The sequence below is a fragment of the Eschrichtius robustus genome, chromosome 20 (assembly GCF_028021215.1).
Source record: "Eschrichtius robustus isolate mEscRob2 chromosome 20, mEscRob2.pri, whole genome shotgun sequence".
Lineage (NCBI taxonomy): Eukaryota > Metazoa > Chordata > Mammalia > Artiodactyla > Eschrichtiidae > Eschrichtius > Eschrichtius robustus.
Window position 1 is genome coordinate 63,776,057 of NC_090843.1, and position 72,089 is coordinate 63,848,145.

The window sequence follows — 72,089 nt, forward strand, 5'->3', positions numbered from 1 at the left end:
CGCACCCCAACATATAGAGAGAGGTGACGCGTGGAGGAATATTGGAGCTGGTGCACAGAAGCCCAGCGATGACCGTAGGATGCAGGCTGCAGGGGAGGGCGGGAAATCCTCCAGAGAGACAGAAACATCCTGGCCGTATCATCACGCAGACCATCCCAGCTTCCTCAAATGACCCAGCTGAAGAGCTTCTTCCAGAGAATCCAGAGTGCGAGTGGTTGGCATGGGTTGCCAGTGATGGGCCCCCAATTGGAAGACCTTCTGACAAAGAAGCTTCACTCGATCCAGCTGAGGGAAAAGACCTGTTATGGGGCTGGATGCCCGGACCACTTAGCTATGGAGCTATGTAAAGGAAGAACCTGGTCCATGGGCCTGTCCATAAGCCTGGTGGCACCAGAGCCCCACTCTCAGCACACCAGTGGGTGTGCGTCCACTCAGATGACTGCTGGGGCCATTTTTCTTATTTCTTTTTTTCTGGAAACATGAGGTTTATTAGAAAAGGCAAGAAAACTTTTTCTGCAAGCTCAAGTTTCTCTATTCTTTTTTTTCTGTTTTTCTAAATTGAGGTATAGTTGATTTACAATGCTGTGTTAGTTTGAGGTGTGCAGCACAGTGATTCTGAAAAATCTTTTTCAGATTTCTTTTCCTTTCTAGGTTATTAAAAAATATTGAGTATAGTTCCGTGTGCTATACAGTAGGTCCTTGTTGTTTATCTATTTTATATACAGCAGTCCGTACCTGTTAATCCCAAATTCCCAATTTATCCTCCCCCCTCGCTTTCCCCTTTGGGAACTATAAGTTTGTTTTCTATGTCTGTGGATCTATTTCTGTTTTGTAAATAAGTTCGTTTGTATCATTTTTTAGATTCCACATATAAGCGATATCCTATGATATTTGTCTTTCTCTGTCTGACTTACTTCACTTAGTATGATCATCTCGAGGTCCATCCGTGTTGCTGCAAATGGCATTTTATTTCATTCCTTTTTATGGCTGAGTAGTATGCCATTGTATATATGCACCACATCTTCTTTATCCATTCATCTGTTGATGGACACTTAGGTTGCTTCCATTTCTCGTCTATTGTGAATAGTGCTGCAGTGAACATTGGGGTGCATGTATCTTTTCGAATTAGAGTTTTCTCCAGATATATGCCTGATGGAGCCATTTTTCGCCCAACAATTTCACCGGCTGATCCCTACTCCCTATTCTTCATGCACAATGTTATGTGTGAACACCTGTGTGAATAGCTGAAACCAGCTGGTGTTGTCTTAACAACCACACAATGAATGAAGATCGAGTTCCCAGTCTACACCAGTGGTTGCTTCTATATAGGAAACAAAAGTCATACAGTTCCTCTTACTAAGGTCACCGGACTTTACTGGCTTCTTCCACGATGACAGAGCAAACAGCTGACTAAGCGTTTTTGGCAAACAAGGCCATCGACAGTCAGAACCAGACTCTGGGAGCAGTGTATTTTGAACATCTTAACCTCAAATATGTGAAGAGAAGGAAAACCGAAGGCCTCTTAAAAACATATTCACTCAACAACTCTTTAGTGAGCAGTTACTATGGGCCAGGAGCAAACAATGTCATTTGGTCTCTGCAATCTTGATTAGATGCAAAAATAGCCAGGAAATCTTCCCGTCCCTGTATGCCCGCCTCTTTGCAATGAAGCTTTGCTGTTCCCTCCACGAATAGGTACGGTCTGTTTCTCCACTGTTTGAATCCGGAGCTGACCATGTGACCTGCTTTGGCCAATGGGACGTTAGCAGGATGACATCAGCAGAGGCTTAACCCCCACTTGTCCATTGGGGGTTACTCTCCTGCTGCTGGGCACTGTTCCCCATCATCCCAATAAGCCCAGGGAGGCCTGCTGGGTATCGAGAGACCATATGAAGCATGATCTCAACCATCCCAGCCAACACAGCAAAGGCCCCAGGCATGTGAGCCACCCCAGGAAAGAACAGCTGATTCTGGCCCAGACCAGAAGGGATGCCACACAAAGCCCAGCCCTCAGCATCGTGAAAACCAATAATGTGTCATTTTAAGCCACTGAGTTTGGGGATGATTTCTTCCACAGCAGAAGCTAACTGATACATGAAGAATCACAGGGATGGCGTTTGGTACCAAACAGGTTGCATTCAGAAGCAGAACTCTCTGCCAGCAGAGCAGAGGCAACGTCCTCGCGGTAGTGGATAGACTTCGTGGCGCTCCCGGTGCTCTGGGGCCTGGAAAACGGGCTTTCCTTGCTGGCTCAGCTGCGTCTCTGAAGAAGGAGAGTGGTAAGGTCAGAGAGACTGAGAAGACTCCTGAGCCTCTGTGGGATCCTATAGACAAGCCAGATGGACGTGTCCCCTGGTCACGCACTGGATGTCATGCCACGTAAAATTGCTCTGAAACCTTCTGAATTCTCACTCTCGATTTCTACTTACTCACAGCAGCCCTGTACTAGTCTGGGAGCCGGCACCGGTCCCATGTGTGCACAATACTTCCAGCAGCATTGCTGTGGAGGAGGCTGAGCCCGGCCCTGCAGCTGGTACAATCCCTGGCCTGGAACCATGAACTCTCATCTGTGGCGTAAGCTTGACTATTAAAATGTTTTCTTTGAACACCGAAACAAATGGCACTTTTTCAATCCCCAACGCAAGGCCTATGGAAAATCAAAAAACAGGAAAGCTTTTACGAAGAACAGAACCCTTACTTGGGAAGAGCGCTGAATAATGAAAATAATAACTCTCAACGTTCAGCACTTCCTTGGCTAGAAAAAGTAGTTGTACTGGGAAGCATTGTTCTACCACCTGTGAGCCACAGTTTTGATGGCAAGGCTGATCTGAGTGCCGGCCCTGCCTCAAGTGCTGGTACAAGCACCGCCCAGCGAGGGGCAGCTCTCAGGGCTGCAGGAACTGCACGCCAACCCGTGGAAGGATGCAGCCTGCTTTCTGAGCGGCCACTCCCCTCCACGGAGCCATCACTTTCTTAACAACCTGCAGACACCAGGACCATGAAGGGTGTCATTTCCAGAGAAATCTGCAAAGTACTTTAAAGAGCGTCCCTTGAAGCATCTTCCTGAGGGAGGGTCTCGCAGCCTTAAGATTTTCCCTTCATGGGTGGAAACAAAGTTTGACATATGTTGAATTGTTCTTTGGAAGGGGGGAAGATAAGACTTGTCAAAGAGTCAGGGCTGCTGCGGCTCCCTGGCAACGAAACTGCATGGAGCCCCAGGACATTCTAGAGCCAGCTTTCCTTCATCTGGAGAGGATGGTTATCTCTGAACGGTACCAGCATCCATCCATTGCCAAGGCCAGAAGCTGCAGCATCCCAGACTCTTCCCCTTCTCTCAACACCAGTTACCCACTGGCCGCCAAGCGTTAGCAGCTGCACCTTGGAAATGTTTCCACCACCTTCATTCTCACGGCAACTACTCTATTTTAGGCCCTGGTTTAATTTCTCTGAATTACTGCCAAAGCCAAATGCTCTCTCCACCTCCATTTTGTCACTATCTAATTACCATGAATAATAACAATCATCACCAACTTATTATGTTCTGGACATTGTGCTAAGTACTGAAATTCTGACCTGAGATATAGTTACTATTACTTTTCACTAACATTTTATTATGAAAAAAATTACCAAAAAATTTGAAAGAGTGGCCCAGTGTACACCCAAATTCCTACCACTTAGAGTCTCTATTTGCTACCTTTTAGCAGCATTTGCTTTATCACAGAACTATCCATCTACCAACCCATTTAACTTTTATTCATTTAAAAGTAAGTTGCAGATGTCAGGGTATTTCACTCTTAGATAACATGGCATGAAAATCATTAAAGTGCAATACATGTTTAACTTTTTTGAGGTAAGATTTACATACAATACAATGTGCACATCTCAAGGGCACCATGGATGGAATTTGATGATTGCATCCACCTGAGTAATACAGAACGTTATTGTCAACCCAGAAAATTCCATCAAGCCCCTTGCTGGTCAATCCCCAGCCCCCAGGGGCAACCACTGTTGACAAATATTATTTTTGGAACTATTATTTGTATTTTTTTTTTTTTAACCGATGAGGGAAACAAAGCTAGAAAAAGTGAACAATTTGTTCATAGAATCAGTCAAGAAACCTGGGTCTTTCTATCTCCAGAGACCACTTTCTCAGCCCTGTTTTGTCCACGGAGCTTCAGCCAGGTGCCTCTACCGAGGTAGCACTGCCCTCTGAGGGCTCCATGGAACATGCCAAATATTTATCGGGAAAAAAGTCCATTGGAGGATTTCCTGATGGACATGAGCATCTAGGAGAATTCTAAAGGTTCTGAGAAGTCCTGCAATAAAAAAAAATCAAAACAGAACAAAACGAAAACCTGGTTATAGCCTATTTATTAGCTGACTTACATCCTTTCCTCCTGTAACAAAACGTGCTGTGATGGTGCTTTGAAATATCCCCGACATATTCCGTCCCAGGTGACAGGTGGGCTGCACTTTGCAGTGCCTCTAACGAACATGTGTGTTCTGTCCTGCCTTCCAAGCCCTGCCCTACCCCTTCTCACCGCCTGGAATTCTCTCGGCCTCCTTCTCCTCTCTGACTTGTGCTCTCCTCCAGCTCTCAGCTTATTATTTCTTGGAAAGTTCCCAAACGCCCTGAAAGGACCGGTTAGGAATCCATCCCCTGTGTTGCTACGGTCCCCCGTCACCACCCCCGCATCCCGCCCAAATAGCAGTCCTCTCCGTTGCCTTGGAGATCTCTTTTTATTTGTCCGTCTTCTGCACTGTCTCCGAGTTGGGCCAAAGCACCATTTCTGACTCACAGCAGGTGCTCCGTGGATGGCTGTAAATTTTAACCTTGCGGCTCGGAGCAGGGCCGACCTTGTTGGTGAGCCCCTAGTACATCACAGAAATGAATCTGTGACAAAGAGCTGTTGCTGGGGCTCCTGTCCCACAAAACCACAAATGTCACAATCCTGCCACCAGCACACCGGGGACCGTGCACAGAGCTAGTCGCGGACTGTAATGGGGGCACCCAGGCTGGCTGCCGACCTCTGTCACGTCTGGCCCTGGAGGATGGGAAGTGAGTGACATGCAGGGGCCATCGAGTCCCTGAGGCTGCCCGGGACCCTGGTCAGCTTTGATTTCAGCTCAAGTTCTCATATGTTCGTACAAGCAGCTCCTTTTGCTTCCTCTGTCTCTATTTCTGACAACCAAAATAACTACCTGCACATCGAGATTTTTAACACTTCTTGATTTCATTGCTGGAGAGTCCTTCTTTTAGGTTAGGAATGTTGAAACATGCATCAGTTTTATCAGATGCTTCCAAGGGTGGAATCTACTCCCTGGAGAGGACCCCGTGGACAGAGAAGGAGCAGTGCTGGGAGGAGGCGTGGCCCGGGAAGGGGGGAGGGGCAGGCTACTGAAGGGCGTCCAGACAGAGGAGAGCATCGGGCAGCATGTGCTTGGACCCGGGGCCCCAGGAGCGTGTGGACGGAAGGTGCTAAGGACTTTTGGTGAGCACCAAAATGCACCAGGCTTAGGTGCCTAACACACTACTTCTGTGCTCTTCACAGCAACCCCATCATCCCAAGCCAACCGAGGCTGAGAGAAATTAAACGAGGTCCCCAAAGTCACACAGTTACCACGTGCTTACAAAGAACTACAATCACTACTACATGAGCCCCCAACAAAATCACTCTTTTCCATTCACTAATGATGCAACTTTAGAGAATTCTTTTCCTTAAATCTTTTTTACGCCTAAAGTGGGCCATATCGATGCTCCGCCCAAATACCCTCACATCTCATTTTATCATTTCTCTGCACCTGCGTCCCCAGCTGCCCCCATCACTGTGTTTCCAATGGCCAGTACCTGCAGCTCTTTTTCGAAGGGCTGCCCTTGGGCTCCTGGACCACTGTACCTGCAGACTCGGAGAGCTGGGGTGCCTGGCGCTCACATACCTGCCCTGCATCCCCACCTTGGTCATTAGCCAGACTGTCTGGCTGAGGAGAATGAAAGCACAGACCCCTTGCTTTGGGTCGGGGCAACTCGGAGGTGTAACTAGCCCTCCAAGCTTCCCCATAGGGTCAGGACAAGTTACCTTCTGCAGGATTTTGCCTGAGATGGTGGCACCTTTGCTTGGCTCCTCCCCTTTCGCTCCCTGCTTTCTCCGTCCCTAACCAACCTGCCCTGGGAGCATCTGCTTAGTAAATCACTTGCTCTTGAAGCCACATCTCAGGGTCTGCTTCTGGAGAACCTGACCTAAGGCACGCCTCACATCCTTTCTGGAAGGCGGTGGGAAGGGCAGGGAAGAAGAGGAGGGGAGAGAGAAGAAGGAGAAGAACTTTCGCTTTGGGTTACCTTCCTTGGCTATGACCTCGTACGTTTTAGCTTGAAGTTTCTGAGACATTTATTTCCCCACCACTGATCCCCGTAATTGTTGCCTTTAAGTCTGAAATTAGAATGGTAACAGGACATTAAGTTTGTAAAATACTTAAATAGGCTGGGGGGACCTCAGAGATTGGAAAGTGGCCCCTGATAGGCTGAACTCAGCTCACCGACATGTTTGGTCTACACAGCGTAGAACCATGGTGTTGTCAAGTTGAATATGTCGCCAGCATTTCAAACCTGGAGTTACACGAAAATGTCCATTTCTGGCTTGTTTTGAAAAACTGGGATATTAGGCAACACCAATCCTGCATTATGTATGGCAGCAACCATTTGGCTCCGACTTAAATAGTATATTAGTCAAGGCAGAATGGGCTCTGATGACCTAACATATAAAACCCCAAATCTTAGCAGCTTAACCCAACAAAAGATTAGTGTCCATTCACTCAAAGTCCAGTGAGGGTTGGTGAGGGCTCTGCTCCACGCAGCAACTCAGGGATCCAGGCTTCTTCCTTCCTGTGACCCATCATATAAATCAGTAGCATCCAAGATCACTGGGGGGAGGAAGGAGAGGTGTAGGAAGCACCTTGGCTGTTGACCACCCAGCTTGACATTTCGCTTCAGAATCCATTGACCAAAACTTATCAGGTGGACCCAACTCAGCTACAAGGGAGACAGGGCAACGTAAGAGCCGACAGAATACCTGGTGAGTATTTTCTCTGCCACACAGGAATGTGTGTTCTCTGTTTTGCTGAATATCCACAGACCCTATTACCTGCTGAACATTGACATTTATTTGCCATTTATCATCTCACAGCACTCCCTTCACTCGTTACATTACCTGGGTTAAAAGGAACCGTATAAAGCTGGAGAGCCTCTGGGTCCATAAGAATTCCCCAGTTACCCTTTCAGGGCAGCCCAGAGCCTCGGACAGCCCTCCCCACGGAGGAGCGGGCCCTCAAGTGCTTAGACAAGACCTTCCTCCACTGACCAAAAGATGCCTAACTGTTCCCAGAGGCCAGACCTGTCACCCACACCTCTCCATTTCCATTTCAGCAGGCACCTGGCAGCAGGTAAAAGGGCTTTTTGAATAAACATGGTTTCCTTGCTCTTGTCTCCCAAAATCTCCTCCAGGAAAACAATGTATAAAGTGGGGACTGTGTCTTCAAACCAGGCCACAAAACCTACTTAACAGAGGAGGTAGTTGAAATTCCCTCATGTGGAGGAAACAAGCTTTTGTGGGTTAGCCAGGAATGAAACTACCACTTAAAACTGATGCTATTGGAAACGATATTTCAAGGGCAAAAACAACCAGCTTATGAACTTTTCTTGCCATGATCACTTTTGTTTGTTTCTGGTCAGCGGTTAAATTCCGATCACCCTCCTTGGCCAGCAACAGAAGTCCCTTTGTTTGGTTTTTGACCAGTATTTTCCAAACAGGCGAGGGTCTTTCTCATCTTTTGATCTTAGTCACATGGTCAGTACATGACTTATCTTCCAAGAATCTGCCCCAAGATCACTCCCTTCGTGAAACTTAACCTGACACTTTCCCTCTACCACTACACACTTTGTATAGAATAGAGCCTTTCTATTCATGAGGAATACATTCTGAGCACTTCATGAGTTCCTGCATCAGGGCCCACCAGTAAAGCACCCTCATTCTCTCTAAATGCTCTGTTTTCTGGACAAGAACAGTCGTGTCCTTGGAGGTCTTTCATTTCTCCTCTTTTCCATCATTGTCACTAGCAACTGGATTTTTCTCAAGGTTGTTTCTCACTATACTGAGATAGTTTTTTATGACACTGTGAAGGTAACTGTGCCAGTCCCCCCATCACCCCCCAAGAAGCCAGCATCTGTTGGTGGGAAGTCAGCTGGTGTCCTCATTAATTTGGCGACTTGTTCTTGCCCATACACTTCACACTGTGCCCTCAGCCAACCAGGTCATACTGCACCCAGCAAAATTAAAATCACTGCATGTGTGAATAAACTATGGTACATCCCAACAATGGAATATTATTGAACACACACAATGAGCTATCCAGCCATGAAATGATGTGGAGGAAATTTAAATGCATATGACTTAGTGAAAGAAGCCAATCTGAAAAGTCTACATACTGTTTGACTTCAACGCTATGACATTCTGGAAAATGCAAAACTATGGAGTCAGTAAAAAGATCAGTGGTTGCCAGGAATTTGGGGAGCAGTTAGGAATGAATAAGCAAAGCACAGAAGGTTTTTAGGGCAGTGAAAATACTCTGTATGATATAATGATGGGTAGATGTCATTACACATTTGTCCAAACCCACAGCACGTACAACACCAAGTGAACCCTAAGGTAAACCATGGGCTTTGGATGGTGATACTGTGTCAGTGTAGATTCATCAGTTGTAAAAACTGTACCACTCCGGTGAGGCACGTTGATAATGGGGGAGGCTGTGTATGTGTGGGGCAGAGGCTAGATGGGAAATCCCTGTACCTTTCTCTCAATTTTTGCTATAAACCTAAAACTTCTCTTTAAAAATAGTCTTTAAAAAAATAAATGTATGGCATAGACCTATGTAAGTACTCAGAGACTGCTGACACCATGAATACCAAGTCCATTTGTTGAGAATCTAATTATACTTTATTGCATTTATTTATTTATTTCCTTAGTGGCGTCTTCCTTCTAGGCTATAAGGCTTGGAAGGCTGGGACTTATCTTATCATTTTCTGATTCCTATGGCTAACTACAGTCCCTGGCATAACATAGGCACTTTATTACTATTTGTTGAATGCATGCATGAAAGGGTTGTTGGAGAAACATACAAATCTCCAAACTTCCATGTATTACTAGAACGCCTGCACATGAACATGGGAACCCCATGTTTATGTATGCACCACACTTTGTTAAATATTGCTTTGAGTTGTTTTACAGCTCATTTATTTATGTTACTTCAAGCATTTTAAATTTCCAACCTAATGATTCATCGACTAACCATTCTGTCACTTGGACTTCAAGACAGGTTTAAGGAAAATAGAATCTGGTACAGTAGAATCATAGGATGTCACAAGAATGCCTAGGGCAGTGATAAACGCTTCTTTGAAGGTCTTTATCATCTCACCATCATTCTCTATGACGCTTCCTGAATGCTAATGTGTATAGAAACTTTGAGAGCTTTCCTACAATAAAGTAGGAACCCTCTTTGCTTTTTAATCTGATTAAAAACTTAGAGCATGTGGGCTTCCCTGGTGGCGCAGTGGTTAAGGATCCGCCTGCCAGCGCAGAGGACACGGGTTCAAGCCCTGGTCTGGGAAGATCCCACATGCCGCGGAGCAGCTAAGCCCGTGCGCCACAACTACTGAGCCCGCACACCCTAGAGCCCGTGCTCCTCAATAAGAGAAGCCACCACAATGAGACGCCTGCACACCACAGCCAAGAGTAGCCCCCGCTCGCCACAACTAGAGAAAGCCCTTGCACAGCAACGAAGACCCAATGCAGCCAAAACTAAATAAATAAAATAAATAATTTTTTTTAAAAAACACGTTATAAAAAAAACCTTAGCGCATATATGTGAAGACACACTATTATTATTATTCCCATTTTAAACATGAGGAAAATGGGGTTCCAAGTATAAAGAAACTTCTAAGTCCATTGGAGTTGGACTCTTCTGCCACCAGCAGCAGATCTCAAACTTCAGCTTTCTCCGGGTTCACATTATCTCCGAGGATAAATACTTCACGGCGTTGAGTGGCTCTAACAGTGGATCTGATAACTCTTGACGAGCCGCTCGCTGCCTGGAACAGGCTCAGGATTTTATGTGAACTATTTGGAGGCCTCTGATGAAAGGCTGTGCGGTATGAACATTCAGTCATGGTCAAAACATCTGAGGGACTGAGCTATGTTTATCCAGACCTGGCAGATCTTATGTTCAGAACTGTTTTCCTGGAGCACGCTGGAGGGGTTTGTCCTTGCCAGAGAATGTTCCTATATCGTTTCTCTCGAGTGAGAGGAGAGCATCGCCCCTGCTGTGCACGGCAGGGATGCAGCTGCCTGCTCTGCGGCCCTCCCAGGGGTGTGGGAACACAGTTTTCAGCAGATGCTTATAAACACTTTGTTCACTACACAGCCCTCCCAGCGCATGCGTGCGGACACCACGGCCAGACAGATATGCGGGACGTCCACGCCAGCTTGTAGACAAGCCCGGGGGTTGTGACGCCAGGTTCAATTGCTCTTTTCTTGGCCACGAACTCCAGCCTCAGGCCACTTGTGGTCTGAGTCCTAACCCTGCTCTCAGCACGTGTGACCACATGGCTCCAGGACAAAATGACAGAGCTGTGCTGTTGGGGATCCCCCTCTGGAGGCAGGAGATGGCAGTAGGACCCAAAGGCATCATCAATCCCTGGACAGATCCCTTTGTGAATGGGATGACTCGTTAGCAGCTTTAAAAGCAAGCCATTTCTTACAAGCTTGATGACCTAGTTTTACCTTAGTTTGGGAGTTTGGTTCCTTTTTGCTGTCTCCCAGACTTTACAGAAGCCTGCCTTAAATGCCTCCTCTCAGCGGGGCTCTAAGACATCAAAGGAAGTCACTTTCCACTCCCACTGTATTAGTTAGCCAGGGTGGCCCCAACAAATTGCCCAGAGAAGACGGCCAACTTCTCCCTGTGTCTTCACCTGGCTTTCCCTCTGTGTGGGTCGGTGTCTAAGTACCCTCCTCTTGTAAGGACCCCAGTCCTACTGGATTAAGGCCCACCCACACGACCTCATTTTAACTTACCTCTTTAAGGATACTTTCTCTAAATACATCACATTCTGAGGTACTGAGGTTTAGAACTTGAACATAGGAATTTTAGGGGGACACACATAACACATAACACATCCCTACAGAGAACAGTGTGGTGGAGCCTTGGCGATTAATGAGGGATTCTTCAAAGGGAAGACAAATTTGAGAGGAGAGAACTGCAGCATCACATCTGAACTCCCTTCCCCCCCAGAAAAGAGCAGACTTGGAGTTTCTGGGTTTCTTCCTTTCTTTCTTCCTTTCTTTCTTTCCTTTCCTTTCTTTTTTTCTTTCTTTTTAAATTTTATTGGATTACAGCTGATTTACAATGTTGGGTTAGTTTCAGGTGTACAGCAAAGTGATTCAGTTACACATATACATATATCCACTCTTTTTTAGATTCTTTTCCCATATAGGTTATTACAGAGTATTGAGCAGAGTTCTCTGTGCTAAGTAGGTCCTTATTAGTTATTTATTTTATATATAGTAGTGTGTATATGTCAATCCCAATCTTCCAATTTATCCCACTCTCCCTTGCCCCCTTGGTAACCATAAGTTTGTCCTCTACATCTGTGACTCTATTTCTGCTTTGCAAATAAGTTTCATCTGTACCATTTTTCTAGATTCCACATATAAGCGATAGTATACAATATTTGTTTTTCTCTTTCTGACTTACCTCACTCTGTATGACTATCTCTAGGTCCATCCACGTCTCTGCAAATGGCACTATTTCATTCCTTTTTATGTCTGAGTAATATTCCATTGTGTACATGTACCACATCTTCTTTATCCATTCCTCCGTCAGTGGACAGTTAGGTTGCTTCCATGACCTGGCTGTTGGAAATAGTGTTGCAATGAACATCAGGGTGCATGCATCGTTTCGAATTCTGTTTTTTTCTGGTTACATGCCCAGGAGTGGGATTGCTGGATCATAGGTAGCTCTATTTTTAGTTTTTTAAGGAACCTCCATACTGTTCTCCATAGTGGCTGCACCAATTTACATTCCCACCAACAGTGTAGGAGGGTTCCCTTTTCTCCACACCCTCTCCAGCATTTATTGTTTGCAGATTTTTTTGATGATGGCCATTCTGACCGGTGTGAGGTGATACCTCACTGTAGTTTGGATTTGCATTTCTCTAATGATTAGTGATGTTGAGCATCTTTTCATCTGTCTCCCACTTTAAATCTCACCCCCTGTATTAAGCTTTCCCAGATCCTAAAAAGAGCCCCCACCTCCATCCTTACCTCCTTACACCACTTCCTTCATGTTTCTTCAATGGCGCTTATCCTACCTTGTCTTCCAAGAACTGCCCCCCATGACCCTGCAAGCACGAGGGCAGCCCTATCTCCTCTTCACTTCACTGTGAAGTGCCCCCTGCATCACCTGACCTTTGAGGATCCCACACAAGATTAACTGGATAGAGTTACCACCCCTTCCATGTGTGCCTTGACACCACGTTCAAGTTCTTTATTGCTACCATCATCTTCTGAGTCCATGTCTTAGTTCGTTCAGGCTGGTATAACAAAATACTGCAGACTGGGGAGCTTATGTACAACAGAAATTTATTTCTCACAGTTTTGGAGGCTGGAAGTCCAAGATCAAGGTGCCAGCAGATCTGGTGTCTGGTGAGAGCCCGCTTCCTGGTTCACACACGGCCATCTTTTTGCTGTGTCCTCATGTGGCAGAAGGGCAGGGGAGCCCTCTACGGCCACATTCATAAAGACAAGAATCCCATTCATGAGGGCTCCGCCTCCCAAAGGCCCCGCCTCCTAATACCATCACCTGGTTGGGGGGGGGGTAGGTTTCAACCCGTGAATTTTAGGGGGACACACGGTCAAACCATCACAGCCAATGAACACTAGTGCCTGAGAGAAGGAACATCTTCCTCTACCTTTTCATATTTTGGTTCACAGAAGAATGGACCTTCTCTCCCCTCCTTATGGAACACTTTTGAAGGGAGCATGGCTGGCCTTTCTCTACCCCCTTCCAGGGCCCTTTCCCAGGAAAGACTGGGGATCACTGACTCACTGCACCGTGAAAATCATCACAGCACTGGGGCCGCTAGGTTCAAGCCCCTGCTCAAGGGCCCGACACTCTTTTTGGTATTACTAGCGACGTAAAGCCAGCTAGCTATCCTTACTCTTGTGCGACTGTCAGTAGCTGAGTCAGGAATTCTCTTGCGGCACGATCTCTCTCCATTGCCATCTGAGAATGTGGTCCCCAGATTTCAATTCTGGGGTAAGAGCCAGGAAATAAGAGACCCCCGTCTTGTCCCAAACTTGAAAACCCTCTTCTAATTTCCCACACTTTGCACTGGGATATTGGGCTCTGAATTGGTAGGCCCAATATCCCATTAAAAAGGAAGCATGCAAATGAAAATGCCTCTCTGTTGCTTAGTGAGACCTGTGTTTATAATCAAACAGCAGGAGGAGAGAATGTCCTTCTAAACCTCTATTCACACTGTGGCAATTAGTCAGAAGGTTAAAGGGGGATCAATTAAATAATTGGGGCACCTCTTGCAATAAAGGGAAAAAAATGAACCCCATAATTGGTTGAGGGTATTTAGAGGGACATTGTCTGATAGAATGGGGGGGATCACATTCTCTGGGGAATCACACACTTTGAACTTTTCAGATTATTCCCATTTCCTGAAAACCAAAGACGGAAGGTTTTCTACATTACCTGTCCCTAGGGATACTGAGTTTTGCTTACACTGTTTTCACAAGCCAACTTTTACTGAATATATATCCATCCTGTACAAGGACATCTGTCTAATTCATTTAAGCACTTAGTTTTATTTTCTTTTTAAATTATCCTTTTTTTAAAATTTGTCATTTTTTGGTGTTGTCACTCTCTGTTGTTTTAAATCCCCGGTTCACAGAAAAGAATCAATGGCTCAAAAGTGGTTTGTTAAGAATAAGAGTGTAATGAAAATAGTAATATAAATACTAGAGCTCAAAATAACATCATAAATATAAATAGGAAAGAGGAATTCAGTCTAGTTCAAATATAAACTATGAACCTGCATGTGCTAGAACAGTGATAGGCAAGTAGATTTCCCGCAAACAACTCCAACTGGAGAGTTGAATGAAAAGTCTGACAAATGAATTTTTAAATTGGATATCACGGTACTTAGGAATTTCTTTCTTTCTACTCCAAATTGATTTGTCCTGTTCGGAAACTTTGTTAAATAGGAGTATGAAGATTTTGCATCATTTTCCAACAGTGACCTTTTCTAAATAAACCCACTGAGTATTTTTTTTCTAAATCAACCTCAAAATATTGCTTTCCAGTCTTCAATGGAATATTTTTCTCTAAGCAGTCTAAAACTTCAAAGCCAACATTCAAAGACTTCTCCAAAGCATAAACAGGTTTGAGTCAAAATATTTTCCCAAAGTTTGCAAAACCAAGTTCATAGCTTTTGACACACTTATGCTCAGAGAAGAAGTCGAATGAGCATGTGGAAATCATTAGGACCATTCACTACCTATTTCCAGTTCTCTGCCTTCCGTGTGCCTGACAGCACTGCATCTCTCGGCTGCCTTTGAAATCAGGCAGGGCCATGTGACCTGCTTCAGTCTGAGAAATGAGGGTGGATAAACAACTTTCAGAGCTCTCTCTCCCCCGCTGCCATGACAACTTGTGCATGTTCCAACAGTGGCTTTTCCACAAGTCTGGATCCCAGAGTCAGGACGATGTGCAGCAGAGCCTTCAACTGTCCTGTGTTGGACATGAACTTTGCTGGGCTAGATCTGGGGGCCGTTTGTTACTGCAGCATGACTTAGCCCAGCCTGACTGATACATAGTGATGGAATTTATGACGCAGAGTATTAACAGCATATAATGTGGAAGAACAACGTCATGAGGGGTGGTAGTAAAAGGCTTGTGTTTGTTTTTGGTTTGCGGTTGGGTGAAACCACTGATGTACCAACTCTTGAACTCACTTGGAATACGAGTGACATATATTCAAAGAAGAAGAGGCTGGCCACTTTTTTCTGTTGGAAACTTACAGTACAGAAGAAGGGGTATTTATTTTAGTGAGCAGTCATTGTGTGAGTCATGGTGAGGATTGGAAAATGTGCGTAGGGGACACTAGCTAAGTAGGCACTGGGGGAGGAGTTGCCGTGAAAATAAACATCAGTCTTCTCAGGATCACACTGTGCACGTCAACTGTGATGCAATAAAGCAGGAAAGATGCTCAAATTGTAAATTACAACCGAGTGGTGTCCATTTGGCATATGTTTTTTCAACACATGGTGTGAAAGTATCTGCAGGAAGCATAAGATTTTATTCTCTACACAGACTGTATTGGGTAAAAGGCACTCAAATGAGCATTTGAATTTAAGAATGAATGAATATGGTTTTTTTTTAAAGCATTACTTGGTGGCACTGATAATATCACTTAAAGCCATTTCAGTGACGTCCAGTGCTTTGTGCGTGTGGGATACCTTAACTATATATTTGGCAATTTATGAAGATTCTTCAAGAGATGGACACTTGGTACAAATGACTTAATAGCAAAGAATTTGACTCTCTCCCGACACTTTATGATTTTTTTTTTCCATTATCAGAAGAAGAGATAGATGGCATTATGGGGTAGACAGTGTTTTAAAACTAGCCAAATGATGCCACAGAATTTGAAAAATTCAAAAGCTCAATGCAATCAAAAAGTGCGTGAGGAAACGTTCACTGCTCCTTCCCAGCTTTTAACTTTCATATACTTTTATTGTACTTCTGGATGTTTGAATAGACACAAAGAGTATGTACTTTCACGACTTTTAAAAATCTGTAATCATTTAGAGTTTATATTAGTATACCCTACCAAATTACAATCTAAATTAATTTTTTGGCAAATAGCCAATTATTGAATGCTCCCTCCTTCCTCCTACTATTATGAAGCATTGATTTTATTAGATCCATATATATATATATATATATGGGCCTATTTTTGGACTTTCTATTTCATTGATCTGTCTGCCTATCCCAGTTTTAATTACTATAATTTTAAAATACTGCTTCTGGAATAATATGTAAGAATGGCTGAAAGATTTTTAAGGATATTGAGAGAAGTTTTACCTTACAGTAACTTTAAAATCGTTATCAAGTAATTCATCTCTTTAGAAGATAATACATGCAGTCTCATTCTTCCAATATGTTTAATTTCTCACTCTCTTCACTGGCTTCTTTCCCTATACTTGCAAACATGAACAAGTTTTTTCTATCTCGAAGAAACTTGTATTGACTGCCTTGTGTTTTTCTGGGTGTTGCATTTCTGCCCTTCCTCTCACTGCTGGTCAACTCCTGTTCCCCATGGAACATAGCCCTGTTTCCCTTAAATTCCTGTGTTATCTGGTTACACTGTTCTCCCCAAAGAGAACTATTAAAAGTTATCAGCGATCTCCTTCATGCCCTTCAAGTCTCTTTCTGATCTTTGACCTTCTGTGACCCTTTACACGATGCTACACTGGTCCCCACACTGCCTGGACCCATCTCTGTTCTCTCTCCACTGCCCTATTCTGGACCTCCTCTGACTTTTCTGGAGGCAGCTTCTCTGCCTGCACCCCCTACCCTCCGCCTCCTTGACTCCCAGAACAGTCCCTCTCCTTGACGTTCCAATGCCACCATTGTTCCCAGCCCCTCTGGACACCTTCTGGGTGTGGGAGAAATGAGCCCCTAAGGGAAAAAACCTCGACACGTGGTTTTCCTTGAAGCCCTTCCGTCTTTCTGCTCTGGCCACCACGAGTCTATCCTTCCTACTTCCTCGGTAGCTTCCACTGAGAAGTTCATTAACAGCTTCTCTGGCTTCTTGCTGCCAATAGGTCAAATCTAAGTCTCTCAGCCTGGCACTCAGGACCACCAGTGTCAGTGCACAAACTTAGTTTGCAGCAACCATACCCACTGCTACCCTAAATTAACACTCGGGCCGAGAGGATCTGGATTTCAATCTGGACTCGGACGCTTAGTGGATGTGTGGGCTTGGGCAGGTTACGTAGCCTCAGTCTCTGCAAACCCAAAGACCAGGGAGTGGCATAGGCAGTGGGGTTTACCACACGCAGCCTGTGTGTGTCAGGCACTAAAGAACCTGCAGGGTTCAGGACTCTTTGCCTTGAGCACAGACGCAGAACAGGGCCCATTTGTACAACAGATGGCAACACCTCTGGACTTCTGGAGGTAAACACTGGGGCCCTCCCTTTCTCTTCTTTGCTCTTAGAGGTCAACCAAGTGATTCTCTTTTCTCATTGCTCACCCCTTTTTGACCCGATGGAACTACTTTATTTCTTGGCATCCCCCGCAATACTCATGGCATTTAATAGATGCTCTATAAAGCTTTGCAAATAAATGGTTGTTTGAGACCGCCGAGTCATAGCATAGAAAAAAGATCCCTGAGAGTCAGAAGATCTGAGATTCTGTCTGGATTTGCCCTATTCTGATTCTGTGACACTGAACGACCAAAAAGCTTTCCTGAGCTTTAGTGCCCTAAGTTTTCATGTGGAACCCTGCTAATGTTCAGTGTTTAATAGCCACATGTGGCAGGTTGCTACCATTTTGGACAGAGAGGATGTAGAACACTTCCATCATTGCAGAAAGTTCTATTGGACAGCGCCGATAGCTAAAACAGCACCAGAAGATGATGACGTGCCTGGAAATAATGTCATGAAATAGTCTTTATGGGAAATGCCTAGAACAGAAGCTTCACTGACGGCAGAAACACAGCCGCCTTAAGTGGAAGAGACAGCAAGTGTCTGTGGGATGTACTCCAGGGCATCGAAGGAATTAGATTAGCAGAGATTCAGACAGGCAACTGAAAAACCTCATCGTAAGCATCTGGGTGTTATCTGAGCTCGCTGCGTCATAGGAAGGAAGAGGGGAAAGCAGCCCTACTTTATGTGAGTCTCCAGCATTAAGCTAAAGCTACGAGGCAATTCCCCAAAACATTGCGAAGCTTCAAATGGGAAACAGTGGTTTTCAGATCTTTAAGCTTCTTAATCGATTAAAGAAATTGAGCTTGAGTTGAAGAAGCAAAACGATGGTATTTAGCTCAGAGAAAAGAAGACTGGGAGGACCCATGTAAGAGATGATACCTTTCCCAACCCGGAAATTTCACCTGATAACACTCTGCTCAATTCTCAGGATCTGCTTCAATATATTCCTATAATGTGTAACTTTTAAGAACACCCCTTGGCCAGGTTTTGCTGTACCTGCTGTACTATAAGTTCCTAAAGGGCGGTAGCCATATCCCTCCTTCCACGCTTCACATCACAACCAGAGCACCTTTTAGGAATTGAGAGGATGTCTCTCCTTGCATCAAGCCCTCCAATGGCTACATATGACAAGTAGGATCGAGATCAAACTTCCACAGCCAGGACCACCTACATACTCTGAGGGACTCAGTGCAAAATGAAAATGCAGGGCTCCTTGTTCAAAAATTATTAAGAATTTCAAGAGGGTAACAGCAGAGCACTGAACCAAGCATGAGCTCCCCTGAGCCCAAGGCCCTGAGTGACTGCACAGGTCTCATGTCCGCGAAGCCAGTCCTGCCTGTATGTAACTCCTGTATGTAGCTCCTCACATGTTCAGGGTCTTTGAAAAGGTGATTCTCTCCACCTAGAACACCTTTGCAGGCTCTCCCACCCCCAGCACGTCGCACATTGATTTTCTTACCATTCAGACAGTTGCTTAAGTGTCACAACTTCAAGAGAGCCTTCCAAGATGCAATTCCTCTCATAAATTCTCATAATTAGCTTAGTTCTTTGTATGATGATTTGTCAGTAGAAGCCACTGGACTGCAAGCTCCATGAGGGCAGAGACCGTGTCCATCTTGTCCATTGTATTATCTCCAGAGTCCAATACGGCACAAACACCTGGAAGGGCCTCAGTAAAAATCTACTGATTGAGTCAATGAATAAAGAATGAATTGCAATTTTCCACACACTATATCTTCAAAGAACTGGCTGGTGGGGACAGCTGGGGGGTGACGTTGGAGGACAAGATATCACAGGTCCCAGGCCAGACCCCGGTTCCTAGCACGGTTTCACTCCGTACACCTTGCTCTGCTCTCCTCCAGGGATTCAACCAACCAGCAAACAGGCAGACAGAGTGAAGCTGAGGTTTGGATGACTTACCACTGAACCATCCTGCCATTCCTATTGGGCCACAATATATCCTCTTGCTTGCCACTGGATTTGATCTTCTATCGTGAAACTGACCAATAGTGATGGTCATTATTTCACCACTGGGGATAAGGTCTTTCTGCATTATCCCCGAACATCTGAGCTTTCCCCTCCCTAAGAGATAACCTTTATCATCCTCTTCTCGAAGCTTGAACAATAAACACGTCTCAGAACTTCTCTATGAAGGTAGTTATCCAACCAACCAGAACTCAAGTGACTCTTGAAATTCTCCCTAGATAGCTCTACGTCTGTAGCTTTGGGGTTTTCATTGACTCCTCATCTCTGAATTTCATAATTAGACTCCTTTCAACATTCCCTAACACCGTTACCCCACAATGCCTAGTACTAATCTTACTAATACATTCCTGTGTATCCTGGGCTCCACGCGAGCAAAGAAATGTGACCTGAGCTAAGGGTCTTAAAATCCACGAGATAAGAGGAACAGAATCCAAACCAAGGTAAGAAAAGGAGGCACCTAGTTCTAAATTCTTTTTTCTCTCTAGAGGAAGTTAGCTATTTCTGTAGCTATAACTCCAGCTCAGAGACAACCCAGAATGCACACAAACGGGAAAGAACCTATTTTAGTTAACTCGCACCAAAATGCCGGTAAGTGACACAAAACACAATCGCTTCCCATTTGGGACTGAATGCTCTTTAGGAGAAATATGGTTCCAAAGACCCAGGCACATGGAGAGCAGTCCTCCAGTCCATCAGCACCAAGGGTTATTGCCAACAGGATGCCAGAAGAGGTTGATTTCTAGAATTGCGTACATTCTGTCAAATCAGAGATTTTTTTCTTCTATCTGATGAAACAGAGTATACACACAGATATTAGCCTTAAATGCTATTTAAAGATAGAATCAAAGACGTTGAGATCTAGGACTTGGCAATACTTTGGTAAAATTAATTCATTGCATTGATGAGACTGATTGTTCGAAATATTATACCCTCACGGACGTCTCTTGGGAAAAAGAACACTTTAGTTTTAAAATAATTTTCTTTAAAAAACCACAACCTTTGATAGTGTCTAATTTATTCTTTTTTTTTTTTTTTTTTTTTGCCACGCCGCAGGGCATGTGGGATCTTAGTTCCCTGACCAGTGATCGAACCCAACCCCCTGCATTGGGAGTGCAGAGTCTTAACCATTGGACTGCCAGGGACATCCCATGATAATGTCTAATTTATTCTGGACAGTTAGATCTCTACCATGATGCCACCAGAGTCGCTTTTTGGTCGTGGTGAGCTCTTTAGAAGCTCCTTGCTAAAAGGAAAAAGTTGGCAGCAGAAAGGGTCTCCCATTAGCTCCCAGCAAAATAAGCAAACAGCAGGGGCCCCAGGGAATGAGCCATTAATCACAAAACAGAATGCTTCTGATGTTGGAAGGGAAAGATCTGGGCTGAAGGAGAATATAGAACTGTTTAGAGCAGAGATCGCAATATTTGTGCCGCTTCTTCTCCGTCCTGGACCCCTGCAGGTTAGATTAGCCTCCCGACGCCCAGATTCTTACCTGTGTGAACTCACACATGTCCTCAGACTCCTCCTCAACATTCCAAATAAGCACTGCTATGGTCTAGAGCTGGTCCTCAAGGTAAAATAGATTTTCCATCCTTGGAGAAGACATTAAGTATTGTCTCTGTTCCCCATGAATGCCCGACTATACAGGGTTCAGAAAATACCATCATGGCACCCTGCCTAGAAGGCTGGTCTTGGCAATCTCACCAATGGTGGGTCCAGCACTGCTGGGACCAGTTGAAGGGCCAGGGCTAGAAGAGTGGAGACTGACAGGGAAAATTAGGGGCACATCAATGAGAACCAACTCCCCCTCCTCCTGAACTGGGTCAGCCCTGCATACAGAAGGAAGGGCTCCATCCCCGTTTTCAGTGCAAAAATTATAACCAAGAACCGGACCCCACCACAGCTATTTACAGCATGAACTCAGGACTCAAAAGTGCCCTGCGAGGTGTTTATGACAACACTCTCCAGGGATGTAAATGGAAATTGCTAAAATTATAGGTGACTTGGTTATTTAGGGGCAGTTACACACATTTCTAAATCTGAATGATGCTTGGGTGGGTGGAACCCTTTGACATTCCAGCAGCCCTTCTTAAAGCCACATAATATTAAAGATAGTTTGAGCCTGAATATATAAAGCCAGATCACGTGCTGATATTTGCGGACCTGTGATTCTTACTCAAGATCACACTCTGAGTCTTGGCTGTTCATGGATCTCAGCGTTTGAATATGCACCCTCGGAAGTAGCTGTGACATTTTAGACCAGAAACCGAATGTTTATTTGTGGGATTTCGCTTTGCCCACAGTTTACCAAAATAACAAGAAAAGTAGCCTTTTCCTATGTCTGAACTACGTCTTCTTCCCATCACATTGTTGTAATGCTGGGAACATATGTTTAAGTAAAAGGACTCCACACTCACATATTCCTCAAAAAAAATTATAATTCGTGGAAAAAGTCAGCAAGATTTTCCCTGAAACGTAACAAATAAGAGACATGTGGAATTTATGTTTATTCTAACTATTGTCTAAAAATGATGACCACCAACACTTGATTGCTCTAATTGCTAAGTGTCTTAGTGGCACTTATATATCTTTGTTTCCATTAGAAGCAAAGGGAGAATGACGAAACCTACAATTTGATGTCTAAAATGATATACTGAGACCACAAAAATAACCCTAGTACAAGCTTATCATGTTTATGTCAACCCTACTAGCATTTTGAGATGTTTTGTGAAGTTGACTGACCAAGGTGTGCTGAAAAATAACTTTTAAGAAACAGAAAGAGAGAGAGATGGATTTGGCATTAATAGACAGTGGTTAGGACAGAGCAAAGAGAACACAGGCAGGAAAAGATGCTTATAAGAGAAAGAGGTAGGCATACAAGATGCAAGCTGTGAGAAACAGGAGAGAAAAGAGAGAAACCCTTCCCTCCGGTAACTCACCTTCCCATTTCAGTATTTCCAGATCAAAGGATTCAAAGCTAGCATGCTCTCTACATCATATCAAATTGAATTCCAGATGGTTAAGGGTAATTTAAGAAGTCATGAATGGAATCAGAGGAAAGTATAGGTAAATAATCTTGGAATGAAGAAGAGCTTTTCTGGTGTAACTCCAAAGAAATAAATCATCACGGAAGTATTTACACATTTCAGCCTCTGAACATTAAAAACCATAAGCAAAATGTAAAGGCAAGTGGCATGCAAAGAATATATGCTCAGTACATAGGATGAAAGTGTCACATGATTGATATACAGAGAACTCTAAAAAACAAATGGGGCTTCCCTGGTGGCGCAGTGGTTGAGAATCCGCCTGCCAATGCAGGGGACACGGGTTCGAGCCCTGGTCTGGGAAGATCACACATGCCGCGGAGCAACTAGGCCCGTGAGCCACAACTACTGAGCCTGCGCGTCTGGAGCCCGTGCTCCGCAACAAGAGAGGCCGCGATAGTGAGAGGCCCGCGCGCCGCGATGAGGAGTGGCCCCCGCTTGCCACAACTAGAGAAAGCCCTCGCACAGAAACGAAGACCCAACACAACCAAAAATAAATAAATAAATAAATAAATAAATAAACCCAAAGTTAAAAAAAAAAAACAAATGAAAAAAAGATAAATACTCGGGGGAAACAGGCAAATAACAAGGACAAGCAATTGACAGAAGAAATTCAAGGGTCCAGTGAACAATGTTCTACATCACGATTTACTCCAATACAAACTCCAATACAAACTTTCCTTACCCGGTCATTGCTTTCACAAGGCCATGTCCCTGCACAGACCTGTCCATCACTCCCCCTACCCTTGAACCCACCCACCCCCAACTTTCCAGGGGTCTCACCCATCCTGCTTCTTCATACACACCCTACGTTATGAATCACAGCCAAACTGGTCTACTTACTATTGTCCAAATGCACTCTCTATTTTTCCACCTTCGATTTCGCTCAAACTATCCCCGACTACTACCTTCCCAGAGGCCTTGCCCCTTCTCTCAGAACCCACCTGCTGGGATACCTGCCTCCACAGCCTCAGAAAAAAATACATTTCTCCTTTCCAGCCCATTCATGTTACACAGAGAATAACAAGAATAACACAAATAAGTGTTCTTACCTTGGCTATTACATCGATTGTTTTTCTCTGGCCCAGAAGCCTAGTAAATCGTCGGGAATTAAGGTTTGGAGGCAAACGAAAGGTTTTCCAAGACAGGACCGCGGCACATGTCTATAAATACGATCCTTTAATAAGTGAATATAGATCAGCCCTCGTGTAAGCGCGCGCGCGCGCGCGCACGGCGCCCTGGTTCCGCCTTCCTTGGGGAGCGTCACACCTGGTCCAGGGGAGGGGGCCCTAGCAGAAGCCCGCCAGCCGCCGGGCGCTGGGGAAGCTCCTGCGCATGCTCACGCACTTCTCCTGGTCGATGTACAGGGAGTTGGCTTTGACCGCCAGGTCGTGCTCCAGGGCGGCCTTGCTGTGGACCAGCGACTGCAGGGCGTCCTCCGCGTCCCTCAGGCGCTGCTGCAGCGTCTGGATGGTGTCGTCCACCTCGTACACCTCGTTAACCAGGCTGCGTGGGGAAGAGGCACCGGTTAGGTTAGCAGAAGTCACGCTGCTTATCAGCTCCACCGGGGCCGAGTGTGGTTACGGAATTCCCACCGGTCGCACCAACCTCAGAACTACTTCACGTTGCAAAGCCGCACAGCAAACAGGACGATCCAAGAGGCACACCAAGGATATTCGGGGGACACCAGCAAGTTTTCATACATGCATTGGGCATACACGCGAATATTAAACATTATAATATTTAAAAAGAAGGTAAACTTTTAAACATTTGATTTTTTTTTAAATAGTAAAGATGGGACAAATGGAAACAGCTCAATTTTCATGCATTTACTTTATCATTGAAAGTTGTTTATATAGTGAGGAAGAGGGGAACACCCAACTTTATTCAGTGGCTAGAATTCAGCCCAACCTGTTAACTACAGTGGGGGAGGGGTTAGTTAATGGGGCACTCCTCCAATTATAATGCCCCTCCCCCCCAGCAATGCCCCAAGGTTCCAGAGTAAATATCGAAACGTCAAAAACCTAATAGCACATGAAAATGATAATTCATGAAATCAGCTACGTAAACCATGAAACAAGTTGCAGTTTTGATTGTGCTGATGATGAAAAACATGACACATTTTTCAAGACAGAAAGGAAAAAAAGGCATCATTTCATGTAAAAAAATCTAGCATCTCCTCAAATTATTTTAACTGATATCGTTTTCATTTTCATTTCTTTGATTATTAGTGGAACTTTCCTAAATGTCTATTGGGCATTTTGCAGTTTTTCCGTGAATTGCCTCTTCCTGTCTTTTGCTCATTTTTCTACTGGGGTATTACTAGTTATCTTAAACTTTGGCAAAGAGCTCTTTAAGTTTTAGGCACATTACTTTTTTTTTTGGTCTGTTAAGCTTGTGGCAAATGTTTTCCCTAATTTGTTTTTTACCTTTTAATTTAGCTTATGTTTCGTTATACATAAGATTTCAATTTTTAGTTAGCTAAATCTTTCTTTTTCTTTGTGATTTCTTCTATTGTGTTTATATTTAGAAACTCCTTCTCCCCTCAAAGAGCAATTAAGCAAGGACTCCTTTACCCTCTGATTTGGCCAATAATATCCAAGGGATGGGACCACATGGTCAATCAAGAGAAAGAATACTAAACAGGTTATAAAAGACAACAATAAGGATAATAACTTATCTATTGATGACCTTACTTCATATGTATACATATATATATATATAATTCTACATATATAGTCAGTTGAAACCACCAACTCCAAATTCATCAAATTTTGCCCAGTGATTCAAAGCTAAAGTTTTCTTTGTTGGGGATGTTCATTTATCACCCCCCACTGGGGGGGGAGGGTGGGTGTGTGCATGAAATTAACTAAAATGTACCATAATATAAAGAGAAGCGTGACAGTGAATGAATAGGGGTGTGGACGTCGCTGGAGACGGAAAAGGATTTCACGATCGTAGAAAAATATCCAGACCATGTGGAAATCATTCTACCAAGACCATTTTATAGCTTCACAGACTTTGCCACTGGAAGATAAATGGCAGAGGTCATGAAGCCCAGCTTCCTTGTTCTACAGACAAGGAAATTGAGCCCCAGGGATTGATGAACTGCCCTCCCCACAGGCAGACGGCCTGCATGTGTTTATACACCGCTCACAGTTATCCAGGAAGCTAAGAAGGAAATCAGGAGTCTCGGCGGCCATAATAAGGAACAGGGTCCCATTTCCTGCCCCACCCACTCAGCTCCCAGAAGCAGAGACCTGGGAAGTTGGCCTCGGCCCTGGACCCTTTGGGTGAGACCATCTCATTTCTATTTGTCATCCCCACAGCGCAGGCCTCCCAGATAATACACAAGAGGCCCAGTTAAACTTGAATTTCAGATAAACATGTATGTTTTTAGTACAAGTATTTTTTTCCCCGCGGGAAAATATAAACAACATAAAGTTTACCATCTGAGCCATTTTTAAGTGTGCAGTTTGGTGGCATCATGTGCATTCACACGGCCACCACCACCCTCCACCCACAGAACTCTTTTCGTCTTGCAAAATGGCAGCTCTGTCCCCTTTTGACACTAACCGCTATTCCACCCCCGACCCCCATCCCCTGGCAACCACTGTTCTTCTTTCTGTCTCTATGAATCTGACCACACTAGGTACCTCATACAAGTGGAATCGTCCAGTATTTGTCCTTCTGTGACTGGTTTGTTTCACTCAGCATAATGTCCTCAAGGTTCATCCATGTGGTAGCATGTGTCAGAATTTCCTTTCTTTTTAAGGCTGAATAATATTCACTACAAGTATTTTTACCTACCATAAGTGTTTTCTGTGTAAAGATGCCTTGCGGTATTGGGGATATACTAATACTAAAAAATTATTCGTCGTTTATCTGAGATTCATATTTACCTGGCCGCTAATTTGCAAAATCTGGCAACCTTACCACAAGAACTAAAATAGTGTCAGGCCCAAAATTAGCTCTCACAGAATATTCATTTAAGATGGCACCAAAGCCACAACCTCTCTACTCAAAACCCTCCGCCCCCTGCTTTTCGTAAAGGACAAATTGTAAATGTGTTTAAGGAGATACACCAAATCAGCAGCTGCTGGTTGACGTTGGGGGTGGGCTGGGGCGGGGGGGGGGAGAGGAGAGGGCAGAAAAGAGGCTCTTGTTTTTTACTCCATATGGATCTGTACTGTTCGAATTTGTTTTAAAATCAGAGCGTGTCTCTCTCTTACTTGTGAATTTAAACAAAGTGAACAGTTTGACATAAAACGATAAAGGAACAACGTCTTCATTGTGTTATCTTGTATTGAGTATTATTATGAGAGAACAAGAGGAAACAACATCCTGATGATAACGGACACCGTAGCCGGATGATGGAATACTATGCAGGCAATACTTTTTAAAAAAGAATTTGTTGGGGGCTTCCCTGCTGGCGCAGTGGTTGAGAATCTGCCTGCCAATGCAGGGGACGCGGGTTCAAGCCCTGGTCTGGGAAAGATCCCACATGCCGCGGAGCAACTAGGCCCGTGAGCCACAATTACTGAGCCTGCGCGTCTGGAGCCTGTGCTCCGCAACAAGAGAGGCCGCCGCGATAGTGAGCGGCCCCCGCTTGCCACAACTAAAGAAAGCCCTCGCACAGAAACGAAGACCCAACACAGCCATAAATAAATAAATTAAAAAAAAAAAAAAAAGAATTTGTTTTTGCCTTGGGGAAGGAAACTCAGAATACAATGTTGGTTGAAAAAGTCAGGATATAGAACTCTGCATGCAGCGTGATCACAATTTTGTTAATATGCCTGGTGGCAACCATGGTTACCCCTCAACGGTGAGGAGAATTGACGATGATTTTTATTTTTTATTTCATTTTCTGATTTTCTATCACGAACAAACAGATACAGCTCTTAAAGCCAGAAGGAAAACAATAAATAGTTTCCAAAAAGGAAACACAATTTTGAGGGAGTTGAACTCCCTTTGGCCTTGAACTCAGAGAGGTTACCCCAAGTGCCTCGGCTGGACCGACACCGAGACGGGGCAAACGTCACATCTCCATCCGAGGCCACAGCGGACAAATGAAGGGGGTCTGGAGACTCCCCAGGACCGCCCTGCAAGCCCACGTTCTGGACACACCCTCCCTGGTGGGTATGCCCGCCAGGGGCTCACCCACGCCGAGGTGGGGTACAGAGCAGATGAATCACCAGCACCCCAGGCCACCTGCCTGTCCCATCTCAGGCCATGGTGACGTCATCCTTGCGGATGCTGAAACCAAAGGTCTTCTGATCATCCCTGACCCCGCCCCCTTCCTCGCACCCCTACGTCCCTCAATGTAAAAATCTGGTGCGCCTGTCTCCCCGTGCCCCTGCGCCCTTCCTCTCCACTCTGCAGGCAAGCCCTTGAATGTCCCTGCTCTGTGTCTGACCTCAGGGTCTCCACCCTTGCCGTCCCCTCAGCCCACGATGCTCTGACCTCACTCTTCATCCCGCTAATTCACGCCATCCTCAAAGCCCGGCTGGACAGACCCTTCTTAGGGAAGTCCCTCCCTCAGCCCTGGGACTAGTTCGCTGCCCGATGTCGTGTGTTTCAAGAGCACCAGCCCTTCTGTGGCCCTCGGGGTGCTTGTCGTGGCCTGTGAGCTACGTCTCCCTGCCGGCCATCGGGTCCGGGAAAGTGACATCCACAGCCCCTCCGGCAGTTGACAGGGGCACAAAAAATGCTTGATGGATGGGGACCAACTTCTGTGTCCTAGGAGATGCAGCCCATGATGGGAGGTAGGAAGCTGCCCGAAGTCCGAGTCAAGGGTCTCCCAAGCACAAGGAGCAGACCCCAGGTGATGAAGAAGCAGCGCAGGCCAGAGGGAGCACCTGCAGCCAGCCCGAGGTGGGGAGCACCGCAGAGCACCCCCAAAAGGCTCATAGATGCAACGACAAGCCGTGAAAACACACCCACACCGTGCATCTCCTTTCACCTTAGAGCCTGAACTGTCTTCTTACTTCCAATGGGGGAGGGAAGGAATTAAACTTAAGTGTGGAAGTTTTCTCTGGCCTGAGATCTGTAAACACAGCATCTGAGAACTGAGCTAAAAGCATATTTTGTTGTTGTTTAGGTCAGGTTGGATTTAAAAAGTAAGTTTCTTTTTTGAAGATCCCAGGGTATACAATACCACTGGCAAAGAAACAGATCTTCAGAGAGGCTGTCGGACACGGCTGGTGATGGGATTTACGAGGGCGAGTTGTTTATAATCACACCGGCCTGCTTCTTGTCTCCCAGCCTTCCCTGAGCTGTTTTCACTGCTTCAAAAAGAACCCTGAACCCAAAGGTAGGGACGGAGCAGGGTGACGTCTGAGTCTTTCTTTACTCCTCACAGCCAAACGTTAGTCTAGTGGAAAATTTATCTGTGAGGGGTCTTCTGAAAAAAGACACATTAAAATACCAATTTTTTTTTAAAAGGAATTCCAGATACTTAGAATGCAGGCAGCTAACATCCTGGTTTTGCCTTCACTGCGTGAAGGCAGCTCAGAGATACTACACCTCCCTCAACTTTCGCCGTCAGAAATACGTTTCTCCTCCTCCTTCAAGGCCACGTTCCACTCTCAGTTTCCTTATTCTTGGCAGATGGCAGACAGCCGTTCTGCTGAAACCACTCATTTTGGGGGAAATTACAGAACTGAAAAACAGTTTGCATTCAAATACAAATAAAACTACCGTCTCCTGAAAAAAATATATCAAGATTAAGTAAAGCAGAGCCTGGCCTGGCCTGCCCTCAAGGATGCCAAGAATGTTTAAGATTGCTCTTGAAAGCACCCATTTAGAAAAAGTTCAAATGCAGATCAAGGTCCTGAAATGCAAACAGCGCTTTTTCTCTGTCCTCACTCCCCTGAGTTTATGGTCCTTATGTTTTCTTCATCTAGACAGCCAAAGGGTTGCTTTCAGAATGCTCAGTTGAATAAGAAAAATAATCCCCTCCTCCCTCAATAACCATCCTAAATTCCACTGCTGTTCCTCTAGGACCATATTTTTGGCAACGCTATTTTAACAAGAAATCTTTACGGAAACAAAAGTAGGTTTTGTCCTGAAGTCAGTAAAGGAGCAGAGGAAATAGACACACTGCAGGGTCGACAGGAAGTAAAGGAAAAGCAAATTCTGTTTAGCCGAGAAGGGGGAGAAAAGAGGAAAAATCATTCAGCTTCTCAGAAGCAGCTGTGAATGCCTCATTGTCTGATAACTGCAAAGTCAAATTCGACCATGACTCAAAACCCTTCTGAAAAGCAACCCTGTGTTGGTCTCATGGCAGCCCGAACAATTTCTCTCTTCCGTCTCTACTTTTTTTTTTCTCTTTTAATAAATTTATTTATTTATTTATCTTTGGCTGCTTTGGGTCTTTGTTGCTGCGCACGGGCTTTCTCTAGTTGCGGGGAGCGGGGGCTACTCTTTGTTGCGGTGCGCGGGCTTCTCCTGCGGTGGCTCCTCTTGTTGCGGAGCACGGGCTCTAGGCGGGCGGGCTTCAGCAGTTGTGGCGCGTGGGCTCAGCAGTTGTGGCTCACGGGCTCTAGAGCGCAGGCTCAGTAGTTGAGGTGCACGGGCTCTAGAGCGCAGGCTCAGTAGCTGTGGTGCACGGGCTTAGCTGCTCCGTGGCATGTGGAATCTTCCTGGACCAGGGCTCGAACCCGTGTCCCCTGCATTGGCAGGCGTATTCTTAACCACTGTGCCACCAGGGAAGTCCCCCGTCTCTACTTTTGATGACTCTGCAGAAATTGTCGGAGCATGAAACTTCAGGTCAGCTTCTCCCAATAATATTTGCATAAAACCACAATTCATGATCTAATCTAACTGGCCAAATGGGTGTGATCCCACTACCAGGTTCCTGTAATAAATAGATACTTCAGACTGGTTGCCTCCAGAGTGGCGGGCCGCTTCACCTCAATGACGGGCTGTGTGTGAGTAGGGGTTCTGTGGAACCTACTTGGAGAAACATGTGGCCTGGGTGACCTCCTCCACGGTGATGGCCCGGACGACAACTCCACTAGGAGAAACGCAGCTACTGCGGGAGATGACGGCCACCTGAATCTATTCTAGAGCTCACCTCTTAGCATCCAACACAGACAACACACGTGCTGTCCGTGGCGGGTGTTTTCCAGTAATGTCTCCTCTGTGACCCTCTGTTTTATCCTCTGTGAGAGCGAGATGAGGATACAGCACCTGCTTTGCTGACCCATCCCATGTGGGCATTGAGAAAGCCAGATGAGCTTAGGTACAGGACGGGGGTGGCAAAGGCCCCATACAATGAAACATGGGGAAGCAGAAGCAAATTGCTGCTTTGCTTGAACGGAGCTCAGCAGGGAGATGGGCAAGGATTCTAATTATGTTTCTCCTTCCTCCCAGCAGTTGCCAGCTGGGTCACCGTCACTCAGCCCGCTTCTGCCCCCATTTACTTATTTGTAAATTGAAGATAATGCATGAGGTAAAGTATGCAGGACAGTGCCCGGCACAGAATAAGATCAATAGATGGCAACAGCTATTGTGATTGTCACCATCACCACCTTTATCATCATCTTCCTCATTCTTGGCCTCACAAAGACCACCCTTTCCTTCCCTGCAGGGAATCCACAGCCTCACGCCACCGCTTGTTCCTTGGGTAAGAGCTCAAAGTCGCTTTGTCCCTAGGATATAAGGGAATTCAATCGTGGACCAGGCAGACTACAAGGCTGGTGGTCTCTCCCACCGCTCCAGTTCAAGTGCTGCCACTTCGTTCCTCCAGTTGCTGTAAATTTGATTTGCTTCTGCACAAAGTGTTTCAAGACCTAAGCACAGCAATGATGAAATCCAGAAAGAGGCAGATAGGCAGGTACTGAGAAATTGGAAACGAAGCCAGAATGGGGGTGGGAGGGTGGCCAATTCCATTCAAGCCCATCCTGAAAGGAATCTTCCAAGTTAAAACAAGAAGAATAAAATACACCTAGTGTCCAGAAGATGAAGTGTAGGGTCAATCCCTCCCACCATGTACATGTGGGAGATGCTTGATGATGACCAGCTGCTTTCAATTTCTACCAAGAACAGAACAAACTGAAATGAGCTGAAATGAGCCATCGGGGTTTAGGGCCTCCTGAGGGTGTTCTTAACGATGAGAGCAGGAATGAAGCACCCAAAGAGGCAGATGAGAGCAACGGTGAGAGCAAACAGATGGGGTCAGGGGAGGTGGTACCCAAAGTCCCTTTTCCGATGAGTCAGGGGCACTCGGACACACACAGCGGCCAACCTCTGTACTGTTTCTGAGACAGAGGATCTGGAAACTCCGGGCACTCCAGGGAGGTGCAAAGGAGCCCAACGCCACCTCCACCCCCTGAATGAGGCTAAATGTTAACACTATTCTTGTGTGTAGTGTTGACGTCGTTTCCTTTCTGTTTTAGGCGCGGTAAAATAGACATAACACAAAATTTACCATCTCAGCTCTTAAGTTCCTGGCATTAAGTACATCCACAATCTTGGCAACCATCACCACCTTCCACCTTGAGAACTTTTTATCATCCCAAACCGAGACTCCGGGCTGTTAAACACTAACCCCATTACTGACACTTTAAAGAAGGTTCTAGCACCGTGACCGTCACTAGGCCGCTCCACGTCCCCGCGTGCTGGTGGACGAGCCTTAGGAGCTCAGAGCTGCCGGCAGCCTGGGGGTTTCCCCAGAGGAGCCCGAGCTGGCCCTGAGGGCGCCCCCCTCCCCATCACCGTGACCCCCACCTGGGCCTCGCCCCCTCGCCTCTCCCCCGCTCACCGCAGCTGAGCCATGTCTCTGCAGAGCTCTATGTTGGGCCTCCGCGTACGCTCATCCAGCCTGGTCTGAGCCACCTTCAGGAAGGCAGACTTGTCCTTGATGGCCTTCTTGACGGATTCGATGGTCATCTCCGTCTGGAAAATCTCCTGCAGGGTCTGTACCAGGGGAAGCAAACGCCCGAGGCTTTGGTGTCGTGCCCTCAACAACCTGCTCCCCGACCCGCGCATTTGTGGCCCGGCCTCCCCCTCTGATGGGGAGGAGGGTTGTCTGAGGGCCTCCTCCTACCAGCCCCATCCCGGGACCCGCAGTGGGAGGTACGGCACCTGCTCCCACCCTTTGGAGAGCATCTCCTCCCGACTCAGCGTGCGAGCATTTAGGCCACAGAAGTTAGCGAACGCCGCACATCCGAGCTCGTTTTCTCCTTTTCCCTCAGATCACCGGCTGTTAGATATTTACTGATACACATTCGTTTGTGACTCTGAGCAAAGGGAGGCCAGGAGCTTCGAGGGTCCCCGCTTCCCTCCCACATCGGTGCATCCTTGCTTCTTTATCTTCCCGCTGTCTCTCCTCACTAATCTCAGAGAGGTTTTCCTGCTAGGGTAGGATTTACCTTGAAGCAAATCAAGGTCAAGCTCTGGGGTGACTCACTTGCAAGGGAGGAGCACTGGTAATCTGGTGATGCCAATTTTATATCCTTCTCTCCTTAAAGAAGGTCCCCCCGGTTACCTAAACCTGGATCCCTCCCTGGTTCCTCTTCCTCTTCTGACAAGCAAGCCCCCTTCGTGTGCTCTGAAAACCCTGCCTTCTCCTTCGCCTACAACCTTGACCTCTGCCCCCCCCGTCTCCACACCCCCCCATTAGTCCCCTCTTCTTCAGCCGCTTTCCTGTGGCCTGGAGATGCCCCCCAACCATCACCCAAATTCCTTTGAACCCTCATGCCTTCCCCACCACGCTCTCATCCAATCCCACTGGGTCCTCTCCGGCTGGTACCTTCCCAGCCTCTCCTCAAGTTCACAGCCACATGGACTCAGCAATGGCCTTCCCTACTCCCTCCACATGCCACCCACCTAACCTCCCAGCGGCCCCCGTATCCTGTCTCTGGCCCTGGTTGCTCTGGTGAGACCACGTGCTCAAAATCAATGATGAGGCCTCTTTGGAGTGTCCCTCCCCTTGAAACCCTCGCCTTGCTTACCTCTCTGGCCAACTGCTATCCTAATCCCCGATTTTCTCTCTAACTCCTTCTCCTCACTCCAGTGCAAGGTGCTGCCCTTGACCCCTTCTCTGCTACCTCCTTTCTCCCTGCAGAGACCTCTTGTAACCACACAGCTTCAGCACTTGTGAAAGCCAGGAACTCTTACCCCTGTCAGTTAAGCTTTGCTCTCTCTTCCAAGCTTTCAACCACCTGCTGAAAATCATTACACTGTTCTATCACCAAGGCCACCCTCAAGGGCTCCCCGCTCCACGAAGCCACCCCCATCTCTCACCACTGGAAATAACTGCTCCTTCTGCTAAACAAACTGAACCTTTTATCTGTAGCTCCAAAGGGTTCTTTCTGCACTTTTCTGATGGAACTTACCATTTTCTACGTACGTGTCTTGTCTCACACAAGACACAAGATGGCAGGGTCAGTGAGTCGTCATGTGTGTACACCCCAAAGCTCCTGGCACAGCACCTTGAATGTAGCTGTTATGAGTTGAATTCTATCCTCCTCAACTCCCCAAAATCCATATGTTGAAGTCCTAACCCCCAGACCTCGGAATGTGATTGTATTTGAAGGTAGAGCCTTTAAACAGCTAATGAAGTTCTTTAATGAGGTCATTAGTGTTGGTCCTCATCCAGTCTGACTGGTGTCCTTATAAAGAGAGATGAGGAGACAGACAGGCATGGAGGGAAGACCACGTGATGATGTGGGAGAAGGCGCCCGTCTACAAGCCTAGGAGAGAGGCCTCAGGAGAAACCAACCCCACTGATAACTTGATCTCAGACTTCAGCCTCCAGGAGTGTGAGAAAATAAATTTCTGTTGTTTAAGCCACCCAGCCTGTAGGGCTTTGTTATGGCAGCCAGAGCAAACTAATACAGTAGTAAACAAAACTTTGTTGAACAAAGGGACTCCATCATGTCAGCCTTCTATGGATAAAAGGCCTTTAGATGGCCCCTCACTGCCCAGGGGACGCCTTCCCATCAATGACTTCCACGGTCTGGCTCCACCTGCCTTTCCAAGCTTCTCTCTCTAGGGACACACACCGTCTGTGCCAGCCAGATGGGTCTCTTTACAGACCTGACTCAGCCTCTGATTGGCTATACCTCCCGAGGCTTTGTTCATGATGTTGCTCTACCTGAATGTTTGCTTCTTCCTCCAAACTCCCAGAACAATTTCTGTATTGGCTATTTGACAACCATGATCTGTAATTTTCTATTGTTTTTCACTGTGCATGAGCTTTTCATATTACGCGCACCTTCTCCACAAATATAAGCTTCCTGGGACAAAAACTACATTTTATCCTTCTCTCTTCCCTTCCCTGGATGTAGAAGCTGTCTGACCCAACAGACGTGTATCACCCAAAGAAGACACCATGAGAAGGAAAGGTAAATTACTGCAGCCTGGGAAAACACAGTGCCCTCAATAGGATAATATCTCCTGAGAGCAACAGAGCCAACATGGTAAGGTTCTTAAAAAGAGAAATGAAACTACTCAATATTCTGCAATAACCTATATTGGAAAAGAATCTGAAAAAGAATGAATATGTATATATGGATAACTGAACCACTACACCTGAAACTAACACAACATTATAAATCAACTAGACCCCAGTATAAAATAAAAATTAAATGAAGAAACAAAACCAAAAAACTATATGCAGCATAATCCACAGAAATAATAAGAACTCCAAGACCGATACTAAAAAAAGCAAGAGCACCTTGTTTATCTTGAAACCCACGAATTCTGCCTGTTTCATCTTATTGTCCTTATAAAACACTTATACTTAAAGCACTTTAAAAAGTTCAATATCAGAAACATTTTGAACCACTTAATAGTTTCCTGTATTGGGTTTTGTATTCCAGAAAAAAAGGCCGGAAATAATTTAACAGAAAACATCCCTACCATATGTCCTAATAATAAATTCACTTCCTAGTTACATACGGTGATTCATTAAACGTTAATAATAATATTTTTGTTTCTATTAAATACTAGGAACCTTTCATGACATAGTGCATTCTTTGTGTTCCCATTTCCAATTCATGTTGGATTCCAATTTCACGTTGACACCTGGCTACCTGGCTAAAATAAATGGTGCACTTTGTACCGGTTTTCAGTTTTCTTAGTCTGTATGGCCAGGAAGTCATGTGCCTTACGGTGGAGATGTGTGGTCCCAGGGCCCCCTGCTCTATGTATCCAGGTCAGCTGCGGGGGCCTCCCAGTGCTTGGCTTTACCTTTGCGAGGTGAATCTGAATCTTATTTTTAGCATCTGCAGTCTCAGCAATGCGGCTGGTGAAAGCCAGGTTCACTTTGTTGAACTGATTCCACATCTCGTTGGCTGTCACCACCAGCAGGTTCTGGACATCGTCTCTTAGTTTCGCAGAGGCAGCTCGCTCGCTCTGGGAGCGAAGAATATTGTCGTCGGTTAATTTGGCCCAGGACTCGGGCACTGAGACCCTGAAGAAAAAGGAAATAGACCCAGACAACGGAAACAATGATGAATCAGCCTAGATTTTCTGTAGGCGACCGTTCATCCTGAGAAAGAAAAAAACCCCAATCACTTGATCCTGGTTTTACCGTATGAAGCGTAAACATCAGAGCAAAGCTTCTTTTAAACTTTTCTTAATTGCTCCTTGTTTTACTGCTTACTCTCTGTCAATCCGCAGGGTAAATTAAGTCCTCTGCCAATGTGTGGGGGCGGGGGAAGGGATTGGTGAAGGGTACGAGTATGTCCATTCATTAGAAACGTGTCTCACCGGCCCCATAAGCGCTACGAAAAAATATTCAACCTCGGGACTAATCAAAGTGGTACTAATGAAAACAACAACAAATTAACAAGCCTTTGTCAGAATAACAAAGAATGAAGAGAATGATAATTTTCTGGTGAACATGTTTAGAAAAAGATTCTCTCATCCTGCAGGTAGGAAAGTTGAATTGGTACGGCCATGCCGGAGAGCAAATGTGCATAACGCAGAAATTCCACTTTAGAAAGTGTTTTTATTGACATCTAATTGACATATAACATTATATTAGTTTCAGGTGTGCAATATAATGATTTGATTTATGGATACATTGCAAAATGGTCACCACAGTAAGTCTAGCTAACAACGTCCACCATCATACACAGTTACAAACCTTTTTTCTTGAATGAGAATTTTTAAGAGCTACTGTCTTAGCAAATTTCAAATATGCAATAGAGTATTGTTAACCAGTCACCATGCTGTACTTTATATCCCCAGGACGAAAGATACAGAATGCTTCCTGAATTGGCACACCATCACGGTGCAGGGGTCACGCTAATCTCTGTATCAATCCACTTCAGAAATTGATCCTAAGGAAATAACCCAAAGATGTGTATGTAAGGAGATTCGTTTTTAGCAGTGTTTATGCCAATCCCTGAAACACTGGAAACACCCTAAAATGTCCCAAAGTAAAGAAAAAGTTGAGTAAATTATGGTACCTTTTAAAAAGTCATCCATACAGCATGCAAACTCATGCTGTAGAAGAATATTTTCACAGACAATGTTTTTGACATATCCTGAAGTGAAAAATCAGACAGGCTATACAAACAGCACATGTGTAATACCAGTCTTTAACAATATAAATCGGTATCTACACGAGTGGAAGAATACTGGAAGGACTGACAGTAAATTGTTAACATTGGGCCTCTCTGTGTGGTTTCTTTGCTTGATGGTGTAATAGGATATCAAATGAGACTCTTACTGTCGATTAAGGTTTTAGCTCAGGCCATGATGACCAAAAATAACATCCTATGTGCTCCATACCCTGACACCCTATAAGAGACGGCTAAGAATTCATGCTGGAAATAGATGAGGCCCTTTATGGAGGACCAAGTGGTCAGAGTGTGTGTGGTTCGATCCCAGCCCACCACCCCCCGCCACGTCCACCCCAGAAGGAGAAAAGGAAGATGCTTCCTGCTCTCCTCAAATTAAGTAAGAGGCACTTCATGGGGACCACTTAGGACCTAGGGTCTGAATCTGATTCATACCCGAAGAATCTGAATGAAAAAGTTGGTACCCATTGCTGCTCCTATTACAGGAGAGCTAAGAGGGGGAGCTGCTTTGGGGTGACCAGCCCCAAAGGGAGCTTTAAAGGGAGTCCCTTTAAAAGGGGGAGGGGCCATGAGTGTGGTCATGGTTACACAGGCATAGAAATTTGTTAAAACTCATCAAAATATACACTAACGCCAAATGCATTTTAGCATAGGTGAATTTCACCTCAATCAAGTTGATTTTTTTAAATGTTCTATGTCACCGTTTTCCAAAGAGATGTGAAAGCAACAGGACCATTTTTATAAGATGGTAAAGAAAGATAACAAGGTTATCAAGATGCAGAAAGACAGGCCCTCTCATAGAGAAAAGAGCATCAACCCAAGATCGTATCCAGGGGCCTGGCAAAGAAACCATGGACGGGGCAGGTCTACGAAAGAGTGGAAATAAATTATTCAACATTCAGCTGTTTTTCAGCTTGTACTTCCCACCCCCGGCCCACGTCCAGGGCATCCGATACACTGGTAACATTTTATTTTCTTTGTGCTTAACTGTGTTTTCTAGGTTTTTCTGCCGCAAGCAGGTGCTATTTTCACAGTCAGAAATATAAACAATGAATATTCTTCTACAAAAGATTACAGGATGCAAGTGTCTGCAGAACACCGTGCTTACTGACAACCGGTCCATAGCAGGTGACTCTTACCTTTCTGCATCCTCCCAGGATCTCCAATTTACCTGTGCGCTGCATCCTTTTGAAAGGAGAGAGAATGAATTAAGTGACGTGGAAATCACAGAGGCGGCATGCGCCTACTTACGTGGCATCCACCCTCTCCACTCCGCAGAAGTAGCTGATGCCGTCCGACGTGTTTCGCAGGTGGTGGCATTTATCGTCGATGCGGTAGGCCGCCTGTTTGTCACTCAGGTCCTTCTCCAGCTCGTGCTGGGAAGCTCTGTTGGCTCTAAAACACAGAGGGGAGACGGAGCTTCAGGCTAAGGGAACAATGTCACAGGAGGAAGCATGACGGCCCTTCAGGGTGGGGACCCCACCTCCACCCCCCCCACGCGCACCCGTGACTGCTCTCTGGGTCTCTCCTCCTTCCCACAATGTCCAACTTCTCCATTAAAAGCAGCTTCCCCTGGAGCTGTCCCTACATGTGGGTGATGAGAGCCCTGCCCACACTGTCCCTTCCATGGGCATGAGACGTGCAGACACACAGAAATTGGTATCTGGAGCTCCCCCAGGCTGGGACCCATCTTCCTAGTACCCAAACCGCTCCAGACAGGACACTGGTTTGGAGCAATCTGTCTACATCTGTGCCTCCCTTTCCTTCTTCCTTTTCCTCAGCTACATCCTAACCCCTCTCTCCTCCATTCCTAGAGTGCAATTCCCTGAGAAGCTAGGAGGTATTCACAGCCAGCCTCTCTCCAGCTGTAAATGACCTCACTTTGCAGTTGTGCCAAGCCTGGAGGTAGAAACCGAGGGTCAAAATGGACCTCCCCAGCAGGAGTCAGCGTGTGGAAAGAGGCCAGGAATTGGCAGCCCCCAGGCTCCTGCTCCCGCCAGAACCCTCCTGGGAAGGAAGAGGACTTGGCGAGCTCTGAGATGCCTGGCGTTCCTGCCCTGCCATGCAGAGAGAGGACCCGGCAGGCAGCTCAGTCCCAAAGAGACAGGCCGGTGGGGCAGGCGTGAGTGACAGGTGAGCCACGTCTTGACTTGTGGCATAGTCCATTCCACATATCATTACAGAGTGCCTACTCTGCGCCAGGATGCATCACGGACAAAGCAAACGTCTCTTCCCTAGAGGAGCTCACATCCTACAGGGGGGTGACAGGCCGTCCCCATAAGGAATAAGCAAATCCTGTGGTTTGTTAGCAGAACAATGCAGAAAACAAAGCAGGAAAAAGGGGGCCAGGAATGTGACCGATGATTCTCAATAGGATGGTCAGGGTAGGACTCTCCTCAAGGAGGTGATACCAAGACTTGCAGAGGGAGAACCAGACCCTGCTGCCCATTGGAATGTGTCAGGTTTTCCTCTGAGTGGAATGAGAGACCACCGACTTACAATCTTAAAGGATCATTCTGGTGTGGGGTTAAGAACGGACTACAGGGGACAGAGAGACCCCGTGAGCAGACCGGTGAGGCTACCCAGGTGAGAGATGGTGGTGGCTTGGACCAACGGGGTGACAGTGAAGGAGGTGAGAAGTGCTCAGATTCTGGAGATGCTTTAAAGATGGAACCAGGACTTATATACACTACCAAATGTAAAATAGATGGCGAGTGGGAAGTAGCTGCATAGCACAGGGAGATCAGCTCGGTGCTCTGTGACCACCTAGAGGGGTGGGATAGGGAGGGAGGGAGGGAGGGAGAGGCAAGAGGGAGGAGATATGGGGATATATGTATACGTATAGCTGATTCAATTTGTTATAAAGCAGAAACTAACACACCATTGTAAAGCAATTATACTCCAATAAAGATGTTAAAAAATAAATAAATAAAGAGCACAGACTCTGGAGCAAAAAAAAAAAAAAAAAGCCAAAGTTGAGTCATTGGAATAGCAGGATTCCATGAGCAGAGGTGGGCAAATCTATGGGTGGGTTGGAGGGCTGGGGGAGAAGACAGCAGGTCTTGCTTTACATTTGAGTGTCCATTAAACATCCAAGCGGAGGTACCAAGTGGGTTGCTGGAAATGGGGAGAAAGGTCTGGGCTAGAAATAAAAATTGGGCAATCGCATACAGAGAGCATCTGAAAAAGCCAGAGAACTGGATGATCCTAGACATTTTTCTATTTCCGGTGCCCAAAAAAGGTCTTGGCATAGGGGAGCCACCCAGGAAAGCCTGTGTGGAACTGAAGGGGCTAATTCTCTTTAACTTGGCCTGTGCCTTCAGGTAAGTTACTTGACCTGTCAAAGCTCTTTGTGTTGTTGTTTGTAAAGTGGAAATGAGGGTAGCGGCACACAGGTCGTCTGCATTTTGTGAATTCTAAATCAGCGTGTGTGTGCAGAGGATGAAAGGAGAGGAAGCTGCATCCTGGCTGCGTCAGAGTTCAGTTTACTGGGTTGAAACTCTGGGATTCTTAGGTCTTTCTCATCTGTGGTCTGGGACCAAGATGCTCCCCAGGCTTCCTCTCTTGGGCTGACACCCTTGACCTCCTCTGACCTGACCTCAGAGCGAGCCTCCTTAGGAAGGCCTTCTATCCATCCACCGTCTTAGAGCCCCAGATGGGAGAGATCTAGGCCCCCATGTTGGTTTCTAATGAGATTCCATTCTCAGCTGAGATCCAAGCCCATCTCATGTTCCTTCCTTAATTGTTCCTTCAAGACAAGTGGAGCTGAAAACCTTCCTCCCATCACCTTTGCTGGACCGAGCCCAGTAACCATGTTAGAGATCCCGGCTCCCACAGACCCTGGAGAGACCACCCCAGGAAATGAGGTGGGCATTTTGCCCACTGTGGATTAAAAAGTAAAGGACATGGAAGATGGACAGCAGATTTTAGATTACGAAAAAAAATGAGGATTAGGAACTGGACCAGAAGAAAACAGAACAATCATTGGAACCACCCTAAACTGTTTCTGCAATTTCCAGGGAGCAGAAACCAGAAATGAATATCGGAAGTGGCAGTCGGTCATCCTTAGCCAATCCTCAGCTATCCTCACCGATTTCTGAATTAAGGAGCCCTTCCCATCGCAGCTTGAGAGAGAGCTCAGCCATCTGAACCTCACCAACGTTTACAGCGTCAATCCTGATGGTCGGCAGGCTGAGTGAGAAGAACCGCCACCTTTAGAACAACTATTCCTTTGGCTACATCACACGCTACCCCTGACAACATCAGTATAGGCAGAATCATCATTTCCTCTGTGTGACATATTCAACACTACTTCTTTCCATGGCCGTCACCAAATGAACGTTGACCTTTCTAGTCCTATAAGGTGACAGGCTCGGCCAATATTTTTTCTATGCTGACAGCTGTTATCATTGCTTCAACCCCTCCTCTGACTATTAGTCTTTGCCCCCAACCCCCACTATAAATATTAAGTACCTACTGTCTACTATTGCCAAGAGAAGAAGAATTTGTATTCTGCTAGAGAGTAGGACGGGTGAACAATTACAGTGCAGTGGATGCAGTGAACGCAGTGGTGTAATCACAGCACCGAGGACCATGTACCAGGGTTGCCGAGAAACCGGAGAAGGCTGAGTTTTTAAGGAGAAGTGGAAAGTAAATAGAAAAGTGTGCCACAGTTCATCGCTTTTCCAGCTGTCGGGCTGCACATGTACAAGTCTATCTCTTATCAAAGAATAAAAGTCTTTTGAGTTAAAAGAAACCTTAGCCACACTTCAAGGTAGGATAAAAATCCTTTCTGAAGCATTGCAAAAATTATCTCTTCAAATAAAAATTTAAAGTAAGTACCCCAAGTACTCATTTTACCTTCTAAATAAAAACGTGTATGTGCAGGCGGATGTGTGTCCATGTATAAGAAATCCTTACATAAGAAGCTAAGAGAAATCTGATTGGGAAGCGTGGAAGTATAGTGTCACGATAGCGTTTCAACTGTATAGAGAGGTAAAAGCTCTTACGCCAGTTGGGCAACGGCCTTGTCCAAATGCACCTTCATCCTTTCTTGACAACACAGAATAATATCAACCTCCTACTCAAGTGAAAAAAAAAAAGCCACATTAATGTTTTGATATTGAACATAACATTCAGAGTCAACAATGTAACAAAACATTGATGAAGGAAAACTTTGTTTCTGGGAAAATCGTGAAGTAAAACAAGAAAAGAATTTTATACCCACTTATTTACCTATACGTCCCCGTGATATTGCTGTCTTAATATTAGGCTGAGATTCACCCTTTACAGGGCTTTAGGGAAATATATTATGGAACAAGTTGGGACAGGGGTAAAATTTTAGGAGTTTTCTTTATTTTTTGTCTCTGGTCTTTAACTGAATCAGTCAATCAATCAATCAAATTCTGGTGATACACAAGGTTGAATTTAATGCATGGCTTCTTCTATACTAAGTATCCTTCCAAGAAAAGTGAATCTGGAAGGGAAAAGGACAGCCTAAAAGGCAGTTCTCTCAGGCAGTGCATGAGACCTCCAAAAGACCCAGCTTTTTGTTCCAAACGGAGGCCAACCTCCACCCTAGGAGGCCAGCTCTCCCCTTGTCCTGCCTCCGCACTGCAGCCCAGCTGCTGTACTCCTATGAAACCTGCACTCTCCATGCCACTCTGCCTGACCACGCACATGGCATTTTGATGCCGCTAGGATGTATCTACTGTTACATGTATAGCAGAGATTGTGTAGATTTTGTGTTGTAGCAGAGATTTTTAAAATAAATATTTACTTCCCTCTGAAATTCATATTCACATTAGAAAATTTAAGAACCCAAAATAGCACCTAGAAGACATTTAAAAAGTGCACATAACCATCGCTACCACTTTTTCAAGTGAAAAGTGATCATACCATCATACTGAACACTGAACATGAAACTTGAACACTTGAATACTGTGATGAACAAGCTCAAAAATATTTGGACACCACCAAAGGGGATGCCTTTTTTCAAGGTTTTGACAAGTACAACCAAATTGCCCTTCAGAAAAGTTGTACCCATTTACAACAATAAATGAGTGTGAGTTTCCTCACCTCACACACCCAGGAGACACTATGATTCCTCTCAATCTTTGCCAACGTGAAAGACCACCCCCCAATAAAAGCACACTTGTTCAGATTTGCAGGTTAATATTTTGACTGGGTATTTGTTCATGATTTGACTTCCTTCTCCTGTGAACCACCTGTTCATGTGCTTGTCTACCTTTTCTGTTATGTTTCTCTTATTTATAAATATTCTTGTATTTAAAATTCAATCCTTTCCCATTATATGACACATATATATTTTTTTACCAGTTTGGCCCTTGCCTTTATATTTTGTGTGCGGTGTTTTTGATATATAGACATTTATGGTTTCTATGACGTCAAACTATCAAATGCTCCCTTCGGGTTTCTGCCTTTGTTCATTTGATTTTAGAGTCCTCTTCACTCCAATGTTAATTATTACTCAACTATATAGTCTTCTTATTCTTTTATTGTTTAATTGGTTAACATAAAAATATTATGCCTAGAGTTTATTTCAGTAATAACCCTCCTGCCTGATTCTTTGATACTCTGAATGACTGGAGTAAATGAAAAACTAAATTCCCATGACATGTTATCAAGTCCCCCTGCCCTTACAGGCAGCAAGGATTTCTCACACATTCTCACTGTAGGTTGTGCGTGTCTTTGATTTTTTTTGTTGTTCGGTCTTCATCTTTCTCTGTGGCTTGGTGTCTGTGTGTGTGCGTGTATGTGTGTGTGTGTGTGTGTGTGTGTGTGTGTGGCCATTTCATGGAGGTGTTGGCAAAGGATACATGGAATACTGCTTAGAAAATACCACTTAAAACCCAAAATCCCAGTGAGCTTTTATGCTATGTGTACACAATTCACACAGAGGGAATTCCTGGAACTTTCAGTGGAAAAAATTACATTTAATGAGACTCTTGCTATAAAAAAACCCTTCAACACTAATTTTTATATTTGAATTTAAATAATGTCATATGGTGAACATCGTGGTTGGAAGCAGAAGGTTTCCTGGGAATAGGGAATGCCTGAAACCAAAGACTTCTGTAACTGTCCCCAACGCTAACTTACCTACTAATCCGCACTCACACGCGGGGCTGGTCTGGAAACGCCTCCGTGAAGTGAATGCAGGGCAAGGGCCTTATTCCCTCAATCGCCCGTGAGAAGAAAGTTTGCCGGAAGGTGGTGGGTACAGACAGAGGGCAGAAGTGTGAGAAGAGACCAGATGTAATCAGACCAATAGCTGCCACCTGACACCCAGGGAAGTGAAGGTCATGGCAGAAAACCCAAGAACCACACACTAGGAGCCTGGCAAGCGGTGCCACCCCTTCTGGATCCTGAACTTGGGGAGGAAAAATAGACCCCACGAATAAAAGAGTGGCAGTGACTTCTCTGAGTTTCTCAGAGTCTCAGTGGCCAACGTGAATACATTGTGACTTAAGATGGAATGAGAACAAGGAATCACATCCAAGCATTTGAAGAACCTTGAATTAATCCTACAATCTGAGCAGGCGAAACCTTTGCGAAGCATCTCTTACGGTTCTCCTCTTGGGAGCTGTGGTCTTGGGATGGGGTGGCGGAGCGGGGAGGTAGAATAGAGACTTCACAGCCTTTGGCATGCCCTCATCTCAAGCAAACCCCCTCCTGTTGCTTCACCCTCCTAAGTCTTGGGTGGAATAGTGGTTAAAGACATGCTCTGGCATCAGATAGCCCAGCTCCAATGCTGCCTTTGCAAATGCTGGGAGCAAAGGCAAGTTATAGACTAAGGGTAATAACACCTTCCTTTCTATGCTGTGGGGTAGATAGTTTTATGCCTCGCAGATGGTAAGATCTCACGAAAGGGTAGGACTTATCATGTGACGTGGGTCATAAAGTATGATTTAGAACTTAATCCTCATCTACGATGTGGGCTCCACCCTCTTCTTGGCTGAGGAATACTGGCCAGGTCACAAGAACCCTGAGTTCTGACCACACGCATGGATGTGTGCTAACTCTCGGCTGAACTGTGGATATACAATCATTTCTGGGACCTCATTGTTAAACCCAGACCCTGCTTCCTGTGGTTCTATGTATCCACAGATACATACAAACTTAAAGGCTTAACTGAGCCTTTTTAAGTTTGGGGTAAGTGGGTAAGCTATCACACTCTTAACAGGTAGAATAGGCTACTGAAATCACACTTTAAAAATCAGACTATAAGTCCAAATGGAATCTGGATCATGGCAAATGGCACCTATAGGAGCAAGCACTCCATTTCTATAGACAGTGTGTTTTGAGGACGACATTCTCAAATTCTCACTCATCCCTGAGCTTGGGAAGCAGCGGTGTTTCCTTAAAGATGTGCATTCTCAGTATTTGCTCCGGAGTCACTTGAAGCTGACCCATCACCTGGCTGGTTGTGAGGGGGCTGGGGTCCTACAAGCCATGTAGAGGCGGAAATCCCAGACGGGGAAGGCATTTCTTGCTACTGGTGGTGAAAATCCACCCAGACGTTCTTTGCATGCTGGTATCAGGGTTCTATTCAATACTGTCTCAGAGCAGAACCCTCTTGGGATGGAGTCATAGAACCAGTAACAGTACCATCAATAGGAAGGGGAAGGCAGAAGGCATCAGCGTCAAAGAAAAGTTCACTTTTAAGCTTCATGAATGTGAACCAAAAAATGAGTTACCAACGTACACATGTTTGGCACTTGGGGATGCAGAACGAATGCTTAATAGAGTATCTGGGCTAAAAAAAAGAGACTGGGAAGGGTCCCAGGTACCTAAGGGCTGAAATCTTAAGGAATGGCAGAGATCTTGTGGGAGAGAGCCTAGGAGGTAAAGGTCAGAGAACTCAGAACAAAACCATCTTTAATTGGTGGAAGGTGGGAGAGAGCCTAGTGGAAGGACCAGCACCCTAGATCAGATATAACTATAAGCTCCCAGATGGCTTATCAAAAGCTGTCCAAATGCATATACCCTTTGATGCGTGGATTACAGTTCTAGAAATGTATCCTAAGGAAATAATCAGAAATACATACAGTCATCAAAACTATGCATGTGTGGAGGCAGAGGCCACATGGGAAACCTCTGGACCTTCCCCTCAATTTGGCTGTGAACCTAAAAATGCTCTAAAACATTGTCTTCTGAAAAAACACAGCACTGGGCTTCCCTGGTGGCGCAGTGGTTGAGAATCTGCCTGCCAATGCAGGGCACACGGGTTCGAGCCCTGGTCTGGGAAGATCCCACATTCCACGGAGCAACTGGGCCCGTGAGCCACAACTACTGAGCCTGCGCGTCTGGAGCCTGTGCTCCGCAACAAGAGAGGCCGCGATAGTGAGAGGCCCGCGCACCGCGATGAAGAGTGGCCCCCGCTTGCCATAACTAGAGAAAGCCCTCGCACAGAAACGAAGACCCAACACAGCCATAATTAATTAATTAATTAATTAATTAATTAATTAATTAAAAAGAATTTAAAAAAAAAAAAACAACACAGCACTGCCTTTCCACATCTATATTTAAGAATAAACATCATGCTTTTTTTGTTGGGCATTTATCCACCAAAAAAAGCACTATTCAAATGCATAGATACAGTATAATTCTAATCTGGAAGATATGTCTGTGTGTCTTTAAGTTGGGTGGTGTCTACCTAAGTATGATTATTAAAAAGACTGAAATACTCTAACATTAACAGTCATTTCTGTCTAATTGAACTTAGGTGATTTTTATATTTATCGTTTACTGCATTTTTCAAATTCTGTCAATAAATATCTATTACTTTCATAACCCCCCAAAAATGTATCTTTTCTAAAAAAATAAAATAAACAACAAAGTCCTACTGTATAGCACAGGAAACTATATTCAGTATCTTGTAATAAACCATAATGGAAAAGAATATGAAAAAGAATATACATATATATAATGTATAACTGAATCACTCTGCTGTACACCAGAAACTAACACAACATTGTAAATCAACTATACTTCAATAAAAAATAAAATAAAATGTATCTTTTCTAAATGCCATAAATATCTGATACTATAACTCCTTACTGTCTTTACATAACATCATTTTTTGTTTCTATACATTAAACATTAAACGCACATTTGCAAGAGGTCTCTTGTTATTGAAGGGTTTGCCCCATATTTACCATCAGCAACTCTGTTTCCACTTCATCATGAACTAGATCGATTCCCATTCTCTTCTCTCGATGAAATAGACATTCCCGGGCTACCTACAGATACACAAATAATGAAAAACACTAATACAAACTGACTAAAATCAGTGACTAGCACTTCTAATAACCTGTTTCTAAAACAAGTCAATAGATGCTCCCAATATCAACTTTTCAAGCCATTTTGCTGTAAATCAAACAAGAAACTCAGTGTGACAACTAAGTGAATCCCTGCTGCTAGTGAAAAGGTAAAGAGTTTGAAAAAAATTCCTAATTTGGAAAGTTGACAAACTGAAGCAGATGGCCGCTACTTAATCCCCACAAATCAGCATCTGAGAAAATTATTTGGCATCAATTCCTTCTAGAGAAATAGTTCAATAACCCAAATCATAGTCTTCAAGACCTTATTTCCAAATATTTTCTACAGAGAAGAGTGAGGAAGAAACAAATGATTATTTAAAGACCTCAGAATATTTGTCTAGCCAAAAATCCAGGTGATTATTGTTAAAGTACCATGTATTGTTTTCCTAATTATAAAAATAATATGCTTTATCCATTAAAGAGAAAAAGTAGAGAGAAGTCAAAAATGAGTTACCCATACTCCTATCAGTTTTGTTTGTTTTTAACAGAAGTTATAATGCCCTCATAATTTTATGCTTTTTAGGATTGATGTTAAATAGTAGACTTGAAATAGTCTGAGACAAAGTACATTAACGACTCCGATGGAAAACAGCTTAGATAGCCAACAACTAAATTATGCATGAAATAACATTATGTAAATGTTAAAATACTTTTTTCAAAGAGTATTTCATGACATGGGATGACTATAATGTTAAATTTTTAAAAAGCATAAAATATAATAGTATGTACACTGTAATCTGGATATGATGTCATTGAACAAAATCTTGGAGTGAATCTCTAATTTTTTAATAGTATAATGTACACTGACTAGAAGATGAATGAATGGGTTGAAGGGAACTCTGATTATTTTAATGTGTATTACGAAATTGCTTTCCAGGAAATTTCTACTCAACCATAGTCTACTAGCAATATCCGAAGTGTCCGTCTTCTGCACTTTTGCCAACCCTACACATTATCAGTTTTCATTTTTGCAAATTTGGTAAGCCAAAGATGGTTACTTCATTGACTGAGTTTGCATTTTTATTATTGAGTTTTAACGTTTTTGTCTTCTATACAGTTGATCATCAGTGTTTCCTCTTTTGAGCTGTATCTGTTCATGGGACTAATTCTCATTTTAATTGGGATCTTCTGATACCGTGCTGATTGTAAATGTTTAAACACACAAGATATCTGGACAAAAACTGCAGAAAAGAAATTTAAATTATGCCCATCTCATTGAAAGCAGTCATCACTGAAAGGAGTGTCAAGGGAAGAAATTGAATCTCCTCTGGAAATTAAGTAAAAGGTAAGTGGCTGTCATTTTAAGTGTCCATTAAAGTAAGTGGTGGGTGGGGTGGGATGGGATGTATTGTAGAATAGACCAGGAATCCTCAAAATGATCCAGAGCTCAGAGAAAGTATGGGAGGGCTTCTGATCCCAAAAAACAATTCATGGTGAGTTCTTTTAAAAGAATATCATTAGTGTCCTGTTGACCTTTCTCAGGATTTCTGTGGTCGTGTGTATTTGTGTGCACTTGTGTTTAGTGGGGAGGAGGGGTGCAGTAAGAAGCTACAGTGTGCAGGGGTCACCAGCAAACCCCCCAAACCACTAGACTTCTAGCTCTTCGATTATCTAATCTCTTCTACTATGGATGCCATAAAAAAAAAAAAAAGACCTATTGAAAATGCTTATCACCAGGAAAATGAGTCACACAAACATGGAGAAAAATAGTGTTCGCTTTGCCCATTCACATATACGCAACTTCTAAAATAATCTGCATCATTTGGACATCTTCACATACAGAATGCCTTCTTCCAACGGTGGTGGATAGAATGGGGTCAGGGGGCCCATCGCACACTCAGAGGATTAAAGGTAATTTGATCTCCATTCGGAAGCCTGGTCAGAGGCCAGCAACCAACTGAAAGGCTGCCTCTAGGACCAAAACTGGCTTAACTTCTATCCCATCTCTCTATTTAACCAAACTCATTCCATTCCTAAGAAGCTCTAATTTGATCATTTCACTGTGCCTGAAGTGGAATCAGAACATACATACAGAAGGCATTTCATGACACAGACTAAAAAAAACAGTTTTTTTCCTCTCAAACAACGTTTATGTTAATCCTGGGACAGCAACAACCAAGCAGCCTATTTAAGAGATGGGAAGATGGCATTTTCACCATAAAATACTGTGTCTTAAGAGTGTCGCTTTAATTAGCCTCCTTGGCTCTGCATGCAGAATTCTCTCTACTTTTTTTTCTTTCTTGGCCATACAACTGGGCTTGCGGGATCTTAGTTCCCCAACCAGGGACTGAACCTGCGCCCTCAGCAGTGAAAGCACTGAGTCCTAACCGCTGGACCGCCAGGGAATTCCAGAATTCTTTCTACTTAAATGGTTGTTTGGTACAATGTGAGAAAAATGGCAATGGTTTTATCATCACTGAAACCGGGTACAGATTTATTGACAAGGGCTTGGCTTCTACAGGTGAAGCGAAATATAATTCAATAGATAAATAACCTCAGAAATTCAACGACTGGTTTATAATCATAAAAATGCAGTGTCCTTTTAATAAGGTCTTATAGTTACCTGAAGAGGGGCTTCTGTCTCCATCAAAGCCCTCTCCAGTTTTTTCTTAATATCGGTTAGTTCATTTGTCTCTCCAATCATTGCATCCAACTCATGAGTGATTTCAGATTTCCAAAATCCTATGTCGTTGACTCGTTCTCCCAGATTTTGGGTGGAGTCCGCCTGGGTTTTTCTCGTTTGTTGATATTTGTCTTGAATCAAGCGAGATGTATCTATCCTTAGTCTCTCTGAATTGTGTCGGGAAGTGTTGGATTCTTGAAAGTTGGTTAAGTTGGACCTGTACCAATCATCGGGAGTATACCTGGTGAAGAGTGTGGTTCTGTTGGAAACAAAGGGAAGCGTGGTGCTCTCGGACACCCTCTGAGATCTGGTGCAGTACGGGTCCAAGGCTGGCGAGTTGGAGGCTGCTTTGTAGTACGTGCTTGGTCTCCAAGGCAGGCTCAGACTACGGGTCAGATTGCAGTGGGGGAAGCAGTCCCTATAGCTTGAGGCCATGGCACTGATGGCTGGTAGGAAGCTGGCTGGTGTTGGTCTAGGGTGGGCATAAGTTGCCGCTAAAGTAGAACCTAGAAGCTCCATGATGCTCAAGCACTATTTGTAAATCTCTCCTGTTTGAAAGGTGGGGGAAAGGGGGGAATCAAAAATAGACAGTCACATAAATTAACCTTTGGTGAAAACTCACAGATAAAAGGCCACATCTGACTTACTATAAGCAGCAGTGTTGTCTAACACACAAGATATTTGTTTTAATTTGATAACCACCTTTACTTGTGATAACATATTCTGCATTTTTTTTTCATCTCTGTCTCTAGATTGTATTCAAATTACATTTTCGTAGACTGGCCGTTTGAAGTTTTGAAATATTTTTTAAATTATGAGAAGTAACACCGTCTTGTAACATTCAAATGAAGAGCCTGAACTATGCTTTTTAACAAAATGGTTATTCAGATCTTGGCTCTGCTATTTACTAGCTGTGAGACCTTGTGCAAATGACTTAAGCTCTCTGTCCTCATCTCTAAACTGGGAATAACAATAGTAATTGCTACTTTGGTTTGTTATAAGCAGTATTAGCTGCAAGGGGTTGCTTGCGGCATCCACCCCCGGCCCCCCTGAGTCTTCCTAAATAAACACACGATCAGAGTAACACCGGTGTGGCAGGTAAGCAAACATAACTCAAGGAAGTACCTAGATCCCCTTTTCCTGGCAACTTGCCACCTCTAAGCAACTCCGATATAGACAGACATGCTCTGGCAGCCCCTGAGCATTAAGTAAGGTGATGCTAAGTATTTGGAATACTTAGCACAGTTCTGGGCACATAGTTAATGCTCAATAAACGTTAGCTTTTAAAATTACTAGCTCAGAGGCGTATACAAAGTAAAAGATAAATATCCACTCTCCCCCCTTCAAAATAAACTCCGCAGAAGTAGACACTGTGAATAATTCATTACTAGCTGTATCTTCCCAGATTTTTCCTTTTCATATACCAACATATATATTATTTTTAAATCTATATACATCTCCCTATATACATATGCACAGAGTTTTTTAATACAAAAATTGAATGATCTTAATCATTATATGTATCATTCCAGAACATGCATTTTTGAAAATATATGTATTTTTGACCTCTCCCCCTGTTAAAACATAGAGAGCCACTTTACCCTTTTCTACCAGCTGAAAATATTCTATTGTCCGGAATTTGGGGTCATTGTTAGTCCAGAAAGCCAAGGATGCCATAGACTATGACATACTTTTCAGCATCTGAACGTCATTCTGTTTGGGGGTTAATGTCTATGGACGCATTTACTGAAAAGGAAAAATAATATCAGATCCAATTCTGTAGCCTCCTACTAAGAAAAAACAAACAAACAAAAACACATTCCATGATTCTTTAAATAGCTGTTTTGACGCCATTGGTACCCAAACCACAAAATAATCTATTTATAGAATTGTGGCCAAATCAAAACCCACTCGGACTACATGTGATGAAACAGCTACCCACTGCCACTGGTGGTATCCCACATGACCCTAGCTCCCTGATTTTTTCCTTATTCTTCCCTCCCTCAGCCCCCAAACACTTTATACTGGCCAAGCTTAGAGTACGATGGTAAAAACAAAAGCCTTAATAACCACTTGCCATTCCACACCCAAGTCTGAAACTTAAACATTGTTTTTTGAAAAAGCAAATTCCAAGTAACTTGAGCCACGAGGGTCCTCCTGGCTACTTTCAGTTTCAGCCCCTTCCCCAAGTCACATCTAGAAATAATCCCATCAGTTTTCTTTGAGCAAGAAGCTTCGAGTGAGACTGGACCACTCTTGCTTGGCTTTTCTTAATTCCTGACAACAATGAATCTAAAAGCTAATGTCACACTTGGTCCTTCAATCATGGAATTCCAGGTGTAGAAGTCCCACAAGTATTTACTCGACACCTATGATGCTGAAATCTTGAGGCAGCTCAATCCATGTTTGTCAAATATCGAACCATGAGTGTCCAGGTTTAACACATGTGTGAAATGCAGGGGTTCACAAGCCAGAGGAGACATAAGACTTGAGAAAATCAATATGGTTTGTAAAAGCATCCAGTGATAATTTTTAATTAGAGATGGGATATAATTTAGAATCTGGAATCTGCAGCATAAAGTCAGTTGTTTAAAAAGTTCCCAGATGTAGAGCTCCTCACATATGGCAGTAAGTTTCACATGAGAGACAATATTCCATTGCCATTCCATATTCCAGGATTCCATGTTCTAGCTCCAGGAGGCCACCTTCTAAGTCATTTAGGAAGACCCAAGAAGAGACAACAGCCTGGCAATGTCTTCTTTTCTTTTTTTTTTTCTTTTGGTCATTATTGGTCGAGAAAATTGAGAATCTCAAGGCCTAAGAAATACTTAACTCAAAACAGATTTCTGCCTTCAACCAGGATAGAGTAATGAAAACTAGACTTAGCCTCCTACACCTAAAACACTAGACAAAATATATGAAACAGCTGTTTTCAGGCTGCACAGGACTCTGGTCTGTGAGAGAAGAGAAACAAATAAGGTGAGCCCTCTGATCTCCTGGAGGCAATTTCCAGACCGTGGGGAAAACAGATGAAAACCAAACAGAGCCTGGCAGCATTTGTGAGTTGAGGAGGAGGTCAGAATTTGGGGAGGCTGGGACACCTGGCAGTTGGGACGCAGGATTCTGGAGTAAAATGAGTTATGCAGAAAAAGTGCTCCATAAATCTATGTAGGGGTCCACGTGGCTCTTTGCTGGGTAATGGGTTGTACATACATCAAGGAATGTTCCACAAACCTTGGCAAAGAATGATGGCAGCGTTGTTAGCTGCACAATGCCTAGAGCTCACAGAGGGCACGGAGACATTTTGAACCCAGACCAACCAGAGTGGAAAGTTGTTAGTGGTCACCTGGAGCATTTGATGGAAAGCCCAGAGAGGTCACACATTAGAATGGGGCTGACCTATCTTTAGAAATGAGGGTACTAAAGACTCTGGAAAAGCTTGAATACAGGCCTCAAAGAGCTCAAACTAATCCACAAGAAAAGTGCCTGCCAACATCAAGAGCTCAAATATATAGCACCACAGTGTCCAGCATCCAATCAAAAACCTCCAGACATGCCAAGAAGCAGAAAAATGTGGCCCGTAATTAGGAGAAAAATCAGTCAATAGAAACAGGCATACAAATGGCGGAGATGTGATGGCACTAGAAAACTACGTACAAGTATTTAAAGGAAAACAAGAACATAATGAAGAGAGATATGGAAGACTTAAAAAAGAACAAAATGAAACTTTAGGGATAAAACATATAATATATTCTTGCACAATTTCACTAGATTGGATTAACGGCAGATTAGACACCAGAGAAGCAAAGATTAGTGAGCTCGAGTCTAACCAAACCAAAGCACAGACTTTTTAATTAACTGGAAAAAAAAAAATGAAAAGAGCCTCAGTAACTTATGGTATAATATCAAGTGGTCTAACATCATGCACTTGGGGTGTCATATTAAGAGGAGAGGGAGACAAGATATCTGAAGAAATAATGGCTGCAAATTTCCCAAATTTGATGAAAACTACAAACCCCTATGTCTAAGAAGCTCCACACACTCCAAGAGGATAAACACACATCCATGTGCGTGTGCACACAGCACGACCTCAAGGCTCATCATAATAAAATTGCTGAAAGTTCACAATCAAGAGAAAAAATTAAAATCAGAGAAAAAAGACACAATAGCTAGAAAGGAACAAAGATAAGAATTAGTGAAGAATTCTTGTCAGAAATTATGCAAGCCGGAAGACAATCAAACAACATCTTTAAAGGGCTGGAAGAAAGTGTAATCTTAGAATTCTATTTCCAGTGAAAATATCTTTCAAAGATGAAGGTGAAATAAATGGGTTTTATATATATATATATATATATATATATATATATATATATATATATATATATATATATATATACACACACATATAAGAGCAAAAGCGAAGAGAATTCAGCAGCAGAACTGCACTAAAAGGGCTGTGAAAGGAAATTCTTCAGGCGAAAGGACATTATACCAGATGGAAACTTGGAGCTACACAAAGAAATGAAGTTTCAGAAATGGTAAGTATGTGTGCTAATAGCAAAAAAAAAAAAAAAAAAAAAAACCTTTTCTAACTTTTAAATTTCTTTAAAAGATGGCTGCTTAAAGTAAAAATAATAAAAATTTATTGGGAAGTTTATAATAAAAACAAAAGTAAGTTATATGGTAATAATAGCACAAATGATGGGAGAGCTGAAATGGAAAAGTACTATTGTAAAGGCCTTATGACTAAAATGGAAGAATGTTATTTAAGCATATACTACAGTAAGTCAAAAATGCATACTGTAGGGCTTCCCTGGTGGCGCAGTGGTTGAGAATCTGCCTGCCAATTCAGGGGACACGGGCTCGAGCCCTGGTCCGGGAAGATCCCACATGCCGCGGAGCGACTGGGCCCGTGAGCCACAACTACTGAGCCTGCGCGTCTGGAGCCCGTGCTCCGCAACAAGAGAGGCCACGATAGTGAGAGGCCCGCGCACCGCGATGAAGAGTGGCCTCCGCTCGCCACAACTAGAGAAAGCCCTCGCACGGAAACGAAGACCCAACACAGCCAAAAATAAATAAATAAATAAGTAAATTTAAAAAAAAATGCATACTGTAAACCTCAGAGCAGCAGTCCTCAAAATGTGACCCAGGAAACCATGGGCTCGCCTAAGACCTTCTCTGGAGTGACAAGGTCAAGGTTATTTTTATAGTAAACACCCAGATGTGATTGGCCTTTTTCACTCTCGTTCTCTCAGAAATGTACAATAGAGGTTTCCAGAGGTGACATGATATGCGATATCACAACAGACTGAATGCAGAAGTAGATATGAGAACCCAGCTACTAACAAAAATTTTAAAACTTTACCAAAAATGTGAAACAATGCCACTCTTCTCACTAAATTTGTTTCAGAAAACATAGTTTTTTTAATGAAAAGTATTATTTATGTTACTATATAATAGGTTGTTATGGTTATTTTTAAAAGAGTTAATACTTTTAATTTCTCTATTTTAATTTCTGATATAATAAATATCAATAGATGTAATCTACATAAACTAAAGCTCTACAGAGTATGCTCTCTGACCAGATCAGAATTAAATCAGAAATCAATAATAGAAAGGTATTCGGAAAATCCTCAAATACTAGGAAACTAAACAACACACTTCTAAATATCCTATGGGTCAATGAAGAAATAACACAGGAAATTAGAAAATATTTTGAACTGAATGAGAATAAAAAACAGAACATATCAAAATTGTGAAATTCAGCTAAGAGTGTTTAGAGTGAGGTTTATAGCTTTAAATGCTTATACAAGAAAACAAGAATGAGCTAAAATCAATGATCTATACTTTCATCTTAATGGCTAGGAAAAAAAAAAAAAAAAGCAAAGTAAACCCAAAGTAGAAAGAAGGAAATAATAAAAAGTCAATGAAGTAGAAAATGAACAAATTTTTGAAAAGCAATGAAATCTTAACAATAAAATTGATAAACCTCTTGCAAGACTGATCAAGTTTTAAAAAAGAGAAGACAAATGACTACTATCAGAAATGAAAGAGGGAATACTACTAAAGCCCCTGCAAATGTTAGAAAGTTAATAACGTAGGATTACTAACAACCTATGCCAAGGAATTTGACAACAGAGAGGAAATGGACAAAATTCTTTAAAGATACAAACAAAACTGACCAAAGAAGAAATAGGTAACCTGAACAGCTGTATAGGAATTAAAGAAATTGAATCTATAGTTTAAAATCTTCCTTCAAAGAAAGCTTCAGGTCCAGATGGGTTCGCTGATAAATTCTACCAAAGTTTTAAGGAAGAAATAATATCAGTTTTTAAAAGCCTATCGCTTACTTGGGTGACGTGCCTTTCACAACGTTTAAATTATTCTCTAAATTCTAACTCAGCCTCTTCCTAAGAGGCCATGAGCAGCACATACTATGATCCTTAACTGATGCTATAAATATCTCACATTTGCAAGTAAACTAAACAAATTCTTTGGGAAGATGACTGAAAATAGCTGTGGAAAAATTCATCCCCTAAATCATGCAATTGTTTTTTTATTATGCTTTTAGTCGTGACCAAAAAAGCATTTTAAGAAATGAGACCTGCTACAAAGTCAAATACAGTATTTGACTGTATTCATTGAAGGTGGAGTCAATAGTTATTTATTTACATACTGGAAAAATGCTATAATAGTCTTCTATAAATATTAACATGCTAAAAATATAATTAATCACACAGAGATTATAAGTACTGGAAAGCTCCATTTAAAACCCAAAAGGTGGCCTCAAGCTGGAGAAATATATTTTATTAGCACATTTAGGCAAGACTTTAAGATCATAAATATTTCAAGGTATAAAAACCTATAGCTCATAGCCTGCAGAAGGCATGACAAGGGCAGAAAGTTTCCATGACTTGTTTCACACCTTGCCTCAGATCAGTGAGTGACCAGCACAGGCTTGAAAGAATCACACAAAACCCCTGTTCCTTTGATCATGTGTATTTAATTCCTCACAGTTTCAAACTGCAGCAGAAATAAAACACTGCCCCTGACACATTAATAAGTACCAGACTTGGGAGAAATTATATCAGATTTCAGCGTTTAGGTAATTTCTCTCTATGCATATATTAAATAAGAATGCAGGAAAAGTTGAGTAATCTCTTTCTTCTAAAAAACAGTCTGATAAGGAACTCTCTTCATTGTCGGTGAAAAGTATAAATTACTACACGTTGGAGAGCTACTAAAGTTGAAAAAGCACATTCCCTATGACGCAGAAATTATACAATTAGAATGTACAAGAATATGTTTCTAGTGATTTTCAAAAGGGAGAAGCCTAAAAGTCCATCGGCAGGAGTATGCATGCATAACTTGTGATAAATCCAAGCAAGAATTATCACACAACAGTTAAAAAGCAATGACCTAGAGCATGTATAGACTGATAGCATTATATAAACGTTTAAAATGAGACTATATATTGGTTTCTGGATAAATACCTAAGTAGTAGAAGTATACAAATATGCAGAGTATAAGTAAACACTAAATTCTGGTAGGTGGGGAAGGAGAAAAAGGGCATGTGATTCCCAAGGGATACATAGGAGGCCTCTTCCGTGTCTGTAACAGTTTTTTTGTTTTGTTTTGTTTTAAACAAGGGGTGGGTACCTGCATGCTTGAACACTTTGTTTTGTGAAATATTTTATTTTAAAAAGAATAAAGTAGAATATTTTGTCATATACCTCAGTACACTTGGCCTATGAGTCTATCTGTTTGCTTTTTTCACAATAATCAAACGAGTAATTCTACCCATTTCTAAAATGTTCATTTAGCTACGCCACCATAAGCATCCAGGGAGAAAACATACAGTTACTTGGTGCAAACTGTCAAAATACAAATGAGCGCTTCACAGCCAGAGCTGAACAGAAAAGGCCATGGACAGTAAGGGAACAACTGCTGTGACCTGAATTTCAGCAACTCTTTGAACGGCCAGGGGACTGGTTGTCCAGCCCTCCCCTTGGCTGCATTTGGAAGACCGGGCTAAGTAAGCCGGGGAACAAGGCAGAGGGTTGAGGCACACAAGAACCGCAGAGACAAACACAGCACTGCCAACAGGTGTAAAACGTATTATACGACCTAGGGTCTGGGGTTCTGACACACCTTTCCTGGTTCTGCATTTAGAAATAACTTCTCAATCCGCGAAAAGCATCAGAAACGTACATTAAGAAGGCTTGGGGGACTGGGTAAGTGTACCTGTGGGTTTTACGGTTTTCATTTGCAGGGGTGAGGGTAGCGAAGTGAAGATGGAGGCGGGCTGGGGGGGTGGGGGGGGGGAGGTTATTCCAGGGTTTCCACGACCTCACCCCGAATTCTGAGGCCAGACGTTGGAGTCCTAACCGGGGCGGGGACTCCGTCGGGGTCGTCCCAGCAGCAGGCAGGAGCCCGAGGGACCACTCACCTGTCGGCGGTGCCGGGCGAGGGGCAGGGAAGCGGGCGTGGGCGGGAAGGGGTCGCAGCCCCACAAAGTACAACCCGCTGGAGCGCGGACTACCGGCCCCGCCCGGCCCAGCCCCGCCCAGCCTCGCCCTCCTGTGACGTCAGCGCCCGCGGACCACTCAACGACCGCCGCTGCTGGCTCGCCGGCAGCCGATTGGCCGGTGGAGGGAGAGGCGGGCGGCGGGAGCCGGAGAGAGGAGGGAAACTCTGCGGGCAGGCGGCCGTTGCCATGGGCTCTCTCGCGCCTAGTAACCGCAGCTCCGGGGGAGACAGAGAGGTGGAAGGGGTGAAGGGGTGAAGGGTCCCCCGCCTCCCCTGCGGCGCCTAAATCGGAGCTCTCTCAGCTGCGCAGACCTTGGTGGCCCATTCTAAGGCTCGGGATGCTGACAAGCCCCCGCATTTCAGCCTGGCTGGGAAGACAGGCTGACCTTTCCCCGCACCCTGACCTGGCTATTACCCATTTGTGCTTCTCCCTGTGACATAGTGGATGCCATTCTTTTATTGAAGACACAGATAAATCAGTTGTGTCCACGTGGCTTTGGAGAATGGCAGCAGTTAACTAGAGATGGACAAGCCATTTTTCTCCAAAGCCACGCGTACATAACTGATTTATCTGTGTCTTCAATAAAAGATTCTAACTCAGCTGTGATTTGATGACAGTTGCCCTTCTATGTATCCTGTCTAGGCGTTGGGGGGTGAGGGTGGAGAGGGTGTGTTAAAGGGCGGCTGGTGGGAAAATAAAGGAAGAGGAGAAAAAAAGTAAGAGAGGTGAGAGGGATATATGGGGGTATGAGTGTGTTGGGATGAGGAGGAATGTTTAGGAAAAGGAAATAGAAAATATTGCCTTTACAGCCAACTGTCTCTAATCTGTCTGTTCCTTCTAAATTTTTTTAATCCCATAATTCCATTTTTATGGCTATTTATACAGGGAAATTGGAAATATTTCACATTGTCAAAGTTGGGAAAGGTGATTAAAAACATTTTCGGTCTAAATTTTAGAACAATGTAAGTTCTTGCAATGTATTCTTTACCGTTGTTCTTGGAAATTACTCAGAAACAGATTTGGGACATTTTATTCCAATTTGTACTATCAATATCAATGGTATTCTTTTCCTTGAGTGCTGTGTTGAGAATCAGTAGTTTTGGAAACTATAACCTGTAACTGGGTATGGGATCCAAATGGCCTTCATGCACAGAATATAACACTGATATTTACAGAAAAGTGCTTTGTGTAGGGTTTATTGGCAACTTAATTGAGTGTGTGATGCGTTCATTGAGAATTTTATCATTTACAACCACAGGAAGGTAGTATCAGTTGTCGCCGTTATGTTTTGCTTATGTTACTAGGTTATTTACAGGGGTGTGAATCACCATCCGGCTTTTTTCATTGAATGACTTTTTCATGACATGAAATTGCAGCACACACCTCGCTGAGAGTATTCACAGAGAGCCAAGGTACACAGACTCTATCAAGTTCAGGTATCATATTCTAGCTCACTTATTTAGCAAGTGAGGAGCTGTGTCCCAGAGGCTAAATCACATGCCCAGGGTCGCACTTCTGTGTGTGTCCTTCGGATCAAGAAGAAGACAATGGACTCCCACAGCCTCTCTTTCCTTACGTTTCCATCAGAGCCATTATGTCACTGTTGTATGTTTTCACGTATTGTCTCCCCCATTAGACTATGTCCCTGCGAGGGCAGGGACAATGATTTTCCAGCCTTAGTCACAGGAAACATTTTTGAAGCACTTGCTCTGTGCCAGCTTCATACACATCATTTATGACCCTCATCATAACCCCATAAGGTTGAAAATATGATTCCCCTTTTACAGGGACTTACAGGTTAAGTAACTTGACCGAGGTCACATTAGCCAGGAGGTCATAGAGCTGGCGTCTAACCTAGGTCTGTCTGACCTCAAAGCCCATGGTCTTCCCCCTACATCAAATAGCTATATCCCTTCTCGTATATTCTCCTTTCTATCCTCAGCACCAGCCATCGAGCTTGGCCTATGGTGTACTCCTAGTGCATGTTTGTTGAATGAATGAATGAGCACTTGGAGAAAGAGGGACCAGTTTCCCTCCCTGGTACTTAATAGTGATGTGATTTGGGGCAAATCCCCAAATCATGCCAGGTCTGTTGTATCTCTCCATAAAATGGGGCTAATGATGCTTCACTGGCCTGAAAGGAAGAGCATTAATCAGACGCTCTATTGAAATCCTTCCCAGAAAATAGATTGAAATTCAGATGCTCGCGTATGAGTAGTTCCGGGAAAGCTAAGTGTACTTAGCCCATCTAAGGGGACTGGCACCCACTTCTACAGGGACAGTTGGGCTGCTTCTCTTTCTCCCTGAAATAAATAAAACTCAAGGGAAAAGCAACCCAGATTGGAGCTATCAGGTGAGGTGTGTTATGGAGTATTAATCAGAACCCACCCCAGCAGCTGAGATAGCTAGACAATTAATTGATCTCCATGACCTAAAAGTCTTATATGATGTGGGACGCCTCTGAAATCTAATCTTAAATTTCCATTAAGATTAGACCATTTAGAAGGTCCTGGTATTTATTGGCAGCCAACGTCATCAATTAATCATCATCCACAACAAAGATGACTCATTTTAAGTGCTGCAGGGAGATCCTGACAATCTAAAGGAGGAGAGAAACAAAGACACAAACAGGACACTTTAAAGATGTTAAGAGTCATACAGTGGCGGGACTTCCCTGGTGGCGCCGTGGTTAGGAATCCGCCTGCCACTGCAGGGGACACGGGTTCAATCCCTGATCCGGGAAGATCCCACGTGCTGTGGAGCAACTAAGCCCGCAAGCCACAACCACTAAGCCCGCAAGCCACAACCACTGAGCCCACGCGCCACAACTCCTGAAGCCCGCACGCCCAGAGCCCATGCTCCCCACAAGAGAAGCCACTGCAATGAGAAGCCCGTGCACCGCAACGAAGAAGAGTAGCCCCCGCTCGCCGCAACTAGAGAAAGCCTGTGCGCAGCAACGAAGACTCAGCACAGCCAAAATTCCATTTAGATAAATAAATTTATTTTTAGAAAAAAGAGTCATACAATGGTATATGTTAGGTTGTGGATTATACTTCATGCTACGTATGAAAAAACAGGGCTATATCAAGGCTACTTAAAATTTTGATCTGGCATATTAGGAGCTGAGGCCATTTTGTAATATTCTCGCGAAGATTCTGCAGAGACTGCATTATTTTTTGAATGTGACTGTTACAAGACTAATGGGTCTGAGTAAGCTGGTTTTTATCAGCGATACACCGTATTTCATCCAGATGAGTCTTTATCAGTTAAGAAAAATTAGCTTCTGAACTCAGCTACCACTGGGAGGTTGTTAAACTTTAGTCAAGGAGATAGAACATGTCAAACAGAGAGTCAGACTGGTCAATGTCTCGAATTTACTGGACCAAGATCCCTCATGCAATCACTGAAGGTATTTTAGCTGTGGGCATGCAAGGCAATGAATTAGACAGGTAACTGGCAGTAGTTTGATTTATAGTGGCTCACAACAGCCCATTGTTAAATTTGCAGGAATTTTGCAAGCCCATTGTTGAAGAGTCGTTATTAAGAGCTAAATTATATCAATGTATAATTAAATAAATTATATCGAAACAATGGTAATAAATACTCAAAACATCACTTTCTAATTCTTTTACAACACTTTACTGTTTTTCATCCTTTTGAGTTTATCTTCATCTGTTGCATCATCATGGTGGAAATACTACATAATGACGGTATCCCTTACCATTTTTAAGTTCAGCAACGTCACATTGGTAAATTGGGATTGACCATGATGGGAGTATTTAAACCATGGAAATCCTTAAAAGCTACAAATCAAGGCTTCATTTACTGTTTTCTTGATTGTCTAGACTCAAGAAAGTCATAGAGAAAACGCTATAATGCAGATGAAACTTTAAAAATGTCTTGTGTCTGTGGCCATTACATTGTGACAAGCAAAAAAAATAAAGAAGCTACATTCTCCCAGTATTGAAAACAAACATCTGATTCAGCAAAGAAGTGATTCATATCATTAAGTGAAATTTCAACACGCATCTTCAGTTTTGTCTTACTCATCAACGTAAATGAAAATATCAACCAACATTCAAGCTGAAACTCCTTTGTTCATCAACTGCAAGGTTGGCTAGAGATATGAGTGTAGCAAAAATCGGTAAAAGCATGCTGCAAAAATCAACTGACTAGATTCACTTTGTTATAAAGCAGAAACTAACACACCGTTGTAAAGCAATTATACTCCAATAAAGATGTTTAAAAAAAAAATCAATTGACTATGTGGAATTTACAATACAGAGTATTGTGTATTTTTGTGACTATTTATAAATTGTGTGCTATGTATCCTTTATATCATTAACATGTATAATAAACTCATGTATGTATGCAGACATTTTTCCCAGAGAGCCAGCTGTTAAATGTTTACGTCACTGGAAGTGGGCCCCTGTTCTTATCCTTAAGGGGATTATTCTCTGGCAGGACGCAGGCAAAACCCCTGTGCTGCAGACTCCAGTGTGGTGAGAACCATCAGAAAGGAGCTCAAGTCTCTCGGGAGTTCTGAAGAGGGCGAAGCAGTGTCATCCAGGGACTCTTGAAAGATGAGTTCACAGGTTATACGGAAAATTGCCCAGCTCTTTAGACCGATGAGGGTTTGTGGAAATAAAAATGGAGTAGGATATAGATAGATGTGCTGTATGAGTATAAGATATACATACAAGCTGATCTAAGCAGACCTGCTCTCTCAGGAAGCCAGATCTTGAGTCATCCAGAGAGTAGCTGAGTCACCGTATTTGACGTTGCAAAACTCTGGCTGAGAATCATAGACTAGGCTTGCCAGGGAGCCACCAGATACCCTGTCATTGTGTAACGGGCAGGACCCTATGGTTCCCCCCCATATCCTCTGCTTTAGCTCCTCTCTGAACTACCTAGATAACAGTATTTGATGCAAATTTCCCGTGTTGTTTTGCAGATGTTGAGAACCCCCCACCAAATGGAAGATGTTAAGTACTTGATGACCCTGAGCACATAGCCCCAGGCCTCCTGGAGCCTGAGGACTGATGAAGTTAACCCCTGTGACACCACCCTGCTCCATGTGACCCCCGCCTCCCTCACCTGGCTTTTAAAAACGCTTTGCCCAAACCCTTCGGGGAGCTCGGGGCCTTTTAGGGCATGAGCCACCTGTTCTCCTTGCATCGTCTTGCGATAAACCTCTCTCTGCTCCAAACTCCAACGTTTCCGTTTGTTTGGGCTCACTTTGCATCGTTGGGCACACGAACTTGCGTTAACAATTGGAAACCTATTGCCTCCGCTGTGACTTTCCAGCTTTCAAACGGTCTCCCATTGCCATGAGATTTATTTCTCCAGGTGTCCTCCTTGTAATCCTCATGACTCAAGGTAATCGGGTGTCTCTGTTTCTCAAAGAGCCTAAAACACAAGCTAGGAATCACCTCGGGTGGACCCAATTTTCTGGCCACTCGTCAAATTCTTAGGGAAGCGTCCTGAAAACTATCAAGGAGGCCGTAATGATTCAGCAGAAGCAAGGTGAAGTCAAGCTAGTATTCAAATCAGTGGAGCGGTGAAGATGGAAGAAAATCTGGTCGCGATATCGAAAAGCTGAAAGGATGCAGAAAAGCTGAAAGGATGCAGATGAGTGTTCGTGCTTGCGGTAGAAGCAGCAGCTGAATGCCCTTGTCTTCCACGTCCCCTTCTCTCCCAAGGTGAGGCTATCAACCTAGGGAGGAGAGCGGTCGCAGAAAGAAAGAGCAGGAAGGCTGTAAACCAGGAAACTCTACAAACCAGGACTGTTGCGCCCTTCGGCCCTTGGCTCTCTGAGTCTTCGGCTGCCTTTTGCTCAAGAAAGCACGTTAGTTCTAGGGATCAATGGAAACTGAGGCGTGTTGTCTGGGCTTGCTCCAGGTTTGCCCTATAACTGGATTTAAAAGGAACTTCTGACCGAGCCCCGCTCATCAGGGCCCCGGAAGAGACAGGGGCTCGGGGCAGACGTCTCTGTTCAGAAATGGAGGTTGAACAGTCCGTGGGGTAACAGGTCGAGTAGGGTGTGGAGAGGAGAGATACCAAACTACAACCCTCCATCTCGAAGATGGAAGGCCAGCACTTTACAGACTCCGGCAAACAAATGGAAGCTGTGCTTGCCTGGAATCAACGTCAGCTGCTCCACGCCCACCCCACACTTCTCTGGAATGCTCGTAAAAATACTAAGTGCTCCACATAGGCCAATAATTAGCTCGCCAGAGTCACAATGCAGGGACCTTGTTGCTCTGCTAGGACATTCCCAGGTGAAGAACGGGACTCATCAGAATTTCCCGGAGATCTTTTAAAATGCAGACTTCAGGATCTCAGCCCAAGAGGATCTGATTCTGTAAGTCTAGGGCGGGGCCTGGAAATCCAGGCAAACTTCAGTACCAAGGAGGACTTTACTTGGATTTGAGCAATGATACCTGATCTTACATTTTTGTTCAGGTGGCCCTTACTTTAATCTTTATAAAAAAGTTGGGGAGTTTTAAAGGCGAAGAAGGCACCTGTATCCCATTTGAGATGAATGTTTGTCTACTTACCTAACGCATTGGAAATAAGTTGCCCATTTTTTGCTTGTGGGTGAGATGTTTTTAATAGTTATATTTCTCATTTAAATTAAGTTTAAAAAAATTGTTTTAAGTATTCAAGAGGAACCTTTACATCTCTCCTGTTTCTCCCTTACCTGTCCCATTAAGCACACAGTGTCTTTGGAAAGAGGTTTCAGGTAACTGAATCGAAGTTAGTGGAATCACAGAAAGTGAAATCTAGAAGGATCTTAATACCTCCCCAGTTCAGCCCCTTTATTAGATGAGGAAACTGAGACCAACGAGTTTAACTTGCCCCATGTCACCCAAGTGGCCATGGAGACCTGCCCCCAACATCCTTTGCTGCTCCCCTGCGCCCAGAGGCCTGGCGTGAGTATTCTCATCTCACTGGAGCTTTTTTCCTAGTCTTGTTCTGCAAACAGCACTTCTGGCCCAACTGAGCAGGGGTAGGCTTGCTGCCTCTGAACTCAGCTCACCATGGGGTGCACCGTCTCCCCTCTGCTTGATCAGACCCTAGCCAGGGGGATCCATCCATCACCGCTGGAGGCTTCCCTAAGGAAGCGCCTTCAAGGTGAACATTTTTTAATTAAAAAAAAAAAAAGCAGACTTCATCATGCCTCAAGATACTTTCATGTCTTCTCACTTACCTAAATCCCTGGAGCCTGCTTTCACATATCTTCTGAGAATATATACACCTATACATTCTCTCTCTCTCTCTAAATATATATATAATATCCATATATATACACACACATACTCTCTATATATACATATATGGATACACACATATACATACACCTACACATTCTCTCTCTCTCTATATATGTATATCACATACATATATACTCTCGCTATATATACATACACATATATATGTATACACATACATATATACACATCTATATATATCCTCTACTTCCTCAGAAATTATTTATTTGAGTCCAAAGTGAGAGTCATCAACCCCACGCTGTATTAGTTCTTCTTATCTCATTTTGGACTGTTGTCAATGGAGAGAGAAGGAGAGAACGCCGTGGGCAACGCCACAATCAGTAGGCAATCTCCTGCCACCTCCTGCTCTCAGGGACAAGGGCTGTCACTCATAACCGCCTGCAGTGTCCCTCCACACTCCTCCACCATCCGAAGTCACCACTGCTCCAAGGACACTAACTGCGCCATCACCGTGAATTCGAAAAGGGACCATCCATGGCTTATCCCACGAAGGGACGCAGCTCTGCAGAGGCCCCACTGCGACAGAGGCTGTTCCCTTAAGACCAGGTCTGCTTGGCACCTGCATGGTGGGTCAGCGCCCCAGCACCCAGGCCAGCACGGTTACCAGGGTGCCTCCTTCAGCAGCCAGGTCAAGGTCAGGCCCCTGGCCTCCAGCCTGGGCCAGCTTCCGCTGTGTAACCCAAGCTGCCAAATACACGTTTTCCTTTTCTCTGTGAGCCGCGATGTGGAAAGGGTGAGGCAGCACTGCTTCGGACTCACAGCTGCCAGGCATCCCTGAAGACCGCGGCATCACCTGCGGCCACTTCCCACGCCCCAGCCCGGGCACCTGCCCCAGCCAAGGAGCTGCGTGTTCCAGCCAGGGAAGAGCCGTGGAGAAGTCTTTCTGCCTGAGGTGGACCCTCCGCGTGTTGGAAGGAACATGGGGTCAGTGATGAGACGGACCCAGACGGACCCAGAAGCAGTCTTGCTTCTGCCCCTGCTGGCCCGAGACGATGAACGAGCCATTTAAACCTCACTGAGACGCAGTTTCCTCATCTGCAATGCTGGGATAATCATACCACCTTCCCAGCTTCTTACGCAAGTTCAACGAGAACACAGGTAAAATAGTACCTCCCCTCCCCTCCACGGAATCCTGCTGTTCCTGTGAGACGAGAGAGGGGTACCTGAGGGCAGGTTTGGGAACCTCCACAGCCCCAGGTAGCTATTTTCTCCTGGCGGGAAGGGAAGCATCACATCATCTTACAGCGGAACCACAGCAGGATGGGACTTAATTATATATGGCTGCAAGTCAGCCATAACCTGGGATCGTGCATCAGCTCTTCCAGAAAATGACCAAGGGCTTCTTGAAAGGTGACAACTATTTTTAAATAACTAAACTGGAAAAAAAAAAAAAAAAAAGAGTTTTCTTCTCTCTCCTCTCAGCTTAAGGCAGATGGGCCCAAGGACTAATTTAGATCAGGGTTCATTATGAATCTTGGGGCTAAAATTTTTTTTTCCCTAGAGTTCCTAAGCCTTCCAAGCACACAGCCTAGAAATAATCATGGAAACAGATTACCTGATTCCTGACACACACGCCCAGGAAGTTTAATTAATCTGGTAGTGCAGTCTTTCCCTGGAGTCTCTAATGGAGCCCGGAAGAGACGGCAAAGGATGGGGACGCAGTGAGGCTACCGTGGCTCGCAGGGCTGCTCTCAGGAGGCACAAAGCAGGGGAAGGGGCAGGAAAGTGTCTCACTGGGTCTGGGGCATTGTCCGAGATGCAGCCCAGCTCCCCTCTCCAGCCCAGAAGAGACCAGCGGACTATTGGACTAGCCCACTTAGAGGTACTGGAACACTTTCCAAGGGCCAGGCGGGCCCTCCAGTGGTTTCAGGGCATACATTTCCACTCTGTACATATTCATTTCTACAGCTGATCTAACCGGAGGGGAGCAGGGTCCTGGAATCCTCCTCCTGGCTCCCCACCCCTTTCACAGACACTCTTCTGACTTTCAAGAGTGTGTTGCCCTTGGGTGAAAAACATCCCAGGGTGTCCAACCAAGGGACAATTCAGACTTGGTAATGGGTTCAGAAAGTGTATCACTCTGATAATTAGATAGTGAATTTTGTTGCCAATCCAGTGGTTTCCAGTTGGCTTCCTGCAACAAGGAAGGAAGAGCTAAACACTTGTCCATTCATCAAATAATTTTTGGTGATAGATGATCTTGTCATTTTTGACACATAACTCAGAAGGTGTTCTATTTCCAGCTGAGTAGCACTGATATAAGAATACTACTTCCATCAGTCAGAAAGAGAAAGACAAATACCATATGATAGCACTTATATGGGGAATCTAAAATAGGACATAAATGAGCATATCTACGAAACAGGAACAGACTCACAGACACAGAGAACAGACTTGTGGTTGCTGAGGGGGAGGGGGAGGGATGGAGTGGGAGGTTGGAATTAGCAGATGCAAACTATTATATATGAAATGGATAGACAACAAGGTCCTACTGTATAGTACAGGGAACTATATTCAATATCCTGGGATAAACCATAATGGAAAATTATATATATATATATTTGTATATAGTATATAAATATATATTATATAATATATAATTTCTGTACACCAAAAAGTAACACATTGTAAACAACTACACTTCAATAAAATAAATTTTTTAAAAAAGAATACTCTTTCCAGTCCTATCTAATCTGTGTGAGCAAGGTTTCTCAACACCAATAGCTCGAAAAATGAGGCACTGGCACAGAACTGATACTGAAACTAAGCTCAGTTTAGCAGTGATATATGCATTGATTAAATAAGTAAATAATATCCCATCCATCTCGTCAAGAAGCGCATTTCCAATAAAGTTTTGCTTTGGGGGGTTAACAATAAATTTATGTAGTTTCGATTCACAGTTTGTTTGACTAAAGATAACCACAAGATTTAAGAACATGTTTTGGGTTTAAATATTAGCCAGTAGTGAAAGAAGGGGCTCAGGCCAGTGCAAGGGAGCCATTTCAAGACCTCAAGAAAGAGGGCAACTGGTGCATTTTTACTTGGTAGCTCTGTTCCACAATCATCACACTTATATAGACCACCCCAAATTCCTTTGGGTTACTCACCCAAAGAAAAGAAGAACAGACTTTTAGAGCTAGAAAGCATGTCAAGTGGCTTTATTTTTATTTCTGTCTTATTCCGGTATCAATGTTTTGTTCCACAGGAAGTGAAAAGTATATATGCCTGCACTTTTTTTCTGGAAAAAGTCCATCCCTGACCTCTTCCTCTTGTTCTGCAAAGCAAAGACTATTGGAAATCTAAGGAAACTCAAAGAGTATACCGTTCCATCTCATCTCTTTACAAACAAGGAAAGCGAAGGGGAGCCCAGGGAGTTGCGACAGTCACGGTGTTGGAAGGTTCTGGACCAGAACACAGATGCTCTGACCCCAGCCAGGGAGGAGCATTCCCCACCCCCAAGTCATTACAGCTTTCACGGAGCACATGTGAGCTCCACTCTGCACAGCTGACATCCTGAGACTTTCATTTACCTTTTTTTTCCTCTGTTAAATATTGTTTCCTGGCTCCATTGCTTTTTTCCATTTCTGGTTTTCTCTCTCACTTTAGTGGAATAAATCTTTACAGCTTCTTATGGGAAGGTTCATGGTCAGTAAAATGTGTAATTCCCTTTTCATCTGAAAACGTCATTATTCTTCCCTCACACTTGAGTCCCAGTTGGTCTCAGTAGTAAATTCTAGGTTGAAAATAATTTCCCCTCCGAATTTTGTCATCTACCGTTCAGGGCTGTGTGATACCATTTTGACTCCTAATCCTTTCTCTATGTGACCTGGTTTCCCTCTTGTAACTCTGTGTCGTTAATCACTATTGTTCTGAAATTTCATAAAAGTAGACTTCTTATGCGTTTGATTTCTTGTTGATTGTTTGTTTGTTTTATTTGTCATGATCCCAGACACTTGGCTGGTTACTATGTGGACTGTCATGTCCTTCTGTTCCAGAAAACCTTCTTGCGCTATTTGTTTGATAATTTTCTCTCTTCCATTTCCTCCGGAACTGATATTAGATGATTTTTTGTTTCTTTTAAATTGATCCTCTTAACGTTCCCATCATTTCTCTCCTGTTTTCCATTACTTGGTCGTTTAACTTTTACATTGTGGAGTATTTCCTCAATTATATCCCCCATTTGTTTTACTCCCATACTTCTAATTTCCAAGAGCCTTTTAGTGTGACCTGATTTCTGTTTTATTCCGAGAGCGACACCCTTGCACGACTGCAATGCCATCTTGTACCTGTTTGGAGATATTAAATTACATGGTATTTTAAGTTTTCTTCTCTGCCCTGCATGGTTTCTTTCCTCTTCTCCTGTTCATTTTGGACTCTTGCCTCAAATGCCTGGTAATCCTTGACACCCTTTTATTATATGTGTCAGAGCAAGGCTCTAAGAAAGACACTGGAAGCTCTAAATATGTGAATAAGGCTTCTCACCTGGCAGCCTCCACATTTGGGCACCTCCAGATTTCACTGTGTGAAGCTATTTTCTCTGGGAAAGAATTCCCAAATCCCCACCCCTGCATATAGCTGCAGGGACTCTGTGAGCAGAGCAGGAAAAAGGGGCAGGGAGGGGGTTAGGGGATCAGACTTTCATTTCATACCTGTTTTTATCCCTACACCACACCCCTTCCCCCCCACGTTGTACCTGAAATGTCCAGGACCAGAGCTCCTTCTATTTAATTTGTCCAGAACATAAACCTGCAGTCTTCTGAGTGGAGTGGGGCAGAGCTAGAAGACCAGGAGCCCTGGATGGAAACAGTGGTCCTGTTTCCCATTTCCAGCCTCCAGCTTGCCTCCAACTTTCTGTGATGCTACCAGGTCCAGAGCCTTCAAGGGGTTTTATGGAATTAAATAGCTTGTTTTCCTTCAGTATTCCCTGCCTACACACATTAGAATGTAGTTTCTTCCTCTTTACTTAGTCAGTTCCTCTCTCCCATCTGTTTTCCACCTTGTAGAAATCTGTTTAAATCTCTTGTCCACTGGGGGCTCCTGTCTGCCCTTCTTAGCCCTCAGAAGCCTTACACTTTTGTCCTCCTGTAATGCTATTTTAGGGTGGTGTGGGCAGAGAGGTGGGGAGAGAGGAAAGATTCATACATGGATTTAATCTGTTATCTTTTATTGGGTCTTTTATTTTCTTCTATTGTTGTCTAGTTTCAAAGTTAAGCTCATAGTATGAATTGGGAACGTTTATATCTTTTTCTAGGCTCTGGGAGAGTTCCTATATTTCTTGGTAGAATTTGTCCAAAACAGGATCTGGGCCTTATATCCTTTCAAGGGTTGGATTTTAGACTGCCTTTTCCATTTTTCTATGGTAATCGGTTTATTTAGGTTTTCTACTGCTTCTCAAACTTTTTCAAAATGTGGTGTTTGGAGTTTCTGGGTCTCCAGTCCAGATCTTTTACCTTTTGTTTCATTCTTTCTTTCTTTTTTTTTTTTTTTATAAATTTATTTATTTATTTTTGGCTGTGTTGGGTCTTGGTTGCTGTGTGTGGGCTTTCTCTGGTTGCTGAGAGCAGGGGCTACTCTTCGTTGCGTTGCACAGGCTTCTCACTGCGGTGGCTTCTCTTGTTGCGGAGCACAGGCTCTAGGCACAACAGGCTTCAGTAGTTGTGGCTCTCGGGCTCTGGAGCGCAGGCTTGGTAGTTGTGGCACACGGGTTTAGTTGCTCCATGGCATGTGGGATCTTCCCAGACCAGGGCTCGAACCCGTGTCCCCTGCATTGCCAGGCGGATCCTTAACCACTGTGCCACCAGGGAAGTCCCTGTTTCATTCTTTCATCTGTTTGTTCTATAGTATAAAAATCCAGGACATAGAGGCATTATTCACAATAGCCAAAAGGTGGGAAGCGACCCAAGTGTCCATCAATAAATGAATGGATAAGCCAAAGTGGTGTATGCTTACAATGGAATAATATTCAGCCATAGGTAAGAGGGAAATTCTGACACATGCTACATCATGGATGAACCTTGAGGACATGATGCTAAATGAAATCAGCCAGTCACAAAAGGACAAATACTGTAGGACTCCACTTATATGAGGTCCCTAGTGTAGTCAAATTCGTAGAGACAGACAGTAGAAGGATGGTTTCCAGGGCCTGGGTCGGGGGAGGGGGGCAGGAATGGGAAGTTAGTGTTCAACGCGGACAGAGTTTCAGTCTTGCAAGATGAAAAGAGTTCTGGGGATGGATGGTGGTGATGGTTACACATGATGTGAATGTACTTAATGCCACTGAACTGTACATTTTAAAATGGTGTCAATGGTAAAGTTTATGTTATGTGTATTTTACTTCAATTTTTTTAAAAATTAATCTAAATTTTTTAAAAATCAGGGAGAATTTCTTTTTTTAATTAATTTAT

The 72,089-nt window shown here is 44.0% G+C and overlaps 1 protein-coding gene across 5 annotated transcripts; it reads right to left on the reverse strand.

Moving 5' to 3' along the window:
- Nucleotides 1-2,180: 2,180 nt before the first annotated feature.
- On the reverse strand, nucleotides 2,181-58,389 carry TEKT3 (tektin 3). Of its 5 annotated transcripts, none has more exons than XR_011071881.1 (11): nucleotides 58,310-58,389; nucleotides 49,801-50,408; nucleotides 47,073-47,156; nucleotides 41,904-41,974; nucleotides 38,146-38,289; nucleotides 35,555-35,777; nucleotides 32,121-32,275; nucleotides 23,407-23,860; nucleotides 18,787-19,008; nucleotides 11,800-11,957; nucleotides 2,181-2,263 (listed from the first exon to the last, which is right to left on the reverse strand). XR_011071881.1 is itself a non-coding variant. In XM_068530323.1 (8 exons), the coding sequence occupies exons 2-8, from the start codon at nucleotides 50,377-50,379 to the stop codon at nucleotides 23,644-23,646; spliced, it is 1,473 nt and encodes a 490-aa protein (XP_068386424.1). In that variant the 5' UTR covers nucleotides 50,380-50,408; nucleotides 58,310-58,389; the 3' UTR covers nucleotides 23,149-23,643. The 5 variants fall into 5 exon arrangements, 1 of the variants encoding a protein (XP_068386424.1); XR_011071884.1 differs by having other exon boundaries at nucleotides 18,787-19,011; XR_011071883.1 differs by lacking the exon at nucleotides 2,181-2,263 and adding an exon at nucleotides 4,133-4,316.
- Between the last annotated feature and the right edge of the window lie 13,700 nt (nucleotides 58,390-72,089).

Coding starts and splice junctions, on each gene's coding strand:
- TEKT3 (XM_068530323.1), bottom strand. CDS start 50,379: ATGGAGCTTCTAGGTTCTACTTTAGCGGCAACTTATGCCCACCCTAGA. Junction 47,157..49,800: donor AGACAGAAGCCCCTCTTCAG/GTAACTATAAGA, acceptor GTGTATCTGTAG/GTAGCCCGGGAATGTCTATT. Junction 32,276..35,554: donor TTCAGATTCACCTCGCAAAG/GTAAAGCCAAGC, acceptor CCCCTGGTACAG/ACCCTGCAGGAGATTTTCCA.